Source organism: Ascaphus truei, chromosome 4, assembly GCF_040206685.1.
Source record: "Ascaphus truei isolate aAscTru1 chromosome 4, aAscTru1.hap1, whole genome shotgun sequence".
Classification (NCBI taxonomy): domain Eukaryota; kingdom Metazoa; phylum Chordata; class Amphibia; order Anura; family Ascaphidae; genus Ascaphus; species Ascaphus truei.
Genome location: NC_134486.1, coordinates 360,011,378 through 360,083,466, shown reverse-complemented (window position 1 = coordinate 360,083,466; position 72,089 = coordinate 360,011,378). Strand labels below are relative to the sequence as shown.

General features: G+C 42.5%; 1 protein-coding gene across 1 annotated transcript; it reads right to left on the bottom strand.

Moving 5' to 3' along the window:
• Positions 1-22,395: 22,395 nt before the first annotated feature.
• LOC142492416 (uncharacterized) lies at positions 22,396-55,588 on the bottom strand. Its single transcript, XM_075595058.1, has 5 exons — positions 55,403-55,588; positions 46,965-47,085; positions 35,292-35,369; positions 34,124-34,926; positions 22,396-22,422 (listed from the first exon to the last, which is right to left on the bottom strand). The coding sequence occupies exons 1-5, from the start codon at positions 55,586-55,588 to the stop codon at positions 22,396-22,398; spliced, it is 1,215 nt and encodes a 404-aa protein (XP_075451173.1).
• Positions 55,589-72,089: the final 16,501 nt, after the last annotated feature.

The window sequence follows — 72,089 nt, the reverse complement described above, 5'->3', positions numbered from 1 at the left end:
AATTCTCTCCAGCGAGCCGGCATGATATGTTGGTACGCGGGTTGAATTACACCGGGGCTGCCAAGTATCCCCCAGATTCCTGGTTTTCGAGCTCAGATATCCCAGTCCTATTTCCCTTACAAATATGAGTCTCCCCAAGTGATCCTATGTATTAAAGTATCTTTTATTTCATTTGTGCTTTTACTATAAATGTCAATTCAGTCAGCCAGGGCATCCATATAGGTGCCGGGAAGTCTAGATAGACATTGGAGTTCAAAGAGGAGACAGGATGTTGAGAGGTGTAGGGGTGCTAAGTGGCCAGGGCAGGGTGGAGTACTGGGTCCGGAGAACAAGGACCCTTGCGGGGAGGACACTCTGGTCTGCCAGACTCAGTGGAGCCAGCCAAGTAGGTGGCAATCGGTTGACTGGGGAAGCGGCAGAATGTCGGTGCATTTCCCATTGGTCAATTCATATGTCCCGCCCACGGGGCATCCCGTGTCAGCATAGCACGCCCCCTCCTCTGATGTAAGCCAAATGGCGAGCTCCAATTCATATTGGCTAGTGAGAGGGAATTCCCACGCTCTGATTGGTCACTCCTCCTTCCTCCATGCTGAACATAGAACAGCGGAGAGAATGTTAGGAGGAAGCCGAGTCAGAGAACCAGGCGATCTAGTGACTTGTGTCGATGAAGCTAAGGTGGACTTTTCAAAGTTGCTCTGTCATGAATAGCTGAGCAACCGGCTTCGTTTTGAAGCTAGGAAAGTCTGCCCTGCAGAGACTAAGTTAGACGCGAGATCCAAGTTTTCATTTTAGAAAGTTGTGGTTGCGGCTAGGAACTGAAGCCGAAAAGAGGACCAGGAAGCCCGGGAGTATATCCCGGTCAGGGTAAGTATACCAAAGCAGGCGCCCTGCACCTAGTAGAGTCTAGATTTCACCTCCCGGCCCCACAGTAAGTGTGCGTTTATCTGTATTTTGTGTATTGATTGTGTTGTACGCGGGTTTACCCAAATAAACTGCATGTTGTTCTTACTACCTTGTTTTGCCTAGTGAATGATCCTGGTACAAATATAAATAAGTGTCAAAAGTTCTGGTCTCCCGTGACAGTGTTCAGTTGCTAAGGGGCAGATTCAAAATGCTCCATTAAAGAGACATTAACTTAAGTTAAGTGCTAAACGGTATCTTCAAAGCTAACTAACGCTGTCTAAAGGCCTACTGTATCTTATTTCTAAGATGGCCTGGCATTAACTTGAATGGCCGGTAATGTTAATGATATGCAAAAGAGGTGTGGAACACCTCAATGCTTATCCACAGCAGACAGTTAAAGTTAACGTGGGATTAAACACTGTTTTTTATGGGTCATAGTTATACTGTACTGTCGTTAGGTGCATCGAGGAACTAATGTCGGGTCATAGAACAATTTTTGACCTTGTCCAGGTTGCTATAGTGGCCCATGATTATCGGAACAAAAAAGTGTAATCGGGGGCTCTGTGAACTTCAGTGAAAGCAAATCTTAAATAAATAACACTTGTTCACGTTGAGTTCACAATTTATCACGTGAATATGTGTGGAAAAATCCAAATACATATAAAACCAGATCTACACCAAAAATAGTGCAAGTGATCATGTGATAAGCAATGTAAAGCAGCTCAAGATAAACCCTCTGTAGACAATTCCAGGGTTTGTACGAAACTTGTAGAATCCTCCCGAAGGGGGTGTTAGCGCTGCATAGCCGAAATGAAGGACTTGCTGGAGACTGATGATACGATTATAGAAAAACTTTATTGCACATAGTGCAAGCAGATCCTCTTGACGCGTTTCTGCCTAGTTGGCCTTTGTCAAAGGCCAACTAGGCAGAAACGCATCAAGAGGATCTGCTTGCACTATGTGCAATAAAGTTTTAATATAATCGTATCATCAGTCTCCAGCAAGTCCTTAATTTCGGATGTGCAGCGCTAACACCCCCTTCGGGAGGATTCTACATGCTCCACAGATTGCAGCTAGAACGCCGATTCGCTGACATAGTTGACATCCAGCTGCTCCTGTTCCCCGTCCGGAAGTCTCGTCGCGGCCGCCGGTCACGTGACCGCCCACCGCGATCAAGCAGGTGAGGGTTGGCGGTGAAGACATCATACATCTACCGTGGCGGTGAGGCGCTACACTTATTCATTAAGTGCAACCACAGCAGTTCCTGTTTTGAATCGGGGAGTCTCGCCGCGGCCGCCGGTCACGTGACCACCCACCGCTAGCCAGCGGGTAGAGGGTAGGCGGCAGGTATGCAGCTCATTATCCATGGCGGTGGAGTTCCACAATTTTATTCAACTTACTACGCGCAATGACAGGTCGGTCAAACAGGAGCAGCCTCATCATTTAAAGAAGATTCAACTAAAGGTACTGCATCGTTTACCCCATTAACCTTTGAATTCACAATAGGTCTCCTTATCTCAACTATTTGGTGCTTATGGTAAGCCTGTTGCTGGAGGAGACATTACATAAGGTTATATTCATTCATGTGGGGTTATAACAGAGTACCATATTCATTGAATTCATATATACAGGACTTTGTTTTTTCTGAGCGTCTGAGGGGTTAATCTGTGATTCACCCGTGGTTTACATTTGTACGAATCTTGTCTTTCTTCCAGGTGAGGGGAGCGCAGTGTTCACAGCATATTTAAAAATATAAATTAAAAAGACTTTGGGGGCTGTGCATTAAGCAGTGCGTTTTTGCGGCCGCTTAGGAATTTTTGACTCGTCCAATACAATGTGCAGCCAAACGCAAGATTCACTAACAAGTGAAGCGCATTTTGGTCCGGGTGGGAAAAAATATGCCCGATCGTGTGAGCTGCTTTTTCACCCTTGCTATCGTGCTTAAAGTTCTACAGCGTTATAGCTGATAGAAAAAAAAGCAGCCTGTAAGAGCTGCATGGAGACGCTGCGTCTCCATGCACGGCTTTTACAGGTTATCGTACTGTATAAATATACATTTTAATAATAGTGCACATGAGCTGAACCGTATTGGTTTCAGCTTCGAGGACCCACTACTTCATGAGATACAGGCCTCGTTAAGGGGTGCTGGTATTGCAAGTGCTTTTAAAGCTCTCGCGTCACGTGACCAGGAGATTTATATCCTGCAGGGGGATATCGGCACCCCATAACGGGGCCTATATCTTATGAAGTAGGAGGTCCCCGAGGCTGAAACCAATGCGGTTCAGCTCAGGACACCCCCTGCTCATCTACACTAGTTTCAAAACACACATATCAATAACAAATAATTCATTACCGTAGCGGCTATCCGCTATTGTAATGAAGCTTCTTTAATATAATTTTTATTAAAATTGTGCGGGAGCAGTGGGTCTCCTGAGCTATTTAAGGTGTAACTGCAGCACTCCCCTAGAAATATAGCAACCAATTAATGGTGAGTCTATTGAATAAAATCAGTAACAAATATCAATATAAAACCAGATAACAATATTATACTGGCCATTTACAGAACTGCAGCTCAACCAGGAAAGGATCCTCCCTTGATCTTCATATCCAAAGTCAGGTTTGGGGAGCGCAGATTTCAACATATGTGAAAAAACAAAAATAATATAGTGCGATCTATTTGTTAAAAAAAGAGACATCTTGGTAACAACAGAATTGGGGACTCACACTTTCTCAGTGGTAAAACAGCAATGGATGTTTATAGTAATAACAGCTCAGGATGATCCCAAGGGTTAGATACTCAGTGTCTGATCAGCAGTAGATGTTAATGGCAATCTCAACTCTGGAGGATCCCACAGGGTGACTCTCAATGCAAGACAGAGAAAGTACATGGGTGCCCGTGGCTCCAAATAACAGAGGGATCCGTAACCGGAAGTGACGCGGATTGTTGCCGGAAGTGACGTGACGCGGTCGGAGAGCACAGAGGATCTGTGCCACCTGTAATCTTTATGTGAATTTGCCACACTGATACCATGTAAGTGTGATACTTATCATTTTATTTCAATGCAGTATTGATAAAACAAAGTTACACTAGGTGTGTACTTTCTCTGTCTTGCATTGAGAGTCACCCTGTGGGATCCTCCAGAGTCGAGATTGCCATTTTAATTATTTTAATTACATCCCAATTAAGATCCCAAGCACACCAGCAAATCTACAACAGAATGGCTGAAAAAGAAAAGAATCAAGGTGTTGCAATGGCCCAGTCAAAGTTCAGACCTCAACCCGATTGAAATGCTGTGGCAGGACCTTAAGAGAGCTGTGCATAGACAAATGCCCACAAACCATAATGAACTGAAGCAACGTTGTAAAGAAGAGTGGGCCAAAATTCCTCCACAACGATGTGAGAGACTGATAAAGTCATACAGAAAACGATTACTTCAAGTTATTGCTGCTAAAGTTGGTTCTAAAAGCTATTGAATCATAAGGTATACTTAGTTATTCACACATGGCTTCTCCATTTTTGCTTTATTTTTGTTAAATAAATCGTGACACTGTAATATGTCATGTGTTATTTTTCATCTGAGGTTGTATTTACTTAATTTTTAGACCTGCTAAGGAACAGATGATTGTTATTATGGCCTGATATGTAAAACCATAGAATTCATAGAGGGTGTACTTTCTTTTTCACACACTGTATATTGTACTGCAACATATAGCTGCTATCTTCCTTAGAACATGGCTAAGGCTGCGGCCATAGTGCGTGGAACGCGAACAAAATGCATTACCTCTATCAGGCCGGCCATAGTGTGCGACAGTGCTTGTGAGGAAGCGCGACGGCAGTAAAATTTTGAAGAAACAAATCATTTCTTTTTTTTTCGTGTCACGGCCGCGTCACGTGAGCGGTTCAGCCAATGTGGGTGAACCAGCCTTGGGATGTCATGCCCACGCCTCGCAATTGGCTCCACATCACCTCTCAGGGGCCAGGAATCGCTCGGGCGACAGGCGTGTGTGACTCCTTGCGCTCCGTCGCTCGCGCCTGCACCTGCACTATGATCAGAGCCTAATGCAATCAAAGATTGCTGGATTGATGTTAATAAAAGTGAACCATAAACTGATCCTGTATATTAAAGACTTTAAAAAGTAATTAAATGTTTAAATAGTTTAACAGATAGAGAGTTATCATTGGCTATTCTTCTTGATATATCTTGGTACTACAACACTTAACATTACATACATTTTATAAGATTCAATGGCACAATATCTCACATCATGGACCAAATTTACTAAACCGTTCGAAATCATTAGGCACTATATGGCCTATTCATTTGAATGTACCACAATGTGGCTATGATGGCCAGTGGTGGTAGTCATACTGTACCTGCACTGATTTATAGTTATAGTTTGAAGGTGATTGCATTCTGTATTTATTTATAATCTACCAATAAATTGAGCTTCTTAAGAACTCTTGGGAGCAAGCCATTGTGTAACCAGGGCAGTTTAATTAGTTTCTGAGCAGATCCTTCATTTTTCTCACACTTCCTACAGTACTGTACACTGGCGACACACTTTATTCGAGCTCGGCTAGTCCCACGAATTCGGGTATACCCGGGTGTATTGAGGTTTGTGACTGTTTTCTGCCCGAGTACATTGAGTTATTTTTCAGGCAGGGATTGAAGCATTTTATTCCCGCTGGCTGCAATACTGCACAGTATATATATATATACTGCATTACAATTCATGAATTTATGCCATCTGGTAGACACGCGAAGCATTGCAGCCTATTAAATCCTAATCATCCTCATTTAACAGATCAGCCGCCCATCAGCCAGGCATGAACCCAGGCTGGGAAGGCAAATGCAACGGGGCTTGTCAGAGGTGAGGAGCGGCGCATTCCAGGTATCTGCCAGGTACATACCGGGTATTTGCTTGAATAAAGTGTGTCGGTGCAGTATGTCTGTAGTACTTATGCTAGAGGCTTCTGTTTGAGGCATTAAGTCCTATATAAAGTGGGCTGTAACATGCTTTATTGCTTTGCACCGCTTTGTAAATATATCTCCAAATGTTTGTAATACGTTTGCTTTCTCATCTTCGTTATTTAAATTTGCCAATAAAATCCTAAAAGATGCATACATTTTATTTCCATAACATTTTTACTTCAAAAGCATTTAAAGACATTGTTAGGATTACGTATGCTGTCCATTGCAATGCTGATGTCATTCAAAAATTGTCCCTTATTGACTGCCCTTTAGAAACTTTTATTATAGATACACTAATCTTGAGGACTTCATTCACTAACAAAACTAATTTGGACTTCATAGTAAAAACAAGGCAATTTAAAAATTGTCAGTATTTCCCTAATTTAGCAATGTTAAGTAAGTTCATTTTATGCAAGAATGGTCAGAGCTAAGAAATACATTTGTATTCGCTTTCTGCAAGCATTTTCGGCTTACTTCATGTTACAGTAAATGGTGTTAGAATATAGAAAACATTATTTCAAGAGGGCCATTCCATATATATTGATAATATAAGTTATACCTTAATGTAACACAAAACAACCATATAACACTTTCTAAGAATCTATCATTTAATTAAAATGTTATGCCAGAGAAAAAATATCTCAAATATATCCCTATAAACAGATTTACTGTCCCTGGAGCTGCCGGGATGAAAAGCAAAATGCTACAGTTCCGTAGACGGTAATATCCAAGGCTGCCTGCAGGGAGAATTTCCAAAGGGGACACCCCACAGAGACAGAGATCCGTTTGCTGGGGGATGTCGTGGTCAGGATTCTACCAGTTCTCCTGGCAGTAGAGCTCCATCTGTAAACTATCTTTATTTTCAAAATATTATGTTCATTGCACTGCAATGTTTTGTACTAGGTTTATCGCAAGCCCCAATACCTTTTCAAGGATGAAGGGATTTGTTCTTTATCCACCGAAGCAACAGATCTGGCCATTTTCAGCCAAACTTGACATTGACGTTACTGTCATGTCCCCAGTGACGCGGACGAACCAGGCGGTAACATTATTTCTGAACTTTTCGCAGAATAAATGCTGGCACAGTCTGAAGGAGTTTGATAGATTTTTCACGAAAGGAATAAGTAAGTAATGTTCACAATACATAACATTAGATACAAGCATATAAAAAATGGTGGTTCTTGTGTAAAGGGCTAATATTAACAAGAGATTACACTGCTACTACAGTATATGTGAATTTTTGGTGGATGCATTTGTTGGATGTGCCATCTAGTGGACCTTGTTAAAAATGGAAAGATTCTTACATCAATGTGCACACCAAAAAGTGTCCTAAAAATCATGGAAGAACTCATGTGGATCTATCCTTTCAGATATCCATTGTTCTAGGCCAAATCTGCAACATTACTGCAGTGTGCTCACCTCATGCCATTACCACTGAAGATAGTCTTATATTCCCTATCAAGCTAAAGTCTAACCTTTAGAGTGCCTTAATGATGTACCTGGAATGGCACTGCACCTGGCACACCAGAGACCCTTGTGCCGTACAGTATACGGGATCATTAAAATGCTAGTTTTCTAGGGGTTGATCAGGCTCAACCCTCCAGTGAGACCAATCAAAATGCAAGTGGAACCCCTTCTTCTTTTATTTACGTCAACCAGGGAGTGGTCATAACCATTTGATCTCCACCAAAGCAATCGTGTGGTAGTGATCCCGGCTAGCAGGCAAGCAGTATCTGAGAGTCTGGGCAAGGCAGCACAAAGGAAGGACTGCAGAATGGCACCAAGGACCTTGATAAAAAATAGCATTTGATTGTATCAACAATAAAACTACTCCTGACACCGAGATTCCCTGATTCCGACCCCACAGGAGCTCTGGAGGGAATGAGTGAATACTTGTGCCCAGGTGGGGGGTTGTGGACATCCTCTAAGGTGGCAAGGGATCATTCAGATTCTCCTTCTGCTTACAAGTTCCATGACCTCAATTCTGCCTTGATGTGAGCTACTATTAGATTGCTGTTTGATTTTTAACCTAGCTACCCATTATGGGAGACCTAGCCCAGGCTCAGCCACTCCCCATTGTGATTCCAGAGTAACCCCCTTCCTCCATATAACATAGCCCAGGACACATCCCTTAGCTTGACTCCTATAGGATGAAAAACTCCACTAACCATGGGAAGTTAACCCTTTGATGGCCATATATAAATAATGATAGATAGATGTCTCCAAAAATTAGATCAGAGCTAATTTTGGTCACCAAATTTTTTTCCTGAAAAAAAAGATTTTCTTACAAAAAATAGGATTTCTCTGCTTTTCCAGCTGGAGTATTTTTTTTATTCAGTAAATGGGTACTTCAGTATTATTTGGTAGCATTTTTATTTGAACTAACAATTGATATTATACGACAAGATTTCGAGAGTTCTCTCTCTTCCAGTCGAAATTTGGCATGGTTCTTTATTTCCTGCAAAATTACAGCGTCTGTGCATGCACAGTTTCAATTTTCGACGAGTTTACATCTGCCTTAATGTTTTTATTGTGTGAATTGCTCTCCAATATGTTCTTCCGGGAAGTCTTCAAAATTCTCCAAGACACAATTTAACTACCTTACATCAAAGCTCACTCATAAGCACATTTTTCTGTTTTAGCTTGAAAATAAGGCAACATTTGTTTCTGCAAAATTTGACCTATATATTCAAAATGTTTGTATATTACATCTACACAAACATAGTTGTAGGGTAAAATTAAATGTTATTAAAGGCCTTATTTTTATGGCCCATATGTTTTAACTCAGGATTGAACGTATGTTTAAGTCTTATACTTTTGGTGCCTCAAATAGGACAAAAATCATTAAGAATGCAATTAGTGGCATATGTTTTGCTAATAGTTAGCTACTTTAACAGAGGCAATGCTACGGCAAAACGGTGAAGATTCTCTGTGACCATGGAGCAAAATGGAAAACATATATTTATTTAGCAGTATATAGTTTGAGAATATGTTCAACTATTACAAAGGCAAAAGCTGAAAAGTCATTATAACTGAGTATCCAAGCATGTATCACATCTACAGTAATTGATAGGATTCTTTTTTGCAGAGATGTTTGCATAACTTTAATGTGCAGACATACTGTATTGTACATGCAAACAAGTTCAGAAATAAACATGTAGTAACAAAGGATAGAGGGGGAGTAGGTGGTATGATACCTTTTACCAATTATACTGTCCCTTGAGCATTTCTAGCCAATTGGCTGCCAGCAATTCACTTGTACAAAAAAACAAAAAAACACCAGTTTTTACACAATATCTGAACATACAGTATCCCACAATAATGCACCAGAGGGAGCAAGGATGTCAGCTATATCTTTATGTCTTTTGGCAGATTACACAAAGATCTGCATCAAGGTTGCCATTCGTGGGGAAAGAAGGTAGATTAGAGAAAAGTAGAGTGTGTGCAAAATCATGTATTTGGATCACACAAATCTAAAATCAGAACACAGGATTAATAGCACTATATTGTCAAGTACTATAGAAAAATAGGACCTGGGAGTCATTTACCCAGCTGACTTAAAAGTAGACAAGCAATGTAACACAGCAGCGGGGGAAAGCCACCAGTTTGCTAGCTTGTACAGGGAGATTTATTAGCAGCAAAAAGAGAGAGGAAGTGACGGTGTCTTATTTTCTATAAACCATATCTCCAAACGATATATAAATAAATTAGAGATTGTGCAAAGAAATCCTACAACAATGTAGTAAGTTCTACATAAAACATTTTGATATGATATAAACTTTCAAATACAGAAACGGTTTAAACTTAGAACAGGAGAGCAGCATATTTCAGAGAAATAGAAGTGCTAGAACAAGAGGTCATGCTCTGATGTGGCGATGGACAAATCAGTTCCCCTCAATTCTGTGGATTGTTTTGTCCAAATCTACCACCCCCTTAAATCCATTTGCGAATTGGGTACTAAAAAACCCTGAGTGTTTTCATTAAGAGAAAGAGGAGATGTGCTTTTCCTGAAAATGGAGCACACATGAGGTACCTCGCTGGGTGATGTGCACGGTATATTTAAATGAGTTTCACCCCAAACATCCTAAACCGATTTCCGTTCCAAGTATATAGAGTTGATAAGCGTAAAATAACAACCTTAATGACTGAATTGGTGTCAGACCCATCAGGACAAGAACCCCCAACAAATGCTATTCTATGCTTCAGCTCAAGCAGTGTGACCTAAAGCAGCTGATCACTGTCACATCAAACATTTGAGCTGCTCAATGTTCACTGCTCACTCATATAGCTAATCTCGCTATTAGCGTTTCACACGGCTACTGTATCTCAGGTGTGCTGCACATTGAACATGAATCTGTCAACCAGAAAGAAGAAGGGTTCAGCTTTTAAAGGAAACCAGTGGGAGCTACTACAGGTACTGTATGAGCACGCATTCTGGTGCTATATGTGATGGATATGCACAAAGGTAACTACAGTATAATAGAACAGGGACACAAATATTTACTGTGCCATATGCCAGACACATACTGAATTGAAAAACTTTATTTTAAAATAATGAAAACTTTATTAACTGCAGGAAGTGATTTCGCTGGATTCCAATAGCACACAAAGTGTTATTGGGTTGACAAGTCTAAAGCACATTATGAGGAATGCGGCAGGGTGTCAGACCCAACAGGATCAGAAGTTGAACCCACACAACCTCTATTATTCAAGACAACAGCTCTAACAGTGTGCGCTAAACCAGCTGATAGCTATCACCACTGTCACAGTATACTTAGTTTGGCACTCTACTTCTCATTGAGTGCTCATACCTGTACATAGCACTTTACCCTCTTCTGGGATAGAGAGGCATATCTAACATGCAGTCTTCTGCCATGAGACACCTTCTTGAGTGTGGGAAGACACCTTGAAGTCCATTTATTGTTATACACTGTAATGTATTACAGCACCGAAGGTGCCTTATGGCAGAACACTGCATAGTAAATATGGGTCACTGTCTTTTATCATTTATAAGATTAGAAATACTACTAACTCAAGTCACAAGCTTATTTAGTATATTTACTTGTGACAGCAGGACCTAAGCTTTTCTCACAGTGTTAGAAATATGCTCAGCCATCTAAGAAAACCTCTAACTCTGCCTTGTTGTTTCTACAGTAAAATGTTATCCATGTGCTACCACACTTCCCCTATGTGCCCCGGTATTTCCAGGCCAAGATGCGGGTCCAAGCATTTGTCGTGTTTTCTCCTTGTGTATTCAAATGTTCTCCGATGCAGAGATAAACATATTTTGTAAACAACTTTAATTCAGCCCCGTTATTTCCACTAACTTTGCATTCGCCCCCATATTTTCTCAGTTTGCCTCATGACTGCTCCGGTGCACCAAGTCAGAATTATTTTCCGGATGCTTGTAAAGTGTGTCCCATGTTTGTACTATAATATTTCCCCTACCTGTACCATACTCCCCATATATGCGATGTATTATCAATGTATGCAATGCATATTCTGTGACCTGTAGTTCCCCAGTGTCCCTTGAGGTGATACAGCATCCCATGTTGCAAATATTCTGAAACCTGAAGTTCTAAGCCCACCCCGTCGCCACTTGGACTAATAAGGTAGGTGTCGTGTTTGAAATGCTAAAGATTTGAGCCCATGTACAGACCCCTCTCACAGCTAGAATTCCTTGTGTCGGCTCCTTGTGACTTTGGGCAAGTCAATTTATCTCCCTGTGCCCCAGGCACCAAAAAACATAGATTGTAAGCTCTACGGGGCAGGGAAAGTGTCTGCAAAATGTCTCTGTAAAGCGCTACGTAAACTTAGCAGTGCTATAAAAGAACAAACAATTATTATTATTATTAGTTGGGAACCAGGGCGGGTGCCAAATCCTTTCTAGTCCCAAAGACTTTGAGCGTTGTTAATTGTTAAGGGGTATAATTATCCCTCAGTCTTGGGAACTTGTGTTCATCTTTTTTGTTCCCTGAGTACGTACACTCCTGCATTCTGTGTGATCGGGTTACCTGCAAACATAGAGCCAGTGTCTAGGCTGTGTGTGAGACTCCGGAAAGTAAGCCCACAAGTCCTTTCCAGGACTTTTGTTCCGATTTTAAGGTGATCCTGGGAAGTTAGCAGCTAAGGAACTACTCTCTACCTATACAGATTAGGTCTTCCCAGTTGTCCCTGTGTACTGGACTGCATCATTTTACTTTTCTGGATTTTTGCACAAACTGTGTTGCTTGCACAAAAAGAAGCACTTTTTTATTCTCCCACTAAAAGGACTCGAGGAGGTACGCTGACTATAGCAGTACCTGACATTTAGAGAAACAAGATGTTCCCCGTTGTCCCCATGTCTTGTATTGTATGTTGTCATTTTATGTACTGGGTGATTTTACTGTTGGCTCCAGTTTAATAAACCCTTGTGTTCTGTCTGGCGTTTCAAAGATTCTCGATAGTACGATCAACCCTGATCATGACCGATGGATTTATTTTTAATAATCCAAAAACGGATTTTTAATTGCTTGGCCTTTGAACAACAAAATCTGAAATGGATCTGCGGATCTAAGAAAGCGACCGGTCCGAGGCGGATTTAAATCCGCAAAAAAAGTTCCCCAATCTCTACTCTGAAACTGAAGGATGGTAGGCTCATGGTATTTGTGCAGAACGTATTTCTACAGTGAAATGTTTGTTGATTTGTGAAATGAAACAGAGGTGGTTAGAGGCTTATTCATTAATGGAATTAAAAAAATGCTTGGAATAGACAAATGGTTTTCCAAAATATGAAAGAAATTCAAGGATCAAGCCATGTCTGACCTTTTAAAACAGAAAGGAAAATAGGCTGTTTAGCCAAGACAGCTATTTTTCTAGTTAAATGATTTACATTATATTGGGCTGTAGCTAATTCTGCATCTATAGAGTGAATATAATGTGTCTAGCAAATGTAAGAAACTTGAATAAAGTACATTTGCAGCTGATTTGCAGAAGTTGCAAGCAAACATGGCGTAGTGCCTCACAACAAACTTCTCTTTGCATTGAAAACATCTCATCTTAAATTTGAGTTACAGTCATTTTATTTGACTATTAGTAGTTAAAGAAAAATAACAAAATATCATCTGTCATTACAGTTTTGGCAGACTCTTCATATAGTTATTACAGGGCACAAATAATTTCCAGTCCAATCCATTTCTAAAAATTCACCTTATCATTTATTCTTTGGATCTGATCCAACAGTATGTTCCAGATTGGCAGAATGACACATCTATCTTAATTAATATACATTGCCAACCCAAGTCTAAAGAAGAACATAGTTTGATTTCAGCATGTCTAGTTACCGTTTTACAAACGAATAGAAAGGGGATCTTTCACTGTAATCTAAAAATGCAGCAAAGGGGGGTTATTTGCTGGATATGGAGGAAAGCTGGATGGTGTCTCTGTGCATGTGGAGTATAGATTCTGACATGAGTCTAGTTTTCACAGTACCTCGATTTAGTGGACTTCACTGCACAGGGCTTGCAACCATGGATGGTTTTTCATTGAAGGTGGAGGGAAAAGATGAATCCGATGCAAATCTCAGTGCAGAGCCAATCTTTGGATTTTTGATACATGCAGGTGTCAAGTGGTTGTTGGTGAAGGTAAATCCTTGCGTATTTGCAGTGCTTTGTAATTAAATGGCATGTTAATTACGTTATTACAGTACAGTATGTGTACAGTATTTAATAGTGGTAGCATTCCATCCTAATTCACAAAATGGTTTACAGGTATATATGTTGAAACTACCTCACAAAATGCATACTGTAAGTACATGGTGGGTGAGCCTTAGGCCACGATTATAGTAACAAAATAATCAATGTCAATGAAGGCACACATGGTGTGTGTGACCAAGCGCTATGAACCTCGGCCAGACAAATACATTTGTCTTTGCCCCCTGACGGGAGGGTCATGTGCGTGGTTCAGCCAATGAGGGCAAACCTCCACCATACCTCCGCAATGCCTCCCCGTCGTCTGAACATCGCTGAAAGCACAGATCACACATCGCGCCATTGGATCCATTACAAAAATTGGACCCGATAAAGTAGATACATAATGCTGCATTTTTTGGTATTAAAAGCCAATCATCACTTTCCGATATTTATTGGAACGGGATTAAAACCAGAAATACAGCAAATATTTTGTCACCTACTCCAGTCTGGCTTTAGCCCTACCTTTCCCATGTATATCATGGTCAATATATTGACCATGATATACATACTGATGCAGCCACCAGTATCCGAACACTTTCCTGGGAAAATCTGGGGCAATACCCCAGTAATGCTGCAACATTTCTTTGACATTTCTGCAGACAGACTAATGGCCCATCGGATTAACACAGCGGGGTCCCTGGCTGTCCCATTCAATTGTTGTTACCTTAGTGGTAAGCCACTAAAGTGGCAAAGTGGGATCGATAGTGTTTTTTTTATATGTATTAACCTATTTGGTGCCTTTAGGATACCTTGGTAACCACAGGCATCAAACATGGTTAATGTTAATTTGAGCATTGGCTTCTGTAATAATAGTTAGATAATAGAGCTAATATTACTGGGATTGCGATGCGGTAACAAATGCATAATTAATGTTCGTGTTAATTTCCGCATTGAGATTCTGGCCCGAATATTGCACTCATTAAATTATTGCAATCTTGATGAATCCCATCTTAAAATTGGGGTGATAAGAGCCGGAATCTTTTTTACCGGGTGCAATATTAACTCCACTTTAACAGAGTTTGATGTACTTGGGTCTCTGTCTTAAGCAAATTTAGCTAATTTCATTTGAAAATGAAAGTAAGTGAAAATGCGACGCACATTGACTTTTAGAACCAGGCAAACTTCTTTCAAACTTTTAAAATTAACAAATATTTTGCCAAAAAAGAGTAACATTTGCAAAGTTTCCAAAATGTGCAAAAAGTTCCCAGATATCTATTTGTAATATAATGCTGTAAATAACATTTACTTATCATAACAAGTACCTTTGCATAAGACTTTGTCACCTGTTGACCAGCTGTGGCCACACATGTCATATGAAGGTCAATTGTGTACTGTATGTTGTATGTTCTACATTTTAGCATTCTTGAAATAACCAATGTACCAGTTTTACTGTACAAATTAATACACACCAAAGAGTTCCATTAATTTCTTTTAATTTTTTTTTAAAAGACTACCATTTAAGAGTATCTTACATGATCTCCTACATTACAAATATAGGTGGATTTACAGAACGTGATATTCAGACCATACAGTACATAACAATAAATACTGTCACACAGATTCACAGAGATAACTTCTTAAATCAAAGGGTTATATAAAAATGTGTATATCATTGACACAATAGTGTTTAAATTATTGCCTAAAGGAAATAACCCAAATATCTAGTCAATATAATCCCAACTAATCCATGAATATGAATATTTAATACTTGGTTATCAGTATGTTTAAAATGTTGGTCTCATTATCAGGAAGAAACATAAAAAGGCAGACAGAGACCAATAGCAGAGAACAAGGAAGATGAGGTGGGAGGACAATAATCCACCAGTGTTGGCACTAAAAGTCATTGGCAAGAGAACAAATATCTTATTCCTATCCCTTTGCAAAAGGATACAATTAAACATTGCATTTGTAATAATAAAACATTATATAAATAGGGACTGTTTCACGACTTGTCATATCTTCACTGAGCAGACTACTTGTTCTATCTATTTTTCAAATTAGTAAAATGAAGCACATTAAAATGATTACATGGTGTATAGATTCAGGATTAACCAAGCTTAAAAAATGGGTTGCATCTGCAAAGAAATAAAATTGGATACTAAATGTAACTTGATGAACAGGTATATTTAGTTTTTCTTATTATTACTGTTTTTCCTATGCCTTTTCCTTTCAATACTTTATATAGTATATTTCATATAAAGTGCAGATACTCAGGTTATAGATGTGGAATTGCAATTAAGCACACTAAGTGGGTTACTTTCTGACACAATAGAACCCAAATTTACAGAGGGATTTCCAGTATGGTTGCCAAAGCTAAGACTCGTTTTAAATGAGCTAAATGCTACTGTCTGGTCTCCAACTGTAATATGTTGCAGCAGAAAGTTTGGGGAGCGCAGTAATCACCATATAAAAGACAGAATAATACAACATAGTGCCACACAGCTATACAGAATCTATTGAGTTTTAAGGGTGGTGATGTTGGGGCTGTTAGATAGCATGGAGTTTGGTCCAGCCACACAGCTGGTACCAATAGGGTTGGGGAGGAGATAGACTTCCTTATAAAGGTGAGTTTTCAAAGATTTTTGAAGTGAAACTTCTTTAGTGGCACCTCATCCCTACTGGGACAAAAATGGATTGTAGGGGCAGAAAATGAAACGGATGTGACGTCAAAGTGCTGACGTCACAGTGCTGGCAGATGAGGCCGGGCTGTGTTCTGGCAAATCACCTGCAGCGGCGGCGGCGATAGCCACCGGCGCCGCTCCTAATAGGCACCGCTCCCCCCACACGGCTGATGACATATGCGGCGGCGGCGATAGCCGCCGGCGCTGCTCCTAATGGCCACCATTCCAACCATTCCCCCCACACCGTTCCCCGCCCGCTGCCTGCGCCTGCTGACATCTAAATGCCGCCGCATCCCCCACACAGCCGCTGACATGCGGCGGTGCCGCTCTCCCTCACCCGCTCCTCCACACCGGCATCCGTCCTCCTCAACGCATGCGCAGAGGCTCTGTCCACAGCCATGTTGTGGATGGCAGGTTTCGTGTGTGTTGTGAGGTTGGCAGAGGGCACTGCTGCAAGGCAACCGGTGATTGGCTGTCGCGTCCCGCCGCTGACGATTGGTTGAGGGGCTGTCAGTCAGTTAAGGGGTCCCTTAATTCCCCTCATCCGGCACGGGCTCTGCGGTGCTGCCCGCCGTGGAGTACGCTGCTCCATGGTGGGCTAGCTATCTGAGGCCGAGGCTCCACCCCCTGCCCTGTCGCTCCTGCTTTGATAACGGGAGGAGGGGGTAACGGGACCCCCGTGTCGCCGGGGGGGCTGGGAGTCCGCAGCTCCATGTCCGCATCTCCGCCGGGGGTAGTGGGAGTTAGGAGGAGGGGGGTAACGGGACCACCGTGTCGCCGGGGGGGCTGGCTGCAGCAGGACACACAGCCGTGTCCGCAGCTCCGCCTGGGGTAGTGGGAGGGGGGGAGGAGGAGGGGGGGCACAACACAGAGAGACATTCACACAACACAGAGAGAGAGACACACACACTGACTGACACACACACACACACACTGACTGACACACACACACACACTGACTCACACTCACACACTGACTCACACTCACACACTCACACACTGACTCACACACGCGCACACACACACTGACTCACACACGCGCACACACACACACTGACTCACACACGCGCACACACACACGCACACACACACTGACTGACACACGCGCACACACACACTGACTGACACATGCGCACACACACACTGACTGACACACGTGCACACACACACTCACTCACACACGCGCACACACACACTGACTCACACACGCGCACACACACACTGACTGACACACGCGCACACACACACTGACTGACACATGCGAACACACACACTGACTGACACACGTGCACACACACACTGACTGACACACGCGCACACAAACACTGACTGACTGACACACGCGCACACACACACTGACTCACTCACACACTCACACACTGACTCACACACGCGCACACACACTCTGACTCACACACGCGCACACACACACTGACTCACACACGCGCACACACTCACTGACTCACACACGCGCACACACACACTGACTCACACACGCGCACACACACTAACTGACACACGCGCACACACGCTGACTGAAACATGCGCACACACGCTGACTGACACATGCACACACACGCTGACTGACACACACGCACACACACTGACTGACACAAACACACACACCTACTGACAAACACGAACACACACTGACTGGCACACACACTGACTGGCACACACGCACACACGCTAACTGACACACACGCTGACTGACACACACGCACACACACTGACTGACACACACGCAGCTGACCAACACAGAGAGACATTCACACAACACAGAGAGAGAGACATACACTGACTGACACTCTCACACACACACACACACACACACACACACTGACTGACACTCACACACACACACACACTGACTGACACACACACACATGCACACACTGACTGACACACATGCACAAACTGACTGACACACATGCACACACTGACTGACTCACACGCACATACATACTCACTGACTGACACATACACTGACTGACACATGTGTGCCGAGCACGCACGTTATAAGTCAATTTCTGCGATAAAAGTCAAAGAAGTTTCACTTACTATGCACGTGCACAGCACACACAGCTTTTTTTTTTAATGTCCGAAAGCTAGGGGAGAGTCTGATTGTGCGTGGTAGGGATTCCAGAGCGAAGGGGCAGCATGGGAGAAGTCTTGTAGGCAGGAGTGAGAGGAGGTTCTGCAACAGACATCTGAGGATCTACAATACAGTACCTAAAAATGCGCTGTTTGACATGAATTTTTAAGCATGTTATTATGTTGATTACCTGTCTGATAACATTTTAACAGAATGTTGTGCATTTTTTATTTAAACTGTTGGTAAATACTGTATAAAGTAGTATAATATTATTTATAATAGCAATACTGTGAAAATAATACATTTTGTTAACCTACAGTATTGTGTGTAATGAAACATCTGTGCTGCATTAAATTCACTTTTGGTTAATGCATAGCAACTTATTTCTGTGCTAACTCTATTCATAGACTTTTTAGGGATTTTCAAAATTCAACTTGCACTAGGGGTACAATGAAGCTTCCTATATATACTGTACAGGTATATTCATACATGCAGATACTGTATACATACATGTTTAACTGCATGTACATGTATTTATGTATCTAAGTGTTTATTTGCCCACACATACTGTACATGTGTATATGTGTGTGTGTGTGTGTATATGTGTGTACTGCACCGACACACTTTATTCGAGCAAATACCCAGTATGTACCTGGCAGATACCTGGAATGCGCCGCTCCTCACCTCTGACAAGCCCCGTTGCATTTGCCTTCCCAGCCTGGGTTCATGCCTGGCTGACGGGCGGCTGATCTGTTAAATGATAATGATTAGGATTTAATAGGCTGCAATGCTTCGCGTGTCTACCAGATGGCATAAATTCATGAATTGTAATGCAGTATATATATATATACTGTGCAGTATTGCAGCCAGCGGGAATAAAATGCTTCAATCTCTGCCTGGAAAATACCTCAATGCACTCGGGCAGAAAACAGTCACAAACCTCAATACACCCGGGTATACCCGAATTCGTGGGACTAGCCGAGCTCGAATAAAGTGTGTCGCCAGTGTATGTGTATGTGTAAACATATTCGACCCCTTAAGGTCGAAACAGCTGTCTGTGGGTGGGTTTACTGGCAATGCATCTTAACCCAGGCTGTGCACAAAAGCTGTGCAATGCAGCAAGCATAAGCTTCTAGGGGACCATGTAATATGGTTTTGAAGCAAAAGGTGGCACGGTGTGCTCATTTACATGTCATTTCCCAGAATCCTTTGCTGCAGTGGAAATGCTGTATGCTCAGTGATAATGGTGAAAGGCGGGGTTGCAGACCTGACTAAGATATGCAAATGAGCACACAATAATATTTCCATTTGCTATATGCTTTGCTGAGGAGGGTTTTTGTAACTTTTTTTACCCACCATAACTTAACTAAGTATGGTGAAACCTATCCCAAGCTTCATTTTGCAAAGCCAGTATAACCAAGCTCACACTGATGAGACCCATTAAGGTTGAAACAGCTGTCTGTGGGTAGATTTACTGGCTATGCATCTTAACCCAAGCTGTGCTCAAATATATAAATCTTCAGAGTTATCATTTGCTTACCATACTGTATACATGATACATTGGTACATACAATTAAATAAATATTACAGAAGGACAACATTTGTTTCCCTGGACAGTTGGTAGTTCATTAGCAGGAGTTGGCCAAAAAACTGAGCTAAACTACTGTAGAAGATAATGAGGTTTATAAACCATTTAAGTGGAAGAAACGATCTCTGGTGTATCACTGTATTCACAAAGCAATGGTGCTAATGTTTTAAGATTTTTTTCAGTTTTTACAGTGTAGTAGCACAGAAAGTTAGCTTTTTCATCTTGTCTCTCAAAGACGCCAGATAACAAGTTCAATAAATAAGTATGTAGTCTGGCCTTTGGCAGCTATTGCTAATTCTGGGCCTTTCCTCTGTCAGTCCTGTTAGTACAGGCAGTGGAAAGGTTAATTCCTTCAATTGGCCTGTTTGTGCATTTCAGCTCTGAGTATGTAGCAATATTCAGGGGCAGGCCTAAGCAACCTTTGAGCATGTGAACCACAAGGTGTGTGCTAAGACTTTGTATGCAGCACAGAGCAGCAAGAGACTTTACAGTGAGGGAACCTCTCCTTGAAGCTTCCCCAGGGAGGGGGTTACCCTATCAAAAAAGACCCTTTGCAAGGTTGGGCTACCCCCTGGTGGCATGTGACTATGGACCGTTGACCAGAGGTGGTATGGGTAACCACTTGCACTCCAAGGGGACAGGGGCTCCGCGGAAAGGAGGTTCCTGTGCACCCATCTATGAAGCAAAGGGGGACCGGCTCCTGAGGTGACACTCTGATTGGCACTACGGTTGGAGCGGCTTGCCTGAGGTGACACCAGGGAAGCTTGGTGACCCTTCTGTACCCACACCGACGAGGCGAAGAGGGGACAGGACCATGATGACCATGGCTCTCTCGGTTCCTGTGCACCCTGCAATAAGAGTTATTGCGGAAGTCCCTGTTGTGAGGCATTCCCTGAGGCGACACCAGGGAGCGTGGGACTCAAAGAACAGGGACGGAGTGGGATTGTGTTTGGGGTGGCTCTGTACAGCGCTACAAGGGCCACGGCTGAACACATAGAGAATTGTGATTTGTGTGACTTCTTACTGGAAGAAGGAGTCACGCTTGTGCTGGACTGTGTTACTACCTCAAGATGGCGGTTCGTGCACCTAACAGGAACGCTATGTGGTCTCCTACTCTCAAAATGGTGGCACCAGATACTGGGGGCCGCATGGACTCTGAATGTGCTCAAAATGGCGCTTCCCGCCTTACCAGGGAAGCCCTGTGCTCGTTTGCAAAAACTATCTTCAATTGCAAGCTTTTGCTGACCTACAGCTTGCAAGGAAATTGCGGGAACTATTGAACTCCTCCCCCTTTGCTTGTTCTGGATTGGACTATCCAATTTACCAGGGGGAGGAGCTGAGTGTGAATGAAGGAACCCACAGGAAGTGAGGAGCCAGACGCGCTACAGAGACAGCAGTTGTGCCTCTGAACTGCTGCCTGCTATCTATGATCATGGAGAATCGTGGACAACTCTACGAACTGACCGGAGGAGTCCCCTGAGAATCAACTACTTTGGATCTGCCCCTTGTGCGATTATCCTGGCGGCTCTCTTCACCTAATGTGAAGTTGCTCCGCATCCCGTGTGCCTCATCTGCGGGCTAGACTCCATGGCCCCGCAGAACCTGATCTTATCATGAGCACTGAGGAGTTGCGTACTCTCTACACCCTGGTGCGCAACCTGTCTCAACTGGCTCAAGCATCCGCCGCCGATGCTGCCCACCATTATATTGCCATGGTGTATGAACTGTTCTACCCAGATCTACAAGTGATGTCCACATACCCCCTCATCCCGGTCCAGCATGGACCTTCCTATCATCCGGCTTGGCAGCTGGAAAGAAGGCTCCCTGCTTGGGCCCACTGCCTGGGTGAACGCCTTCCATAACATACCTGGATGTCCTCCGCCTTCGGGGTCGTCCTCCTCTGCGCCTGTGCTAGCAGCGCTCATGGTCTGCATCCGAGCCCAGCGGGACCGCCCCTCTTACCAACTGCGAGGTGCATCCTGCTACAGTTCTGGTGCGCCGCTCCGTGAGGTAGGTCCCCTCCGTGGAAACTGCCGTTGTTCCTGTCACCACTGAGGTATCGGCCGATGCCTCCCACGTACCCGATGCTGCTGGGATCCGCCCTGCTGCTACTGATGGCGATGAGCTGTGTATCCTGTCTACAGATCCCCGCTGGGATCAAACCCAGAAAGATGCGGAGCTGTATCTGTGGCGTCAGCAGGAGATGTGCGAGGCCTGTGCTCGTGCGCTGACCTACATGAGAGCTGCTGAATGCCACTACGATGACATGCTGCTCCAGAGTCGACTGTCAGGAGAAGTGCCAGCCGGCACCACCCCTGATGACTGCCTCTTCTGTTACTACTCCACCACCGGGAGCTAAGATGGCCGCCGAGTCGCCCGGCCGGGTGAGCTCCAGTGAGATACAGGCCGCTCCGGTGAGTAATACCCTTCCGGTTGATCGTTTCCTCCTGACATGCAGGGAGCGGAAGAAGTCCCGGGAGGCCCTTCAGGCAGAGGCGTTGGCTGAAACCCGCTGCCATAAGAGCAGAGGGAGGGGCAAATTGAACTTGACCCAGCACTGTGCCATAGATCCCCCCTAGATACTTTGGTGCTGGCCCCTTGTCATCGGAGGCCCCAGTCCCTGAGTCATCTGCCTCTTCTGCCCCGCCTTCCCCATCCATCACTAGTCCCAAGGTGCGACCCTTGACCCCCAGGCCCTCTTCACCCGGAAGTCCGTGGCTTCAATTGGACAATATGAGTTTATGTCTGTTATGCCTGATATGCATTTGGAAGGGTCTGTGCAGTGGGGGGATTGTGATGATGCGGGGATGAGTTCAGTACAATTCGAAAATGTTTTGTCTCCTGTTAGAGAGGAGGCAGAAGGAATCCCTATTGGGAAGGTCCTATATTCTGGGTGCTGCCGGGTACTGCTACTGACCACAGCTTTGTGAAGTTTAGCAGAGCAGCCCGAGTAATAGTTCATAGGTTCAGAAAGATGGGATATGAGTTTCCATACCTCCCTGAAAAATTAATGCATTCTAATACTGTTGTGTTATTAGAAATGTTCTGTTCAATCAGTCACTGTGTTGCCATGTATCTGTGTCCATGCAGTGGTTATGTCAGTTCTGTCAAGCTGAAGTGCATAGGAGTTATTGCATTTCAGCTCATGTATTTACAGATGTTGCTCAGCAAGGTAAGGTGCTCACCTGCTGCAGTCCAAGCCGGGACGGTTGTAGTTTTACCAGAAGGAGTATATAGCCTGGCCTTCGGCAGCTATTGCTAATTCTGGGCCTTTCCGCTGTCAGTCCTGTTAGTACAAGAAGTAGAAAGGTTAATTCCTTCAGTTGGCCTGTTTGTGCATTTCAGCTCTGAGTATAGAAACAACAGAGGGATGGGGAGTGATCACAGGACCATACCAATTGTATAATGTAGTCAAATATGTAAGTGAGGTAATCAAAAAGATGGGTGCAAACTGTGAACTGAAAAGTGAATCAGAAAAGGGGAAGGGAAACACAAAATGGATGTGCACCCTAAAAGAATTCACTTATATGCACACCAAACTAATGTAAAAATTAACTTTTAATAAGTACCTTAAAACATATATTACCAAAGTAATGTGTAATGTGGATTAAAAATATATTAAATCAGAAATATCTGGCATCCGTGTCTTTAATTATTGAGTCGTGCTGTCCCAGATGTCCACTTAGTATAAGTGGGATACAAAAGACAGAGGATGCTAGGAGTCAGGGTGTTAACCCCTCTGGAGCAACGATGAGACCCAGTAGTGAGAATATATAGTTGTTCACAGATAGAGCTTCCTTGCTAGTTAGACCAGCGCTACGCACTGCAATAAGGGCTTCGGTGTGTTGAAGTGCCAGTGCCTGGGTAATAAAGCTAGCACATACAGTGTAATGATAATACAGACACTGCAACATACATCCACCAGACACAGCAGTGCTGGGGTGAATAACACAGAGATAACTGTGAAAGCACCTCACATAGAGTGCAAAGAAAGCAGGCACACAAACTGTGAAAATAAATAAATAAACGACTATCTGCTAGGGTCTGCAAAGTTAGAACCAGGAGACTACAGACACTACATTAAAACAGCTCCAAGTAGGAGACTGACAACATTGCGCGTCCAACGCGCGTTTCCCTCCAGCAAAGGAGCTTCTTCAGGGACAAATTTTTTTTTTTACTGGGGGAGAGAGGTCTGAACCCTTTTATACACCTTCAATACCCTAATTACAAAATCAATTGCTGTCAGCTGTTGCACATGCGCACTGATCTCACTCACAGACTGACTCAGCAAAGTACTCAAACACCAATAAATGAATTATCAGAGAAAGTTCCATTGTTTGTACCTTTATTTAGGCATATTCCCAACATAAACCGGCTGTTCGTAGGGTTTTTAAAGCCATAAACCGTGATCGCCATATCCAGTGTCTAATGCGCATGTGCAGGGACTTAGACAGTATTTTCTTTCTAGTCCGTGCGCGTCGCGCATGCGCGGGGACTTTGGTGTATTTCCATGCTTTTTCGTCTCCATTGCGCATGCGCGAGGACATAGAACGCATTTCTATATTTGTGCCAGTACATGGCGCATTATATCGTGCCACCGCGCATGCGCAAGAACTTAGAGTTATAGACGGTTTACCCTCCGTCATAGTGCGCATGCGTTGGGACTTAGAAATAATTCCAGACGATTGCATACAGCGCTAGTGCGAACTGCGCATGCGTAAGAACTTAGAATTTATTTCAACGATCTTTGTGTACTGCGCATGCGTGGGCACTTAGAATTTTTTTCGCGATTCTTGGTAATTTCTATAGCGCATGCCCGGGGACTTAGGAATTATGTCAGTAACTGCCCTCCGGTCTACCCTCCGTCATAGTGCGCATGCGTTGGGACTTAGAAATAATTCCGGACGATTGCATACAGCGCTAGTGCGAACTGCGCATGCGTAAGAACTTAGAATTTATTTCAACGATCTTTGTGTACTGCGCATGCGTGGGCACTTAGAAATTTTTCGCGATTCTTGGTAATTTCTATAGCGCATGCCCGGGGACTTAGGAATTATGTCAGAAACTGCCCAAACATGATGTTAGCACATGGGAATTCAAGGTTCCTCAGGGGAGAAAGATGTTCATGGATAAGATTATGATTAAATACATACAAGGGGTATTGAGTGTAGATAAAAGGTAAGGGTGTACAGAACCTGTGTTTCACATATTATATTGGTTGACAATGCAAATAGAATTATTTGCAGTCCCCCATATGTATAAAACACAATGTGTCAACTTTCAATGCGGTGTTGGATAAATCAATTAAACAATTTGAAAAAGTATGACTGTATATGTGTCTGTATATGTGTCTGTATATGTGTCTGTACTTTACTTGTCTCTCCGATATCCAGCTATGTCATTTTCATTGTCCACTATGACAATTTCCAGCCTTGGTATTGAAAATATTAAATAGATTATAGTATTATTATTATTTAGACTAGTGACTATAATACTTAAGTTCTAAACCCAGCAGTGGGTTTAGTATTTGTGTAATGTGTGTATATGTGTTATATATAACGAGTAGAAATAATAAATTACAGACACATATACAGTCATACTTTTTCAAATTGTTTAATTGATTTATGCAACACCGCATTGAAAGTTGACACATTGTGTTTTATACATATGGGGGACTGCAAATAATTCTATTTGCATTGTCAACCAATACAATATGTGAAACACAGGTTCTGTACACCCTTACCTTTTATCTACACTCAATACCCCTTGTATGTATTTAATCATAATCTTATCCATGAACATCTTTCTCCCCTGAGGAACCTTGAATTCCCATGTGCTAACATCATGTTTGGGCAGTTTCTGACATAATTCCTAAGTCCCCGGGCATGCGCTATAGAAATTACCAAGAATCGCGAAAAATTTCTAAGTGCCCACGCATGCGCAGTACACAAAGATCGTTGAAATAAAGTCTAAGGGCCTCATGCAGTAAGCGTTGATAAGGGAATTATCGCCATTTTATAGGCAAAATTGGGTTTGAGATTCAGTAAGCGCCGATAAGTGCTTGATTTCGCCAGGTTTCGGAGCCGATTATTTTGTTATGGCCAGTCGGCTGCCGATAAGCCTGTTTTCGCCACTTATCGCCACTTTTTTAAATCGGCTGGATTCAACAAAAAAAAACAGCTTATCGGGCCTGATCGGCACTACGAAATTGAGATGTTATGGCCAATTTCTCCCGCCAACTAAAGTTGGCAGTTTGGAGGGGAGAACGATCGCTAAGGCTGCCGGAACGGCACTTAGAAAAAAAAATTCTTCTGTACATCAATGGAGTCAATGGAGCGGGGACGTATAACAGTATAGTACTGTTTACGTTTCATTGCTCACAATACAAACGTCATTTGCATTACAGTGTGGGGGCATTCCCTGCATTGTGTCACAGCTGACGTGTATTATTTGCATAACATTATACTTTTACATGTTTGCAGCATTTGCGGGTCACATTACTCATCATGTGATGATGTGCCAAGGGAAAATACTATACTCAACTCTTAAAGGAGAACCTCACATCATATCACACATTTTAATGAACTGAGCGACAATTATTTACATGATGTTACACATGTCACACATGTCACACATACACAGTATATTCATCTTCCTTTACATTACACAATGCTAGTAATGTGTCACGCATCTTTAAACGTTCATGTACATCTGTATTCTCATGTTTACATCTAGTTTTGGGTCCTCCCTATTTTCATGACGTCACTTATTGGACGCTCAATCACATTGCATGTTTACATTGTAACCGTAGCATTACAAGCACTTCAACCTAACTTATACACACATGTACAGTAATTCAGCATTGGGACACCTTGTTAACTCATTCTATACCAACTATCCTCCTTACAGAAATGCATGCATATGCACACGACTATTCATTGTTGTCAACATGTCACAATAACATGCCTAATTACACATGTTACACAAAACTTTTCCCACGTCAATCTCAGCCTTTTTGCCTAATTACATGACTGACTGTTGCGTTCACAAGTGTTACATGCATTGCACATGCAACTATTTATTTGCAAGCAATGTTTCTACAAAGGTTCACGTCACATCATTGCCAAATATCATCATTCCCTGCAGAATACACACAACAAATACTTATAACAAGAACTGCACACAGCTTGCCACAGAAGTACTTTATTATGTTAATGTAACACCTTGCATTTTACTATGTCACCTGACATCATCACATACCTATTTAAAGGACGCCCATTACCTGATCATTCACAGCTACTCATTTCAAAATGTTGAGATTGTTTAGGAGACGGAGGAACATTCTTTTCTATGACATGCTTGATGATGAAGACAATCATATAGGGCAAGGGAGGGACACACCGAGGGACAGTGACAGTGACAGGGACAGTCACGCGGATACGACAGGGAGAGGGACAGGAGATCAGAGGAGAAGACAGAGGAGACAAGTTGTGCCTCGTCCGCGTCTGTACAGGGAGAGAACCCTGTTAGATGGGATGAGTGAGGAGAAGATTGTAAGTCGCTATCGTTTGAGTTCAGCAGCAATCTTAGCTCTTTATCAGGAGATAAGGGGAGATTTAGATTTTTTCACAGCCAGAGGTCGTGCAGTCCCTGGGCTTGTTAAAATGCTGTGCTCATTACATTATCTTGCTTCCGCGTCATACCAGACAACTGTGGGCATAGTGGGCGGGGTCTCGCAATCTACATTCTCGCGGGCCTTGACCCAGTTTCTCTATGCACTCAATAGACGCGCTAGGAATTATATTCATTTTCCTACAGAGGCGACAGAGTGGCTGGAAGTCAGGACTGGCTTTTATAATATAGCAGGGATACCATGTGTGCTGGGTGCAATCGATTGCACACATGTTGCTTTGATTGCACCTAGTCAGAGTGAGCATGTGTACCGCAATCGTAAGCACTACCATTCACTCAATGTACAGGTGGTATGTGATGCCACGATGAGGATAATGCATGTGGTACCCAAATTCCCTGGTTCCAGTCACGATTCCTCCATCCTGAGGAACTCTTCAGTCTTCCATGCGTTCGAAGAGGGACATTTTGAACATGGTTGGCTGCTGGGTGAGTACACATTTACATGTTATAACACAAAACACATTTTTATTTAGGAATGTTGGCATTGTACAATTTGATCACTAATGTCAGCTTATGTGTGCTACATTCATTATAGGTGACTCAGGATACGGAATTAGGCCGTGGCTCTTGACTCCGGTGCTAAACCCTCAAACTGAAGCAGAGGAGAGGTACAATGCAGCCCATATATCTACAAGATCTGTTATAGAGAGGACATTTGGCCTACTCAAGACCAGATTTAGGTGTCTGGACAGAACTGGTGGGGCTCTTCTATACAAGCCTCAAAAAGTGTCTGATATTATCCTTGCCTGTTGCATTTTGCACAATGTTGCACTCAGGCACAATGTACAGTCAGACCTAGCTGAGCCTGTGGTAGACGAGCATCCCACCCATGTAGCTGCTGAAAATGAACAAACAGCCAGTGGTGGCCAGACACGCCAGAATCTCATCAATTCATTTTTTTCTTGTAAGTAAAAACATATATGTTCCAAGTTATACTTTTATACTTACATTATGTTATCTTAACAATAATGTTTTTTTATATACCCTTCTGGTAGGACACAGATGAATATGGGTTGCACACCTTTCTTCTCTCTGCTGTGTGCACAAAGGGATGTGGCACCGGTATGTTATTGTTGCACAGGTTATATAATCCCTCTTCAATTTTACTTTAGTTGTGTGTATGTGAATACAACTGGGGTAACAAAGCACTAATATTTTAGCATTGTGTTATTCCTTATGCTAACACAATACACATATTATGCCCATACTCATTCATGCTTCTAGTATGCTTACATACAATGTTATTGGTGCAGTGTAACATGTACATCCATATGATGTGTACACCAGCCTGATTTACATTTTGAATGTCATGAAATATACATGGTGTTGCACATTTAACACCAAATACACACTTTGCTGTGTTGTTTACGGTACTGAAGATGGCATGTCAATGTTTGCAATTTATATATTGTTCCTTTGCATTATAGGTATATCTCCAGTATGACTGATCATGGTATGTATATTTGCTGACATCTCTCATAAGATGTGCCTACATCAATCTTCCTATAATTATTTGTAGTAAAAACCCAACATATTGGTTTAAACACAAATGTTACATATATGTACTTTCTGTATCATGTATATGCATTTAGCTACTATTGAGCTTTCATGTGCATTGTATTAGAAAATGATTACTCCCATTTCATCACATTTTATGTATGTTTCCTTATAAATTCCATTAATGTAATATAGAGGTGTTTGGAGACAAGGGGATAACTGTAGTTATTTCTTTACTTACGGGAGATCATTCATCACGGATGAAATTGACAGATCATAAAACTCCATGCATGAATGCCTGCAATCACAACAATGCGTACTACATCTTATATTTAGCAATGTTGGTGTTTTGTAATGCTAGGAATTAATAGTCAACATTAATTTAAATTTGTGACATGTGTATGTATAAGTCACACGTGTGTGGATGTGTCCTACATGTACCAAGTGTTAAACTGTTAACAGAGAAGACAAATTTGTCGCTAATGTTACTGTCATTTAGCATTTATAATTTACCAATATGACAATGTTGGTAATATTTTTTGAATATAAATCACGTCACTTCATCATTATCATGATGATAATTATCAAGTATTTTCACAATTGTAACGTCAATCACGTGCACATTAGCATAGACACACTTTGTAACACAACTGTTTGTGTCTGTATCAATTTGTGTAGGATCCATGTATAACACCGACAAATGATAACACCAGCTTTATTATGGTAGCTTATATCATCATATTGACTATACTATGTATTTTTATAACGTTTAATAAACACAGTAAACTATAGTTAGTTAGGTTAATGAAATATACACAGAAACGTACTTCATTACATGATGTTGATGTCATATTCAGAACTTCATGCATTGTAGGGGACCACAACATCTGGCCAATAACATTATTTGCTACAGTCCCAAACCATTTTATCAACATACCCATGTAACAAGAGATTTTTAACAAGAAATGGCTAGTTGGTTGTAAGTGTCCTTTACATTGGGAGAAGGAGTGGCTCAGTGAGTAAAGACACACACTGGCACTGAGAGTTTGAAGCAGGGGAGTCTGGTTCAATTCCCGGTGTCGGCTCCTTGTGACCTTGGGCAATTCACTTTATCTCCCTGTGCCTCAGGCGGCAAAAAATAAATTGTAAGTTCCACGGGCCAGGGACCTCAGCCTGAAAAATGTGTCTGTAAAGCGCTGTGTACAACTAGCAGCGCTATACATGAACATGCTCATATTATAATTATTATTATTATTATTATTATTGTTACATAGTTTCGACAGTCATACGTTCCATTACACAATAGAATACACAAATGTGTTAGCAGAGTGGGAATGGTTGTTATATATAAAACACACCATGCCATAAAATGATAGTAGTCATTAAAGAACACTCAATAAAAATTCATGAGGCACTATTTTGCAACATCATTATGTTAATTAAGTGCTTATGCAATATAGGCATAAGGGTATCACATTTTTAATTGTTTGTTAATAAGCGCTGCAAGCAATATAAAATTAGTTCCATATGTAGTATAGTAGTCGGTGACTCCTCCTCACAATCATCTCATATAAAGGTAGACTCTTCTGAAATCATACATTGATCCGATTGTATCTTCCCCGACATCTCTGAAATACAGCAAACACATGATGGTCAAATATGGCACCTTACTATATATGTATCCGTGACAACGCATTACACAGCTCTATATGATTGTGTACATACACACGTCACTCACTTATATGTTAGAAGTACAAGTGTACATCAGTATGTAATGTTTCTTTAAATTTGTAGCAGGCATAACTATGTATATGATGTGAACGTTGCCTGTATACTGAAAAATGTGCGCGCACATCTTAGTGTGCGCACGCACTTCACGCTTGGCTGCACTAACTGTTAGCGCATGCGCAAAACAAAGCGTACGTTGTGCGTTCAATACATCTTGAAAATACCATTAAACATAAAATCTTTATTTCAAATACAATGAATACGAAACAACATTCGTTCTAAACGAGTACATCTGTATTCTTTTTAAACAGACGTGTTTGGACAGAAAGGACGGCCGATAACACAATGCGCAAATGCAATACGTGTGACGTCATGTTAAACCAGCGTGAAACGCACGCTAACACTCCTCCCACTCAATTAACATTCAGCTAACGCCCAGTTGGCGCCTACAAACACTGAGCCGCACACATGACACACTGCAGTTACCGTTACTATAACAAAACATGACAGCCAATAGGCTTTGAGGCGCGCACGTCGCTTGGGGGCGGGACTTACATCCGTAATCCTTTTTAAGGACGCCTTGGCCCATGACAAGGGTCCCACGTCATACGTGGTGGACCCGCTTTTAAATGTTGCATGATAACAAAACAGGTATGTGTTAGAGTTATGTTAAAATGTTGCTAATATGGTTAAAGGGATAGGAAAGTACGTATATTTATTCCGTCAGCAATGTGTACTACTCTTTCAGGTTATACTATATTGTATTCGGCAACAATTTCTTTGTGATCGCTACATGTTATGCAGTCTGCAATGTTACGCTGTATCCACGCATTGAAAGGGAAAATGGTGGTTAAAAAAAAAACAAAAAAAAAAACATTTAAACGCACAGTCAACGCATAACGGTTGTTATATTTACCATTCTTCTAGAATTAACTGTTCGTCTGGCTGCAACTGGTCGCTCCAGAAATGCAAGGCATTTTCATCCACGCTTGACCCACCCGCTGAATCCAGTATGACACACATCTCCTCCATGAAGCGCTCATAGGAATCGCCACTGCTTTCTTCAAACAATTGGTCGGGAGGTAGGTTCATTTCTTCTGGTTCCCATTCCAATGCATTTTCAGCTGAAAGGCTTGGTACATAATCATAGTAGTTTTGTTGTTGTACAATGTGGGTTTCAGGAATGGAGGGTGCAGATATTGCAGCAGGTATCGATTCACACGGAACAGTAGTAGCGGATCCATTGCTATTGGCATTAGGAATAAATATGCCTTTCACAACAATATATGTGCCCTCTTTCAGGGTAAAATGCTTTTCCTTTGCAATCTTCCAGAAACCATAGGTGTGTTCTAGCTTATCCTGCACACGTTCAAAAAGTCATTAGTTGATAAAGTGAATCTTATTGAGGAATTAAAATTCCGCGCATGCCTACGGTCTTGGTAATAAGGATATTTAGCTCGAATCAAATCATAGATTTGGCGTGTGCTTGCTTTGTGTCCGCGACTGTTTAAAATTGCTTCTGAAACCATGTACTTATAACCCAAGAGGGGATTCATATTGTTAACGAATTCATCAGCCATGTCAGAGTAGCACAAAAGATGTGTGCAGTTCTGTCTTCTTTGCTCATCAAAATGATTCTGCTCAATGGCTAACAAATTCCTGTGTTTCGTTTTCAAGGTCAACAAAAGTAACTACTTTTACTCCTTATTTCAAACGCCAATAGGATGTGTCCTTTTAATTGGTTTAAGTTTTGTGGTTAGTGATAGGCGAATGTGGGAAAAACATGTATCATTTTTTTATCTCGTTTGTGAAAACATTGCTACACTTATTTCAGTAACATTGAGTTTTCTAGAAAAATAACAAAGAGCACTGTGTGAAAATAGTGCTTAGACAGCCATATCAGTAAATACACACACCTGCAAAATGAAATGTTTTTTTCCCACATACATTTCTGTGTGTATTTGAAATTCTGGTTAACTACCTGTCTGCATGAGTTTAAATACGTGTGTATCTATATATATATAAATATATCTCTCTCATAAAAATATATATATATATATATATAAAGTGTATATTGTACTATATGTATAGTGTGTGTGTGTGTGTGTGTGTGTATATATGTATATGTATATATATATATATATATATATATATATATATATATATATATATATATATATAATGTATCTTTTTTTTTTTTTTTATATTGCAGGAGTACACACAACATATTGATGGCAGTAAGTAGGCCTTGTATGAAACCTATTTAAATGGTGATAAACATGAGTGAATTAAGTAATAAACATTTGTTTGCACCCAATAATGTTAGAGGCTCACACTTAGTATAGTTGTCAAACATTAGGCCTGTATTATTAAAATAGTGTGTTTTCACAAGGAAGCATGAAGTGTATGTTTTTTGTAAATACATCTATACCAGTTTAGATAGTACTATATATACACACACACACACACACACACACAGTGTGTGTCTGTGTGTGTGTGTGTGCATATATCAATACATACTACATATATATTAGTATCAATTCAGAGATGTTCTTGAAACAAGAACACATAAATGATTAAAGGACAACATTACAATGGCCACCAAAGGTAAGTAATATTTAACACAAAATCCTGCTGTACACGTACAAGAAAGATGTTTGCAGTTAAATAGGTGCTTTTATAATTGCATGAAAATAATATGCACATGCAATGATTACATCAATTAACACACCCAAATGCAATGTTTTGCTGCAAAGTCAATGGCAGCTTCTCTAAACTTAGCAACTGGCTCCTGGTGGACCATTACTGAACAGACGATTAAAACATAAATATTTATAACACTATTCATTAATTAGGAGTGTTAACATTTCCAAAACTTCACGTGTACAAGAACATACTTGAAAGTTTGGAAACAACACAGTCTTCAGCATACATACAATAGTAATTAGATAATCTGAAGTCAACAAAACAAGGCCAAAGACATATTTTCTGAATTATAACATTTATTTTTTTTGTTCCTTTTGCGAGCGAGTAACAGGCCTGCTTGTTGTCTCTTGAATTTTCCTTTTTCTTTTGCCACCAACTTTAGGCACAACAGAGCCACTTTGAGTGGCCTCTGGCACTTCACGGGCAGGGCTTGTGGCCAGTGACTGTTCACCTACGGGGCTTGTGGCCAGTGACTCACCTACAGGGCTTGTGGCCAGTGACTCACCTACAGGGCTTTTGGGCAGTGATTCACCTACAGGGCTTTTGGGCAGCGATTCACCTACAGGGCTTTTGGGCAGCGATTCACCTACAGGGCTTTTGGGCAGCGATTCACCTACAGGGCTTTTGGGCAGCGATTCACCTACAGGGCTTTTGGGCAGCGATTCACCTACAGGGCTTTTGGCCAGTGACTCACCTACAGGGCTTTTGGGTAGTGACTGTTCACAGACAGGGCTTGTGCCCACTGACACATGTGAGCAAGTTGGTAGACACTGCACAAGTGATGGTTGGTCTTTTTCATGTGTGTCTTGTTTTGTTTTTGTCACCTCCTTTGTAGGTGTCTGCTGCTGAATTTGTACAGATGGCAGCGGTAGGATGTCATCAGGAACCTGCACAGCAATGTCTGCTACTTGACCGGTAACATTTGGGCCTGGTGAATGAATATCAGATGAATGTGGTGAAAACTGACCTGCATGAACAGATCCTGGCTGGGAGGTGTTGAATTGTGGTACATTAGTCATTCTCCAGTAATTAGCTTGTGTTTGCTGAACAACTAATGCTTCGAATGAGGTGTTGATTTTTTGCAACTGTTTAGGCACTTCAATGAAGACTCTGTGGAGATGTGCCAATTGTGAAACTGTTTCTTCCTGCAGTGCAATCATCCTTTCCAGCACTGTCATCAGGTCAGAATGGCGACGATTTTCTGCTTCCACAATTTTTCCCTCAGAAGCTACAATTGCATCATATGTGGTATTTGCTGGACGTTTTGGCGGTAAAACAGTTTCAATTGGAACCTCTTCATGGTCACTTGCTTGTATTTGTGTGTCTATGGCGGCGGCGGCGGCATCATCATCATCATCATCATCATCATCATCAAAATCCTCTTCATCATGTTCTACAAATAAATGTACACATTATTAAATGGCATGTTAATCTCTGCTGTGTTACTATGTAATTGTACTGTGTCATAAGTAACAACTAACATGTTTCCATACGTTTTATAACCTCACATTAAAAACTACCTTGACTTAAGAATAATGTTTGGACTCAGTATGAAATATGAGTGAATGAAAACTTGCTGTAAACTCACAACTCCTACATGATAGTTAACATCACTAACACAATACAAGTTGCCTTACACTTCATTTTCACTGACACTAAGTAATCCTATTTAAAGAAGATGTGCAAAACAAATAATGAACATGACAACATAACATATAGAAGAGCACATATTATATGGCCACCAACTGATACACTCACCTTCTAGGTGTGTTGAGCTGGCTGACCCAGGTGAAGACACTTGTTCAGTCTCAGGTGACACATGTCCTTCAGGGGCAACTATATATAACAATAACATAAGTTTTACATTTACATGTGTAAATATTGAACAAACAGTTATTGTATGTTCTGTATTTATGAGTACCTAACAGCATCATTTCCTTAACCCAAAATGTGTGTGTGAAAGTGAACATAAATAGTTGTAATAACAATGTACATGCCTGTGTACTTAGAACTTTTGAGTTCCCTAACATAAAACATACTATGTTCCTGCAGTAATGCGTGAGGATAAATAGATAAAATTTGTACATAAAAATCATATGTTGTGTAGTGATATCAGTATCATAATGTACATAACTATCATGAGATGACCATTCACAATGGTTATCATGAAGGTGGTCATATTGCAAAAAGTGTTGTTTTTGGTAGAGGATATGTGTGGTACATTAATATAAGATGTGGCACACATGAATGTGGCTGTGACTAAACAAGACAACACATGCAGTGTGTGATAATGTGTCGTTGATAGTAGTAGTTCAACTATAGATATGAGTGAACTAATGTGTGACGTACGCTTTGATAAGTAATGAGTTGTTGGGGCATTTAGTAGCTAAAGTGAAGCTTTCAAATGAGTGTGATTAACTTCAGTTGTGCTAGTCAGGTTGTAAGAACGGTATTCCCTTCCCCAAAAAGCCTAATCAGCCACACCTTTCAATTACTTGAAACAGGTGAAAATGGTGTGAACTAAGTTGACCCTAAAATGAGGCTGTAATTAGTGTGTGTGCTGAACCCCACCCCCTCTGTTGAAGTGTATGCTGTGATGAGATATTAATTGCAGCTGCTTTAACACAATGGTAGATGAGCTAAATAGTCGTGTGCAGTTTTTAAGTTATGAAAACAATGACATAAAATATGATACGTGTGCCTCATTATGCTGTCTGTATATGACTTAAAGCAAAAATGGACCTTTTCATAAACAACTATAGATGTGTTAGTGCAAGTGATGTTTGTAGGCCGTTGCATGCAATATATTTGATGCATGCTTAAAATAGGCAGTAATGTCATGTTTGTCGGAGTAAAATAAATAAAATACACAATAATATTATACATATTTCTGTTCTGTACCTGTAGCTAGTAATAATTTCTCATTAACATGTGTTACACATGTGTACTACCCTGTTGTTCCCCATCTTCGCCCACCATCAATTGCTTCCACTGCAGCAATGCATTTTGGGAATTCACATGTAAATGAGCACGCAATGGCACGTGCTATATTAGTTACTGCTTTTAGTAGGACTACAACATATATGTCTATTTTGAGATATATATATATACAGAATCAGACATATACATATATAGATGCAGGTATGCTTATATTGTGAAGACAGTATAAAAAGCAGTGTAAATATGCAAAATAACTGTAAGCAACGACACGCCTAGTACAGTAATATTTCTCATCTGGTGGAAATTGTGAGGGGTAAATTCCTATATCACGGTCACCAGGTAAGCCTTCCACGACGACGGGAAGTAATTTTGCCCGAAGCAGCTCCTCCAATGGACTTAATATGAGACGTTGTGGTGTCGGCCCACCTCCAGTGCCAGTAGCATGCACGCGTTGGTGTTGTATTTTCTTTTTCAATTTGGACCTAATATCATCAAATCTCTTGTGACAATTCCGCTTGTCCCTCACATGATTCCCACACGCATTGACACCAATGACTATTGTGTCCCACATTTCTTTTCTGCTTGCTGAACTTGTCCGCCCTTGAAAAACATATAAAATATATGAGGTAAATGATTAATAATAGAAGCACCAGTTTCCTACACTGCTAGCTGTTCCAAGAGATAGCAAACATGCTGTTTTATGTGTAATATGTGAAGCACATGAGCATTCACTACTAAACCTATACATGTAAGCAAGGTTGCATTCATATTGTATGCAGTTATGGCAAATTGACCGCCTGTGTTTAGTTGTCCTTGTAAGGCATGATAAAAAGCTGTGTTTCCAGACTAATTAACATAGAAAGATATTCTGAACCCATATTTGCATATGAACAAAACTCAGATGACCTAGGATCACATGTATTTGAATAATAAATGTAAAGGTACACTTACCTAGTAAATGTCCATATATACTGTCATAGTGCTCCAGAATGCCAGTGACAAGAGCTGTATTTTCCTGGTCATTGAAGCGAGGATTACGTGGCTTCTCCACACGTTTCTTCCGAGCAGGTTTAGGATCAGAGCTTGGCTGGTGCTGACTGGACTCTCCTTCTTCCAATGGAAGAGCCTCCAAAAGCTGCCCACCAGCAAGCACGCCACCACCATCCACCCCATCAGCAACTGCGCCACCAGCAGCACTCACAGCACCAGCACTCCCACTCCTAGCACCAGCACTCCCACTCCTAGCACCAGCACTCCCACTCCTAGCACCAGCACTCCCACTCCTATCACCAGCACTCCCACTCCCAGCAACAGCACTCCCACTCCCAGCAACAACACTCCCACTCCCAGCAACAGCACTCCCACTCCCAGCAACAGCACTCCCACTCCCAGCAACAGCACTCCCACTCCCAGCAACAACACTCCCACTCCCAGCAACAGCACTCCCACTCCCAGCAACACCACTCGGTGCACCAGCAACATCACTCCCCTGAACAGTACGTTCACTCCGACGCGTACTCGCATGAGTAGCACTCCCACTCCCACCAGCATCACTCTTCCCACGCTTTGCGGGCATACTTCCAGCACTCACAAAAAACAGACAAGAAATGTACAGCCAATCACACGAAACACTTCCACATATAAAACAAGACAAAGATGTAAACAAAACAACAATGGACAAAGCTCACCCAATACACAACAAGTCTCTCCGTCAATATGCAAATGTTCAATCAGCCAGCTCTGTGCGTCTCTCTCTCTCTCACTCCCAACAACACAGAGAATGATTAGCAGTACACGTTGCCTTTAAATATGGCGCGCAATCCAATACATGCTTGTTTCGCCTGATTCAGCAAGATTTGTGATTGGGCAACCTATCAGCACCCCGCCACGCACGCCGATACACCTGTGTGTGATCGGATAATCATCGTGAGAGTGGGCGGATTTGTTTTCGGGTTGATTTTGAATGTATTCGGCACTTACTGCATACGGAGAGGAAAAATCGCCATTAACATGACTAATCGGTAAACTTGCCGATTTCACTTAATCGACGCTTACTGCATGAGGCCCTAAGTTCTTACGCATGCGCAGTTCGCACTAGCGCTGTATGCAATCGTCCGGAATTATTTCTAAGTCCCAACGCATGCGCACTATGACGGAGGGTAGACCGGAGGGCAGTTACTGACATAATTCCTAAGTCCCCGGGCATGCGCTATAGAAATTACCAAGAATCGCGAAAAAATTTCTAAGTGCCCACGCATGCGCAGTACACAAAGATCGTTGAAATAAATTCTAAGTTCTTACGCATGCGCAGTTCGCACTAGCGCTGTATGCAATCGTCTGGAATTATTTCTAAGTCCCAACGCATGCGCACTATGACGGAGGGTAAACCGTCTATAACTCTAAGTTCTTGCGCATGCGCGGTGGCACGATATAATGCGCCATGTACTGGCACAAATATAGAAATGCGTTCTATGTCCTCGCGCATGCGCAATGGAGACGAAAAAGCATGGAAATACACCAAAGTCCCCGCGCATGCGCGACGCGCACGGATTAGAAAGAAAATACTGTCTAAGTCCCTGCACATGCGCATTAGACACTGGATATGGTGATCACAGTTTATGGCTTTAAAAACCCTACGAACAGCCGGTTTATGTTGGGAATATGCCTAAATAAAGGTACAAACAATGGAACTTTCTCTGATAATTCATTTATTGGTGTTTGAGTACTTTGCTGAGTCAGTCTGTGAGTGAGATCAGTGCGCATGTGCAACAGCTGACAGCAATTGATTTTGTAATTAGGGTATTGAAGGTGTATAAAAGGGTTCAGACCTCTCTCCCCCAGTAAAAAAAAAATTTGTCCCTGAAGAAGCTCCTTTGCTGGAGGGAAACGCGCGTTGGACGCGCAATGTTGTCAGTCTCCTACTTGGAGCTGTTTTAATGTAGTGTCTGTAGTCTCCTGGTTCTAACTTTGCAGACCCTAGCAGATAGTCGTTTATTTATTTATTTTCACAGTTTGTGTGCCTGCTTTCTTTGCACTCTATGTGAGGTGCTTTCACAGTTATCTCTGTGTTATTCACCCCAGCACTGCTGTGTCTGGTGGATGTATGTTGCAGTGTCTGTATTATCATTACACTGTATGTGCTAGCTTTATTACCCAGGCACTGGCACTTCAACACACCGAAGCCCTTATTGCAGTGCGTAGCGCTGGTCTAACTAGCAAGGAAGCTCTATCTGTGAACAACTATATATTCTCACTACTGGGTCTCATCGTTGCTCCAGAGGGGTTAACACCCTGACTTCTAGCATCCTCTGTCTTTTGTATCCCACTTATACTAAGTGGACATCTGGGACAGCACGACTCAATAATTAAAGACACGGATGCCAGATATTTCTGATTTAATATATTTTTAATCCACATTACACATTACTTTGGTAATATATGTTTTAAGGTACTTATTAAAAGTTAATTTTTACATTAGTTTGGTGTGCATATAAGTGAATTCTTTTAGGGTGCACATCCATTTTGTGTTTCCCTTCCCCAGCTCTGAGTATGTAGCAATATTCAGGGGCAGGCCTAAGCAACCTTTGAGCATGTTAATCCAAATGGTGGATATGGGTTGGAACACCCCCTGATGTGTGTGAGCCAATCGGTATCCAGCTTTTAGTTGTAATGATTCAAAGCTAGAGACACACCCTGAGGATATTCAAATTGAGACATTCCTAAAATAAGTTTCAATTAGGATGAGGAGTCAGTCAGAGAGGAGATATTGAATAGAGCTGACAGGGAATCGTTCTCTCCCTCTTACCCCACCTGGGTAAGGAGGGAGGAGAGTTATGCTGCCATGAGCAGAATGGCAGAGAAGGAAGAGCAGGCCTATGCTGTGATGCTGTACTATGCTGTGTATGCTGCTCTGCCAATAAAGAACCACAGACAGAAGATGCTGTGTGTGTGTATCACTGGTCCTGGTGTGAGAAGGAGAGAGTGTCAGTAGGGGTCCCTCCTCTGGAGACCCATGAGGATCCCTACTGGCTGGAGGCACTGCACCACCCAGAGAGAACAAGAGTAACGTAACCTGTCCCACGCCACCTCCTGTCCTGGTTCTCCCCACAACACCGTGGAGCCCTCAGCCCTCCTGTTTGCCAGCAGGTCACAGCACCAAGACGTTGTACAGTAACCAGAAGGAGTGTACCCCACCCAATCTCATGTAGGGGGGGGATAAGAGGGTTACATGTAAAAAAAACAAGGGAAAGAATGTCAACTATTCTTGTTATACTGGACACCACACTCTGCCTTAACCACAAATAGGAATTAAAATTACAGTATGTACGTTACAAATTAGAATACTTTCATTCTAATGCATTTATAGGAAGTATGAACAAATGCACTAATAAAGAAAGAAATGATTAGGTATTATTCATACTCCACAAATATATGCAAATATTCCTTTATACAGTATTGGTACCCTTCATTGCACTCTTGACATTATTTTCCATCAATATCCCATCATTTTTTGCATTAGTAATGAGTTATTTAGTTTGGGAAAAATAGAATTCCTCCCTTCCATATGGTCAGATCCACAAAAGGGCGCTAAGCTTTAGCATGCTTTTACTCTCATTCATATGAATCCATTTTGTCGATTATAGGCCATAGAGAGCACTTATGTGTATCAAGCAGTACTAAACCATAAAACACCTTATAGCCCATTCAGGCGAAAATTGTTATGTGATGTCTTTAGGTGCTGTAAAGTGTCCTATGGTTTAATAAAAGCTCAACTCCTGTCTTCAAGCCCCCCGAACAGCTCAGGTTTCAGGACATCCCTATGTCAGCACAGGTGGCTCAATCAGTCCCTGTTTCAACACAGGTGGCTCAATCAGTCCCTGTTTCAACACAGGTTGCTCAATCAGAGGCTGAAGCTGGGATATGCTGAAACCTGACCAGTTGGGGCATCTTGAGGCTGAAGACTGCATATGTGGATTATAGGTACATTACAAGAATAACTGGGCAACTATACAGGCATACCCCGCATTAACGTACGCAATGGGACCGGAGCATGTATGTAAAGCGAAAATGTACTTATAGTGAAGCACTACCTTTTCCCCACTTATCGATGCATGTACTGTACTGCAATCATCATATACGTGCATCACTGATGTAAATAACGCATTTGTAACAGGCTCTATAGTCTCCCCACTTGCGCACAGCTTCGGTACAGGTAGGGAGCCGGTATTGCTGTTTAGGACGTGCTGACAGGCGCATGCGTGAGCTGCCATTTGCCTATTGGGCGATATGTACTTACTCGCGAGTGTACTTAAAGTGAGTGTACTTAAAGCGGGGTATGCCTGTAATAAATACCTTACTCTACTTCTTAAACATGATTAATTAAGGTTTCTATCTATCATGCAATATTGTACATTTTAACACACTGTCCTGTTTGCAATGGCAGAAAGCGTCAAAATCTAAATACATATTTATTGATTGTTCTTTCCTGATTTTTAGGATACATTGGAGGGTTGTATAAAAATGGCAATACAGTAATATAGCCAGTGTATTACTAACTGAATGTTATACTGTACATTGAAGTAAAGTATGAAATTAGTCCATCTGTGTTCAGTTTTCTTCCTCACATTTCTCTATTTACAGAGTTACAATTCTTATTACAGGTTATGTCATCTCAAAATAATTAAATTATACAATTTCATAAATGTAGTTACAGTATACAAGGTGCCAAGACTTCTGAAGTCAATTCTTAAAAAATGTTTAGAAAACATCTGAGAACTTGCAAGTTTGTAATCATTATAATAATTAACTACTATCATGTTGGTTTCCATACAGTATGTAACACTCCTTCCCTACCCCTAAGGGAAACTGCAGGCGGTATGCGCTATGGTGCTACCTGTCAGGCGTAAATGGAGCCTAAGCGTCCGCTCCTGGGGAGCCTGGGATGAATGGGTGCAGCGCCTCCACCTGTGAGGAACCAGTATATCAATACGGTATACCCCAAATAATTACACTCACAATAGGGTATACAATACTCCATTCCTATGGTCCCATAGTATACCCAAAACATAATAATATGTAACAACAATAATAACAACAATAATAACATAATAACAATACAATATGGGGCTTGTTCCCCACAATACTTAGGGTGCCCTGAGCACATAGAACCCAGTGTTCATCAGAGCCTCCCTTGTCCCAAATGTATATGTGAGGGTAGAGCTACCCTCCCCTGTGTATCGTTGGTGCACGTCTACCTTCCTGGTACAGGCCTGTAACCAGGAGATTCTCCCAAGGAAGATGGGGGTCGGGTCCTGCGTCGCGGGGGTCTCCGACACCAAGCCCCTCAGGCCGCCATGCAGTACTGCCTCCATCCGGAGTAACTCAATCACAGTCTGCTGTCCTGCTTCGCTGGAGTATCTCACTACAGGGGTAATCCCTATGCTGTGGTTGTCCCTACAATACTCAGCTACAGTGTGGGACTGCCTGGAGCCTAGGGGTAAGATTCTGGCCTAGTCCAGGAAGCTTGAACAGCTCACCGGACACTACCTCCGCCTTCCACGGCTTCAGGTCAACTGACAATAACAATTCTCTATCCTGTAAAAGAGATTCTCTTCTTAGAACCTTTCCTTCTGGCAGCGCCAACCCCAACATGGTCGTCGCCGTGCTACACACAGTCTATAATACACATGCGATGCCAACCACAGATGGCCGCCACAAATTCCCCCGATCCTCCCGAGCCATGGAATCGGCTCCCTACTATGGTAAGGGAGCACCCTGCTACACATATATGTAGTGACCACATCAATAGAGATAAATGAATATGTCAAAATTCAAGCAACAAGTTATTTGCAGTGTTTTCACAAAAATGTGGATCTGCAGATGGATATTTGTAGGCAGTTTTGACAGTACAAAATGTAGACGAATGCACCTAAAAACTACCAGTGGTTTCCCTTCTCTCTTTTTCTGCAAATGTCATAAATTTCACCCACAGATATATTAGATTAATTTGAGAATGTTAAAACTTTTTATTTGCATATGCAGATAAAAAAATATAGCTGAGCTTTGTCGCTTCAGAACTAGGTACAGTATGCAATGGGCTAAAACTACACTCACTGACTTGACTCTGTCACACACTTACTCTGTCAGGAGCTTGTTGTTTGTGTCCACACGGACACAACCCCACCACCCTCTCCATCATCATCCTTACATCATAACTAAAGATTGAAAATGGCATAATACTTAAATTGTATGTTCCTTTTTGACATCATGTGGAGGCCGACACAAGTCAAGTCCAGTACACAAACTGTTTTGACAACCCCTACTAGTGTGCAACAAGTTCAACCATATCACCTATGTTGGGAATGGGATTAGCACTAGCAGCAATAGTTGACATGTTGACAGGCCACTAGGCCAGCCAAGCAGAAACCAGTGTAACATTTAGGATGGAACATTGCTTGACATTGGCTCAGTTCATGGCTTGTTATATGTAGTATGTCCTACAACCTAACTAGTAGCTACTCTTCCATCTCTCTGTAATGCATAGTTTGGAGGAATAAGATCCTGAATGACTCTAAGAGGCAACACTGAGAAAGCTACAGAAGGACCAAGCTTGGCTTGTAAAAGTTTATCCATGTGGATGGCAGACACCCCATGGTTTATTTGTGAAAACCTTAAAACCTGGTAACAAGTTGTATCTGGTTGATAAAAAGATCTGCTGTTTCATGTGATAAAACTTTCCGAATAAGATGGTTTCTTGTCAAGAAACATAAAAATCCAATCCCACAGTAGATCCATATGAAAACTGTCAACAAAATATGCTTTAACTCTGAGGCAACACTGCAGACACTGCAGGCAGCAGCTGCAGTACTGTAAACTATAAACAATAATCCACTCCAAATAAATAAAAATATGTGATATCAGTGAATAAATGAAAAGTAATATACAGGCATACCCCGCATTAACGTACGCAATGGGACCGGGGCATGTATGTAAAGTGAAAATGTACTTAAAGTGAAGCACTACCTTTTCCCCACTTATCGATGCATTTACAGTACTGCAAGCGTCATATACGGGCATAACTGATGTAAATAAGACATGTGTAACAGGCTCTATAGTCTCCCCGCTTGCTTACAGCTTCGGTACAGGGTATTGCTGTTCAGGACGTGCTGACAGACGCATGCGTGAGCTGTCATTTGCCTATTGAGCGATGTGTACTTTCTCGCGAGTGTACTTAAAGTGAGTGTCCTTAAAGCGGGGTATGCCTGTACTCCTTCACTCGAAACCCTGGAACAGGATATGTTTCCAATATCCTCCATAGACGGAACCCAAGAAAATCAGAGGAGCGGGGGTCGTATCCCCAAAGGAGAGAAGAAAAAATGGACATACTGTAGAACAGTACTGTATGACAGTTTAGGGCTGGGTTATGATTATACTCATAAATATATGATATGTATTGTATGGGCATTTCCAAAACTGTGGCAAAAAAAGTAGTGGAATGTGGGTGGATGCACACTCAGTTCAGCAGGAGGAGAAGAGAGACCAAGATAGTGCAGATGGTACATATAAAACCATACATTTATCACAAAACAACCCCCCTGCATTAAAGGCCTACATCAGGGTGATCCATTTAAAACATTTTTAGGAAACAAATAACCGCCGTGACTCCTGGGAGCCGGATGAGTCCCTCTCTCACCCACTCCAAGTCTCCACTGCTGCCGATGTCATCACTTCCAGTTTCCAAAAGTGAAGTGACCGGATGACGCGGCTGTTATTCCTCTCAACACTTCTCCTCCGATCAGGATCAGCTGTATCTCTGAATGCCAGACTCAACTTGTTTCACTGTTGCTTCCTCAGGAGCCATCAATCAGAGTTGACACCTGAGGAAGCGAAATGTATTTATTTATTTATTTATAAAAATGTTTTACCAGGAAGTAATACATTGAGAGTTACTTCTCGTTTTCAAGTATGTCCTGGGCATAGTTAATATGACAAATAATACATGGTTACAAATACAGTTACATAAATGAACAGGGTATACATTATATACAATACATTGCATGCACAGTGAGAGAAGATGTATATTATAGGCTTATGTAACAATTACAGACCAGATTAAAATTTGAGACAGCCTTAGTTTTGAAAGAGCTTAAACTGGTGGTGGATGTGAGAGTCTCTGGTAGGTTGTTCCAGTTTTGGGGTGCACAGTTAGAGAAGGAGGAGCGGCCGGATACTTTGTTGAGCCTTGGGACCATGAACAGTCTTTTGGAGTCAGATCTCAGATGATAAGTGCCTGCATGTGGTAGGGGTGAGGAGCTTGTTCAGATAGCTGGGTAGCTTGCCCATAAAGAATTTAAAGGCAAGACAGGAAAGGTGAACTTAGGGAGGATTTGTTCCTGTAAAGTACCCCTAGTTTGGCATAGGTCTTGATTGTCAGGGTATCAATGTGCATCCCGAATGTTAAGTGGGAGTCAAGCCATATGCCCATGTATTTAAAACTAGTAACAGGAGTTAGGGTGGTGTTAGGGTTGGTTCTAATGTGGAGCTCAGTCGCTGGGAGCTTTAAAAATTTAGTCTTGGTCCCAAATATCATTGTTATAGTCTTGTCAGTGTTTAAAAACAGTTTGTTTTGGGAAATCCAGTTTTCGAGTCTCAAAAAGTCAGACTGAAGTATGTGCTAAAGCTAAACTAGTTGAGGCTGTTATTCAGAGAAACAGCTGATCCTGATCGGAGGAGGTGTTGAGAGGAACGCCAGCCACGTCATCTAGTCACCTGACTTTCGGAAAACCGGAAGTGATTGGATTGGACTGGAAAGAACTTTGAATGACATTGTATTAGGACGGACTGCACCTTTAAAGTTTCATTGTAATTGCTATACATTAGGAAGCAGAACTAAAAAAGATTCATGCAAATAAATGCAAATACAGTCATTATTTATTATTCATGGAATAATCCAGCTCTGACACTTTCTAATACAGTATGTAAACGAAACTACTTGGCACAATGGTGCTCATTTAGATTTCAGGTAAAAACCATTATTATCTGTAAATGAGATTTGTATTTGGACATTAAGTTGATCAACCATTGTCTTTACAGTGAGATGTGTAGAACATAAAAGGAACATTGAGAAGGGTTACAGTCACAACAATTTATCTAATCATTTTGTTAAAAATTAATAATATGTATCTCAAAAGACTAGTTTGAAAAGGAATTGGAGTAGTTCAAACTAACAAGAGAAAGTATTGTGAAGACTGACGCTCAATATCAGTGTAGACTCTTTCAAGTAAAATTGTAGAAATGAATAAAGATAGGAACTTGACATAAATCCATAACATCATGTATGTGATAAAGAATTAAGGGGGGGGGGCAAAAGAAAGGACCTAGTGGTCAGTCAGCCAGACTACCGCAGATATGGTCCACAAGCACACCCCACTTAACAAACACACTTCCCCATATAGGGTCCAAGGTAAGAATATAAGGGGTATAGCCCATTACCTGCCCTCGGGGGTACATTGAAGTCCAGAAGACATCTGTAAGGTAGTTCCACTGCGTGTAATCCTGGTGAAGTAAGCAGCATAAACAGGAAGAGCAAAGGAGCACTGCTGGCAAGAAGATCCTGAGGAAAAAAATCCTATAGGAAAAAATTAAGTGAAAATACAAATATAGAAATGAAACCTGGTGCATGTGTACATAAATAATGTGAATTAAACAAAATCAATGTTTATATTCCATAAAAGGATATGGGTGACTGAAATGAGTGGAGTCCTTTCTTCCAGACGTTGAATGGTTAATGAACAGAAACCATTCAACGTCTGGAAGAAAGGAGTCCACTCATTTCAGTCACCCATATCCTTTTATGGAATATACACATTTATTTTGTTTAATTCACATTATTTATGTACACATGCGCCAGGTTTAATTTCTATATTTGTATTTTCATGTTGTTTTTGGGTAACTTTTGAGATAGTTCCCTTAGTAGAATCACCAGGCTGCTTTTTTGTGCACTGTACTATTTCACATTTGGTCTAGCGTTGGTTTTAGTACTCTTGTTTTGCCAGGAAAAAATAAAGGCCACGACTCCAGACTAAAAACTGAGGGTATTTATTCCATAGACTCACATGGACAAAAAACACAGCCCACGCACCAACGCGTTTCATCCCGTGGGACTTTATCAAGGTGATAAAGATCAAATAAGATCAAATAAAGATCAAATAAGATCATATAAAAAAAGCTTACTATCGTCAGAAAGAACCGAATTACTTGCTAATAAAAAAGAAGAAACAACGGACATATAATCAGATTTATTGGCAAGTTTAGTAGTCAATCACAAGAGCTCAGACAGATTTTACAACAACATTGGCATGTTCTACAGGAGGATCAGGATTTGTGCAAAATCCTCCCGATCACCCCAAGTATGTGCTGGAAACGTAATGGGAACATCAAGGATAGACTTGTACATAGTCATTTCCAGTTCAAACCTAGGAAAACCTGGTTGGGAGAAAAACCAATTGGTTATTTCAAATGTACAAGATGTAAAGCATGCCCTTTCATGAGAACTGCTAAATCCTTCATGAACCTCACACAAACACAGACTTATCAAATAAAAGATTTTATCAACTGTCAAACCTGTGGGGTCATATACCTAATGACTTGTGAATGCGGGATGAGATATGTAGGTAAAACACATAGACCCTTCAGAACTCGTGTACTTGAACATATTGGAAATGCCAGAAACTCGGTTGACACACCTCTAGCCAGACACATTATTGAATTTCACCAAGGGAATTCAAATGTGATGAGCTTTACCGCCATTGAACATGTACAGCGAAATCCACGGGGGGGTGACTGGGATAAAATACTCCTCCAGCGGGAATGTCGATGGATATTCCTACTGCAGACCCAGTCATCCTTTGGCCTCAATGAAGGTTTTTTGTACTCAGCTTACCTACAATAACACAACAATTGTTAGTGGATAACTTTTAAGCAATTGGATAACTACATTTTAATATTCCTTCCATTTAGGGAGATAAGAACAACGCATAATGTGGGTATACAGGGTATACAGCTTGTAATAAATCAAGATCCGTATTGACCTTAAGGGCGGATCATATAAAGGTGCACACATTCCTACACCTATACATTTCTCCAATACATTTAATACTCCAAACACAAAACTTTATGGGGTTACAAACCTTTATTCACTAACTAACAACATACAATGATATCAAATGAATGCTGAAACAAAGTAGGGAATATCACAATGATTTTTAATCTAAACAATATGTCTGTGACACTGTGTCATTAAAGTTTACCAGACTAGATAGGGTTAATGTATTACAGCTCGTAATGATATGAAGCACTAATCCCAATTAGCCAATAGCAGCGTAATATCCTCTTCAAATAGCCTTGTCTAAGGCTTGAGAAGCAAACTCCTCCCCCTGGTGAAGCGCGTGAACCGCCCGAAACATATGTTGGGTTAATGTGGACGCCACGAGAGTGACGTCATCAAGGAGAGGCGGCACACGCGGCTGATGCGGTTCTACACTGGGATAAACACGGCTTGTATATTTTCTCCCTTCTGCTTGGGTTCGCTGTAACCCGTTCTGGCGCGGGCACTGGTCCCAGCGTATGTTTGTGACCTATATGGCTACTTGGTTTATGTACTGCAAACGTGGTTATTCTGTTATGAACAGTTAAATAACAGTTTATACTAAACTGCAGAACTGGCCAGCAGACCCCCGATACTCCTGAGGAAAATGGCTCCGAATGAGGATCCAGAGGCTTTTTTTACTAACATTTGAAAGAGTTGCCGAAGCTCAGGGCTGGGCTGCAGATCGCTGGGCAACTGCTTTGGCCCCGCTCCTCATAGGTGAAGCCCAGGCCTCATATCAGGGCCTCCCTACAGATCAGGCAATGGACTACCGCCAAGTAAAAGCCGCCATACTGGATCGCTTAGGTCTGACCCCAGAGACCTACCGGCAGCAGTTCCGGAACATGAAGTACACCGCTAAGATGAGACCCCGGGTCCTCGCTCAGCGATTATTGGACTTGTGTACGCGCTGGATACAACCCGAAGACTGCACTAAGGAGGCAATTCTTGAGCAGGTGGTTTTGGAACAATTTCTACAAGTAATACCCCCTCCCGCATGCTCGTGGGTAAAACGCCACGCTGCTGAAACCCTAGCTTTGGCGGTCCGACTCGTGGAGAACTTCCTTGGGGCTGAGCAGCAGGAGAGTGTCCTGGACCCGACTCCACCGGCACTTGAGGACGCACAAAGAGGGAGGTCGGATCAATGGGGAACCTACGGCTCGTCAAGGAACCGCCAAGTCCAAAGGAAGGAGCAGTCGTTCCAGCAAGGACGGAGTCCAAATGCTGGTCCCCGCAGAGACCCTCATCTCCTTCCGGATGTCGGCTCGTCGCAAAGAGAGAGGAACTTCCGAGGACGTCGCCCACAGGACCCACCAGATGCCTGGTCTCCAGTAACCGGTCCAGCGGTGCGCTATCCACAGCCCCCTCCTGCGAGGGAACCCTCTCCATGTTCTGCCTGCGGAGAACAAGGCCACCGGTATGTGGACTGTCCACTGATGGATTGTTCATTCAGCAGAACCGTCTCCTTGGCTTTTTCTGGGGAAAATTACAAGCCCTGGCTACTTCCAGCCCTGATTGGGGGAAAAAACATCCAGGCCCTTGTAGATTCGGGCTCTGGGAAAACTCTGGTCCTCCAGGAACTGTTACCGCCCAACGTGTGTTCTTTTGACTCCCCATGGAGCATAGAATGTATACACGGTGATGTAAAACCTTATCCGACGGCCAAAATCCGGCTACAGGTAAAAAGTTAGGAGGCTTACCTCGAAGTAGGAGTCGCTCCTGGGCTACCTGCCCCCGCTGTGCTCGGTCGGGACTGGCCTTTCTTTGCGGACCTAATGGCCCCAGTCTTTCACGAGGAACCTCCTTCTGGGGCTCAGGAGAACTCTGGAAAACTGTTCCCCTTCTCGGCAGACCTTTTTCCCAGTAGACACCGGGTTCAAAAGACTCGGAAGCAAAGACGCTTGGACAAACAGGACTGGTTGCAGAAATCTGGGTCTCAAGGTGACCATTCTAGTAGTCAGAGGTCACAAGTGATGGCTGGGGATGGCCAAAGGGAGGGGGATATGGACCCTGGAGATTTACCAGACATGTACCTCCCTGACTTTCACCAGAAGCAAAGGGAAGACCCAGTCCTTGCGAGACAGTATGACAAGGTGGTGAAAATTGATGAACAGATTTTAGATGCACAGGGGGTGATAGTATTCCCCCATTTTGAGCTATCAAAGGATATCCTATATAGGGTGAATAGGCAGACACAAACAGGGGAGGTCACCAGACAGATATTGGTTCCCAAGGCGTTTGTTAAATCTGTGTTCACTGTAGCCCATACTGTCCCTTGGGGTGGTCACCTGGGCAGGGATAAAACATTGGACCGTATTTCATCCCGATTCTATTGGCCAGGGATGCATAGTGATATTACTAAGCTATGTGCAGCATGTCCGGAGTGCCAGCTAACTAGTCCAAAAGGACAAAAACCAGCCCCTTTGGTTCCTCTACCCTTGGTGTCAGTTCCCCTTGAGAGGATTGGGGTAGACTTGGTAGGACCTCTAGAACCTTCTGCGAAAGGACACAGGTTTATCCTTGTAATAGTGGACTATGCAACAAGGTATCCTGAGGCGTGCCCCCTGAGAACAGCAACGGCGAAGTAAGTAGCCAACAAGTTGTTGGAACTGTTCTCACGGGTTAGACTTCCCCAGGTTATGTTGACAGACCAAGGTACAAATTTCATGGCTAAACTGATGCAGGATGTCTTAAAGTTACTAGAGGTCAAGTCTGTTCGGACATCGGTCTACCATCCACAGACTGATGGATTGGTGGAAAGATTTAACCGAACTCTAAAAGGGATGCTGAGGAAATTTGTAGACTCAGAAAAGAGAGCCAGGGATGAACTTCTCCCTTTTCTGCTGTTTGCAGTGCGGGAAGTTCCCCAGGCCTCCACGGGATTCTCTCCATTTGAATTGCTCTATGGCCGCCAACCGCGGGGTATCCTAGACCTCCTAAAGGAGTCCTGGGAGGAACAGCAGTCCCCTTCTAAGAATACCCTGCAATATGTACTAGACCTTAGGAAGCACCTAGATGTGGTCGGCCATTTTGCCAGGGAGAATCTTAGATCAGCCCAGGACAGTCAGGAGAGACATTACAATCAGAATTCTCGCATGAGAGTGTTTCACCAAGGAGACCAGGTGATGTTATTGTTACCCAGTTGCGAGAGTAAACTCCTGGCCAAATGGCAGGGCCCATTCGAAGTACTCCGCCGTACGGGTGATGTGGATTACGAGATCGCTAAACCAGGGTCCAGGAAGTGTAAACAAATTTACCATGTGAACTGGCTGAAACCCTGGAAGATGCAGCGGTCTCTATTCATCCACCCGGTGGAGGAGGAAACGGACTTGGGTCCTCAGCCTCCACGGGAGAACATCGTGAGTGACGATAAAATCCCAATGGGTAAACAGTTGTCCTCTGAACAAAAAGGGGACTTGTTAGCAATAATTACACAATTCCATGATGTTTTTTCTGACTTACCAGGACAAACTAACTTAATTTCCCATGCAATCGAGACAGCACCTGGGGTAAAAGTACGTTCCCGTCCTTATAGGTTGCCTGAAAGTCGTAGGGCTGTGATAGAGAAGGAGGTACAATAAATGTTACACTTAGGAGTGATTGAGGAATCATGCAGAGAGTGGTGTAGTCCACTAGTTATGGTCCCGAAACCCGATGGGAAGGTAAGATTTTGTGTGGACCTCCGAAAGGTCAATGTGGTATCCAAGTTTGACGCATATCCGATGCCAAGGGTGGACGAATTTATTGACGCCCTTGGTAACGCGGAATATATATTCACGTTGGACTTGACAAAAGGATACTGGCAAATACCCTTAGAGGAAAAGTCCAAATGCAAAACAGCCTTTGCCACTCCCATGGGTTTATACCAGTTTGTGACAATGCCATTTGGACTGCATGTAGCCCCAGCCACATTTCAGAGACTCATGGATAAGGTACTGAGGCCCTATAGGACTTATGCCGCAGCCTACCTAGATGACATTGTCATTTATAGTAAACACTGGTGGGCCCATCTAAATAGGCTAAAAGCGGTCCTCAAATCTCTAAGAGAGGCAGGGCTCACAGCCAACCCTAAGAAATGTGCCTTGGGTAAAGCGGAAACCAAATATTTAGGGTATGCAGTGGGAGGTGGAAAAGTAAGGCCACTAGCCGACAAGGTAGCTGCTCTGAAAGAAGTTCCGACCCCCCAAACAAAAACGCAGGTATGCTCTCTGCTTGGTTTAGCAGGGTACTACGGCGGTTCATCCCCAACTATTCAGAAGTGACAGCCACTTTAACGAACCTCACAAAAAAGTGTGCCCCTACACAAGTGGTGTGGTCAAGGGATTGTCAGTGAGCCTTTGTGGACATAAAAAGGTGTCTATCAGAGGGTCCCATCCTTAGAAGCCCAGACTTCAACAGCCCTTTTATAGTGCAAACAGATGCATCAGAGATAGGGCTAGGGGCAGTGTTGTCACAACAGTTTCAGGGAGTTGAACATCCTATCCTTTTCCTGAGTAGGAAATTGTTCCCAAGGAAAAAAATTACTCAGTGATTGAGAAAGAGTGCCTCGCAGTAAAGTGGGCAATCGAGGCTTTGAGGCATTACCTGGCAGGTGTCCATTTTACTTTGGTGACAGATCATGCTCCACTGAAATGGTTAAATAGCATGAAGGATTCCAATGCTAGATTGACTAGGTGGTATATGGCCCTCCAACCCTTCTCATTTGAGATTCAGCATAGGCCGGGAAAAGAGAACGCACATGCTGACTTCTTTTCTAGAGAAGGGGTGGATGGTCGGGCTTCAGCCGTGCGTAGCCCCAGCCACACGCTAACAGGGGAGGAATGTGACAGGGTAAATAAAAGCCACCAGTTATATGCCTGGAAAACCTATGTCTAGTCTGCAGTGCAGCACTGACTAGGTTAAACTTCAGCTGGGAATCTCAGGACAATTAATTGGATCCCAGCTGCCTAATCAAGGTATGTTAAAACCCAGGTTGTAGACACATGGAGCTTGCTGTTGATGAGAGAGGAGTAAGCTGCTAAAGTGATTCCTGAAAACAAGGTCTGAGTAGCAAAGTAGTGAAACTGTGAACTGTCTGTCCCCTGCATAGAAAAAGGGTAGCTGCATATATATAAACTGTCTGCTAAAGAGAAACTGTTTTGTTCGGTTTGCTGAAGGAAAAGCCATTTTCGTTTGTTGCTGAAAAAGAGCTATTTTTGTTTTGTGTGCTGTATATTTTTCAAGGCAAAATAAAACAGCCTTGTCAAGAAACCCACGTGTGTAGTTGCATGTACCCTGCAACATACACCTTACGAACTTTTGGTTACCCTGTACTGCCCTATTTTTTCCCTATACGGGCAATTCCATTATTTATTTTGTGCAGGGATAGTGTGTACTCTCTAAGCGCTATTTTTAACATTAGCCACTAGTTTATGAGTGTTTTTGGGGGGTATATGTCAGCTTATGTATTGCATTTGTTTTGTGTCTGTTGCAACCTCAAGTTGTCTTGAACAGATCTATATGCTACAGTGAATTCAACAGAGTTCACCATATTCTGACATTGCATTATTTCATGTTGCTGACACTGTTTGGACCTGTGATCAGTATTCAATTGCATTTATGCATCTTGATTATATACTATTTGACAACTAATACCGCAGAGCTACGGAGACCGCAGGGGAGGAAAGGTAATTATCTGTCTACAGATATCACTGTAGTAATTCAATCAGATTACCCTCTCTTTCCTCTCCCCCGCTCTCACATGGGGATTTTAACAATATTTTTTTAACTATTAAGTGTAATAAGATTTATGTCATAAACTTTTTTTGTTTTTTCATCATTCTCAATATCCTGATAGGGATTTGAATCTTTTGGCATTAAGGAGTATCATATCACTACTTAGGTAACAAGTGCATACCAGTGGGGTGCTTTTCACTCAATACTCTTTTGAGTTCTCTTTGTTATACATTCATTAACTGTAATTCTTCTTTCGTTATTTACCTAACCACCTGTGGCTGTGGACACCAATATGTGGGTCAGATCACCAGGTGTCTAAAGATCAGGATGATGGAACATCTCAGACTTACAGTATAACAAAGGGGGGCCTTAATCACCCGGTCCCTAAGCATTTCTCTGGTTGCTCAAGAGGTGGTATAGAGAATTTCAAGTTTCAGGACATCGAATCTGTTCCACCTTTACCCAGGGGGGTAATAGAACTAAAATGTTTGAAAGACGTGAGGCTTTCTGGATCTTCACATGGGGACCAGAATGCCTTACTTATGGGATGAATATAGACTGGGATCTCACCCATTTTCTTTAATCTTCTGATAGATTGGATGCTGTAGTGATGCTGATAATATTTATATTATGTTTAAGATTATCCTGAAATAGTTTGGATACTACAGAATTTTTTAGGTAGATTCTGGTAACGTCACTACTTGTTCATTGCCCCAGGGTATTGGGGGGTCTATTGTAGGCTTCATCATCTTTGGAAGGCTGATTGTTGATCTGTCAACGGTCTACACATGTATAGCTCTTGATAATTATATATTAGAAAATAATTTTCTTTGATTTATTGATCTGTTTAGTAATGGATCTCTATATATTTTTATATATTACATGTAGTCTTAGTATTATCTCTCTTTTATGGTCTTTTCATTGAAGCTGTACATGTGTTCACTCCACATTTCAACTGCATTTGTGCTACATATCCTTTGGGTATTTCATTTTAACATTAAGGGCCTCATGCAGTAAGCGTCAAGGCACTTATTGACCACTTATCGGCCAAAATTATCAACCGAGGTACCCCATCTGGCATGGTCACCTGCATCCCTGCACCCAGGAGCAGATCCTCAGGTCGGACCAGAGTAAAAGAGGTCCCAGAAAGGAGCAAACTGGCTGCTTGGCGATGCCTGATGGTCACATGGCGCAGATGCCTGAGCCAGACATCATTAGATTGTAACCTGACTGGCGCAATTGGATGTCCCTCCATCTCCGCTGCTGTTCCGATGGCTGCAGGTGTAGATTTCCCAGTCTCAGTCTTTGGTTGGGCTGGCTGGATGGCTGCACTCTGCTCCTCCGTGTGTGCCCATCACACAGCAGCGACTGGCCTTGCAACTGGAGAACTTTGCCCCTGATGGGGATTACTGGACTTTGTCTTGTCCAGACAGTCAGTTCTGAGATATCCCATTTTATTGCATTGATAGCACCTCTGTTCATGGTTAAACTCTGCGGTCTTGGAGGTACCCCCCTCAGCAGCTGATTTAGGCTTCCATTGTGGAGTGCTTTTGGTCACCCGAGCCAGACTGGCTGTTTCCTGGGCAGACCCTGTCTTGCAGGACAAAGCACAACTGGTAACAAAGTCATCAGCCAAGTTGGCTGCAGCATGGTATGTTGCTGGTTTGCGGTCAAAGATCCAGTCACATATTTCAGTGGGACAAGTTTAGAGAAATTGTTCTTTGGACATTAAGTCCAATAAACTGTGGTATTTAATGGCATCACATCCCTCCACCCACTAAGTCGCATGTTGGATCATGCGTGCTAAAAAACGCACATAGGACTCCTTGCCAGTCTTTTCCCCTGACCGGAACATACCCCGGCATGCCTCTGGTGTGAGGGCATACTGGGTGAACAGCAAAGCCTTGTTATGCTTGTAATTATCACTGTCAGCTGACAGGATGAAGTGGAAGGTCTCCAAAGTGATCCCTGCCAATAACGGTGACAAATGTACCACCCTGTCCCACTCTGGTATGCGGAACCGGCGACACTGATACTCAAATTCCTTGAGATATCCGTCAATCTTATCGACCCATCTACAAACTTGCCATAGCTGCGATGGGATGGCTGTGGCTGGGGAGGTATGGTAGAAGTCCTTGGGGGTCTGGAATTCCTAAGCAGCAGCAAACAGCTGCATCCGCTGCTCAAAAGGCATTCCCACTCCCCATTCTGTGAGGAGTGTGGTGAGCCATGTATCTGGGCGACAGCTAGCCACAGGGTCTACCACGGCTGCACTCCCAGCATCTGGCACACCAAATGCTGCCTCGAAGTCCCCGGGCTCCTCTGCCTCCACTACCTCCAGGGATGGCATGACCACCGACACCCTGGCTGGGCTAGTGGACACTGCAACTGCAGTTGAGGTAGTAACCACCTCAGGTGAAGCAATACTGGCTTCATGCTGTTCTAGATCCTCCTCAAGCATCGTCTTTAACCGACCTGTGGTCGGTAGTCCATAGCTTTCACGATGGACGACAATCCCATGACTGGTACCGTCCTGACCATCTGTCCATTTTCACCTGATGGCACTACACTAAGAAGCAAAGAGAACCCGTGCTTTCTTAGCTTTGTGTTTCATGTGTAAGTCACCACTTGTTTTGAAATCTCGTAATCTACGAGTTTCTCTCTATGTTAGAAGACCCCGCAGGATTTTAAAACATAGAGCTCAATGATCCCACCTCTGCCACCAGAAAATATAAGCCTGTCACGGGAGACCAGGCATTTACACCTTTATACAGTGAACAAACAAATATAAAGTCCTCAGCGCTAAAGTCCAAGATACCGTGATCTTTAAGGCAGTCTCTAGTCTTTAAGGTGGTAGTTGGGCTCTGATATAGATGCTCCAGATGGGATGATGTCCTTGATGTAGGTGGATACACCGTCTGAAATAACAGATAAACAGACACACCTGATTGCGCAGTGTGTTACAGCAATCAGAGCCCTATCTGAGATGTGAAAGAATCCTACTCACATAATAAACGCCAATATATTCAGTGGAGAGGATCTGTGCTTGCTCCCCTTCTAATCCGCTCCTCACACGAACCCCACGTGGAGACAGCTTACTGGGGACAGCTTACAGGGTACACCCTCTATCCTCAAAGACTAGAGACTGCCTTAAAGATCATGGTATCTTGGACTTTAGCGCTGGGGACTTTATATTTGTTTGTTCACTGTGTATATCAGGTTTGGAAATACCTGTCATTATTGTCACCTAGCTGCTGTTTTTTTTTTTTTCTCACAGCATTGTGTAAGTCACTTTGATATTAATTTGATGTTGCACGAGCACGTATCATTGTTTTAAGCACAATATTGTTAGCACTTAGTTTAGTGTAGGTTAGCGCTTTTGGAGGGGTTATTTTCTTTGTTTTGTTCATTTACACCTTTATATCTGGATCATACATTGAGCAAAACAGGATAAGTGAAATAAATTGGAGATTTATTTGCATGAAACAGTAAACACACAATGTTACACAAATTGCATAAGAAGAACACACTTACTCGGACCTGTGGTGAAAAAATAGACTTTCCTAACTTAATATGACATGAAACAAGAGTCTTAGTTGACTGGGACTTAGTCCAAGATGTCCTGGAACCCAAATCGGTATGACGTTCCTGACGCAATCGCTTACTTTTCATCAGAGGTGCTGATATAAGTTCACTGGGAGCAAGCTCCAAACATCCTGGAACTAAATTCGGCTTGTAATCCCAACCGCTACATTAAATTCTCAGAACTTGGCCTTGAAACCAACTTGGCCCCCCTACGTTCAATTCTCAGTACTTGGCCCCCGAAAAGCTGGACTACCTCTCTGCTCTGCGTCCTGCTCCCGACTGGTGTGGTCCACACAGAACACCAAATGTATCTTTCCTACAGGCTCCCTACAAACGCCCCTAAGGCACTTCTAGTTCCCTTGCGGAGCCAGGGGTAAGATGGCAGACGCATATTGCATCTGCGCATGCGCGAGAGTCCTCTCACGCATGCGCGATAATCCAAAATGGCAGCGCACTGTGCCAGCATCCCACACCGGAGCTCCGGTGCTACAGATGAGCTGCAGCCTCCCCCTCTACAGCTACATCTATATGCTGTTAAATGATTTCTCTTCCTTGCTCTGGCCCATAGGAATTTATTCAATAAATTGCAATAGTGCCGACTGGGGTACAGTTGTATCGAAACCCCCAATGAAAGCAATGGTAGTTTCTGGAGCATAGTGCCTTGATCAGCACTATCAGTGTTTAATGAATAACCCCCACAGGATGGTAGCAATCAAAAAGCCGTAGTTTGGATTAGTTTTTCCTAACCAACACAATGTAGGCATTTATGCAAATAATTGATGAGTTAAAATAGTTGACTTTGGCGCTGATGCACAATGTTCAAGGTATTTTACATCAGAGAGAGGATAAGAAAAAGTGGAAAGAAGAAAGTGAAATAAAAAAAAATCTGGCTTATCTCACAGTGATTGATAACTCAAGTTTTACTGGTACAGCGGGAACTGCCAGAGTGGCTTGAGCAGAAAACAGATGTTCGTTCTGCTCCCTTTCAAAAAAATCTTACGTTACCCTTCAGGCGAGCCAGGTGGCTTTAGATCTTTTTGGTATCTTTGCTGGAACTACAGTATCTCATCCCTGCTTCATTTTGGGCCAGCCACACTGTTCCTCTCTAGGGGCGTATACGATTAGCTCCAATAAACTCTCCAAAACAACATTTGAAAAATAATGCCTTAAGTGCTTGGTGGAAAAAAGCAAGCTGTTAGGAATGAAGTGTTCAGAAGAACTTGGCTATTGCTGTGCAGGTGCAGGAACTGGCAAGAAGCCAGGTCATGCTGGTGCCATAGGTTTTGTATTAACATTTGTCAGGCATGATAAAGTTTCTTTAGAAAGGAAAAAAAAATATGTGGTCTAAATATCTATCAGTTGGCATTTAATTTCCATATGAGGATCATTCGGTACATGTATATCTACTGTTATTGAAAAAATGTTGCCGCTTGAGCCCTCTCTGGACTTTCATCAGTTACAACCCTTTCATTCACTGTTAATTAACTGGTATTCTAACCTGCTTACATCTTTAATGTTGCCTAAGCCATTTGTTCAACCTGTGATGTGTTAATGAGCTCTGGTTAGTCTTGCATTATAAATACAGAATTAGTCTGGGAATGCAATGCAGGGGTTCGGCAATGCAAGTGAAGTGTTCACATTTTAAAGTGTGGCATTTTAAGTGTACTTGAGGTTATAGAGGGGAGTTAAACAGGAGTTGAAATGGAGGTAGAACTCAAGCTTTATTGACATGGGGATATCATTTGACATCTTCCTTTGAGCTCCCACCTCTACCGCTCCCACACTTGAAAACCTTGTCAGCATTCACCATTACCCTTACCCCCACTATTACACACTATTCCACATTCTCATTCATTGTCACACACATCCCATGTTCTTGTAGCCATGTAACCCATGAGCTACTAATCCTCTACCTAACACATTAGCCCTTGTACCACCGCAGGCAGTGTTAGGGTTAAGGTTAAATATATGCCCTTGCTGCTGCAGCAGTAAAAACCTCCATTGAGTGACAGCGGGGTGAGCCTAAGGCCTGGGTACTGCCCTATCAGGGGCTCAGACCTAGGACCCTACCCTGGGCACAAAAGGGGCAGCAGATCCAAATTTAGGCAGAGTATGGAAGTGTTGAGCCAGGGCTCTGGTTCATCTTCCTTCCCCTTCCTCGGGGAGTGGGACCAGGTACCCCATATTCCACGAGGGGATATGGGAGTCAGGGATAGACTTTTGAGGCCCCAATCCCTACGGGTTGAAACCGGGGACCCAAGAAGGAACATGTAGCCTGACATGTATGCTGTGTATGTGTTAGGTCTGTGGCTAAGCCCCGCCCCTTGGACACATCATGCAACCAACCAAGAGACACGCGCGGACCCCGGTCTGCACGCGCACGCTGCAGCAAGAGGCAACTTTCGAAGACTCGCACCCGTGATATCATTAAGGCGATCAAACCTGGTGGCGATGCGCTCGTAAACCGCCACGCTCCTCCCACGCGTGCACGCTGCGTGGCGGCTAATGTCAGGACTAACAATCTACAGTATTTCAAATGCTGCTGCTGCTACAATCATTTTCTGCTCTCCTACACTCGTCGCTATTTCTATCCTACTGAAATCGTTCTGCTGGCTTCTTATTAATCTCCATATAAACTATAAAAAATATCTACTTTTCTACAATGCTCTACACTTCTCTGGACGTACATACCGTATATCTGAACTATGATCTCTTGGTGCATACCTGCAGATGTACCTCGATTTACTGTCCCCAGAGCCATGGAATCAAAAGCAAAATGAGAACAGTAATAGCCGTTGCTTGCGAGGAGTCCACTCTTCCGAATTGAACTCCCCATAGAGAGATTTCATGCTGCCACAGGATATCATGGTCAGAATTCCGTGGGTTCCCCCTAGCAGCAGGAAAATTAAGTTTGGCTTACATTGTTACTTACATCTTATGCTCCCATACCATACTCAAAGCCATAATTAAAGCAATTATTTTTATATGGGGATGATCCTGGAAATTGGGCACAGCCAACCAGATTGGGCACAACAGCTATGATCAGCTGGGACCCTTTCTCTTCTGGGCCCTTTCTGAATTGTGTACTAGCCTCTGTTCCACAGGTACCCCACTCCAGCACCCCATCCCCTTGACAGGCCACCAGCACCCTCCCCCCAGCCCCCTCAACATCCCTAGGAAAGATGACGGTGGTACTATGTGATCATTTTAACAATAGGTGCACCCACACTTATGACCAGTCTGCCTCCTACCAGACCTGGACTTTGTCTCAGAGGAGTGTTCTCACATCTCTATCTCCAGTGATGTTTGGGTGCAGGGCAAAATGGGATTTTGAGTGCATTACAATATTGGATCTTGTGTACATTGCAAAAAATGGAATTTGGATTGTCAAGCCTTTAGACCCTTGTAGTACCCATACTGTATGTCTCACTTTGACTACATAGGTACTGGACCACCACTAACCAGAATAGTTCTCACTCCCTGAAGCAAGACTAGAGCAGAGGACCCCAAAAAGACACTTGTACTACACCGCTGATCATTCCCAATACGTTGTCCAATTCCCTAGCAACAAAATATGCACTGTGACCGCCTTCTTCTGCAATATGGTCGCAATGTGTCTACCTCATTCTCTCTCTCTCTGTTTCCTGACAAGTAACAAATTGGAGCCCATATGTTCTAAGCAATGTTATGGTTTGAAGGGTAATTCTGCACTCCCCAGGGGAAAAAAAGATATAAATACCGGTGCTCCTGGTTCAGGAATCTCTGCTAGGTACTCCCAACATCATGTATGAAAGGAAAATACCTGGGCACTGCGGATTTCGGCATAGAAAATGTATTAGCCAATAGTTGACGTTTCAGCCTCAAGGGCCTTTCTCAAAAGCATATGGCATTTGATTTTGAGAAAGGCCCTTGAGACCGAAACGTCTACAATTGGCTAATAAATTTTCTATGCTGAAATCCGCAGTGCCCAGGTTTTTTCCTAAGCAGTGTTATGCCATAAGCCTTTCTGAGTGAATGTACAGTACCAGAAGACGTATTTTGATGTAGTACTCCTTAATACAGCAGTGCGCAAACTGGGGGGTTTGCCCCTCAGGCATGGCGCGAGATTGTCTGCGGGGGTGCAGAGTTTACAAAGGCCCCGCGCGCTTCCCGAAGGCGCTTAATTTAAACTGCACTTACCTTGGCTCAGGCGGCTTCTGGAGATGTGTCGCCATGGCAACGCGTGACTTCATGAGGCCCAGACTCCGCAGCCAAGGTAAGAGGGGGGGGACGCAGAGAGGGGAACAGCCGGCAGGGGGTGCAGGGAAAAAATATTGCGCTCCCCTTCGCCTTAATTCTGACATTCTCAAATTGTCCAAAAGGACATGCAGTGATTACGGTGGAGGAGAATATGTCAAACTGTCTTGTCTGCTATAGAGCACCAATGACTAACTATTACAATCATAGGGGAAGATATGTTGACAGTGACACAAATAAAAGTGTAGTTTCGCACTACAGTTGGATGCATCATTTGGTTACATCACATATAAGGGAGCTAGATCACAACCGGGGAATTACAGACCTGTAATTCTGACTTCAATAGTGGGGAAACTTCTTGTAGGTTTAATACAGGATAATATTCAGGAATACCTAATGGAAAATAAAATTATTAGTAATAGTCAGCATGGATTTATGAAGGATAGATCATGCCAAACTAACCTTATTTGTTTCTTTGAGGAGGTAAGTAGGAATTTAGACCAGGGTAATGCAGTTGGTGTGATCTACTTAGATTTTGCAAAGGCTTTTGATACGGTTTCACACAAGAGATTGGTGTACAAAATAAAGAAAATTGGACTCAGTAATAATATATGCACCTGGCTTGAAAACTGGTTAAAGGACCAACAACAGAGGGTTGTCATAAATGGAACTTTTTCAGGTTGGGCTAAAGTCGTGAGTGGAGTACCTCAGGGACCGGTAATGGGACCCCTGCTTTTTAACTTGTTTATTAATGACCTTGAGGTTGGCATCGAGAGCAAAGTCTCCATCTTCGAAGATGATACTAAATTGTGTAAGGTAATAGAATCAGAGCAGGATGTAATTTCTCTTCAGAAGGACTTGGAGAGACTGGAAACGTGGGCAGGTAAATGGCAGATGAGGTTGAATACAGATAAATGTAAGGTTATGCATTTGGGATGCAAGAATATAAAGGCGAATTACAAATTAAATGGGGATAAATTGGGGGAATCCTTGATGGAGAAGGATTTAGGAGTGCTTGTAGAAAGCAGGCTTAGCAATAGTGCCCAAAGTCATGCAGTAGCTGCAAAGGCAAACAAGATCTTATCTTGCATCAAACGGGCAATGGATGGAAGGGAAGTAAACATAATTATGCCCCTTTACAAAGCATTAGTAAGAACTCACCTTGAATATGGAGTACAATTTTGGGCACCAATTCTAAGAAAAGACATTATGGAACTAGAGAGAGTGCAGAGAAGGGGATGGACAATCTAACTTATGAGGAGAGGCTAGCTAAATTAGATTTATTTACATTAGAAAAGAGGCATCTAAGAGGGGATATGATAACTATATACAAATATATTCGGGGACAATACAAGGAGCTTTCAAAAGAACTATTCATCCCACGGGCAGTACAAAGGACTCGGGCCATCCCTTAAGGCTGGAGGAAAGGAGATTTCACCAGCAACAAAGGAAAGGGTTCTTTACAGTAAGGGCAGTTAAAATGTGGAATTCATTACCCATGGAGACTGTGATGGCAGATACAATAGATTTGTTCAAAAAAAGGTTGGACATCTTTTTATATGGGAAAGGTATACAGGGATATACCAAATAAGTATACATGGGAAATATGTTGATCCAGGGATTAATCCGATTGCCAATTCTTGGAGTCAGGAAGGAATTTATTTTTCCCCTTATGAGACATAATTGGATGATATGACTCTGGAGGGGTTTTGTTTGCCTTCCTCTGGATCAATAAGTAAGTATACAGGACACATAAGAAATACACACGTTGTATAAGATAACGGTTTACTATAAACACAATGTAGATACACAGTACCAGCCCCACTAATGTGACCACGCACGGCCATACCCTCAACCACTCCCCTCCACCTGATACACAGTCCACCTAAAGTACCTAGGGGCCCTTGGGCACCCAACCACCCTAGTGTCCACAAAGAGCCACCCGCCCAAGTGTGTGAGACAGCGCTGCCCCACTAAGGTGTGGAGTTGGTGCACGTGATGAAGTGAGGTACCTGCCGTGTGCTCCAGGACCCGTGCACACCGATGCAACAATATGGGATCCATGGATCCAGAGTGGTGAACCACAATGCCTCCCCCTCTACAAAGGGTGGGTCCCACGTGGATGGAACCACCTTTGATAGTCTCTGTAGTACCTTGGTCCAGGATGCAACCACAAGCTGAGGGGTGTTGGGGCCTAGCTGGGGCCTAATGGGGGTCTCTGGCCTAGTGCAGGTGCCACAGACACCTGCACACACACACCCTACCCTGATGTCGTCCCAGCTCTGACTGGCGTGGTCTGCAGCGCGCGAAAACTGTCTATCTGCAGAGCAGGAGGATCCAGGAGCCCTATTGGCTGATATGCGCTATGTGACTCTGTCCCAGAGGCTCATGGGATATGTAGTCCCTGCTTGGAGCCTCTTCCTATTGGCCGCCATTGGCGCGCTTGTCCTGCGCATACACAACATCTTGGACATGCTCAATTGCCTCTAAGATGGCGGCGCCCTGCAAAGGGAGCCACCAGCACAGCATTGCAACCTTCCTGCATCTCTGGCACCTGCTCCGTGCCTCAGCTTCCACCCGCAGCCATCCCCATCCTCAGCTGTCGATCGTAGCTGCAGAAGCAGGTAAGGGGATGAAGGGGAACCCTGGGGAAACAACGGGGTCAAGGGGAGCTCAGAGGGAGACCCATGCTATATAATATTTTAATTTGAGTGGGCACTGTAAGACATACTGTATACTGCATATTTGTATACTTTTAGGTCCATTTGACTTCCACAATGTGACTTGCAGGTGTAACACCTCGATGAGTCCTTTTACCATATCTCCCAGGTAATGTATCTCAGGTGTGTGTGGGGGATATATGGTACCTTTATACTAGACAGAGTACGTTATGCTTTCATTTATTTGATCTTTTTCTAACTTATGTGACCTTTGCTTTTTCCTTTGTACAGTATGTAGCGGTCTAACTGTAACAATATTCCTTTTTAACATTTCAAATCTACTTTAGATTGAACCTATACTGCATTTTTTACTTTTATAATTTATTTATTTGCACATACTGTATGTTATTTCTTTGTGGTTCTATCTATTGACTTATACATGTATTTGGCACCTCTTCTGGCACCTTTTCAACTTGTGTACTATCCATACAATTTATTATTTATATTATTTCTTCCATGTTTGTCTCCTAAAGTATTTGTGTTCTGCTTTCTGATTCTAACTTGTGGCATCCGGTCTGTATTCTCCTTTGCGTGGGTGCATCTTGCTTCTGGTGTTTTCCCCAGAGGTGTGTGGCTCTGTGCAGCTGCCCATGCTTTTCCCCAGCATATCTGTTAGTAGTCATATTCTGTTTATCACCATTTGTGTCCTGAGCTATCATATTTGTTTTATTGTTGTATGCAAATAGGCTAGCTCCGTTGCCCCCTCCTCTTTCCTTCTTGGCTAGCTCAGTCAGCCTCCTTCCACCACCCATTCCTGTTCCCTCCTGCAAAATGGCGGTGAGGAGAGAAGAGTGCATAATTACTATAAAGTTTATCTTTAGCCGGAGGTGGAAGCTGGAAAAAGGTTTTGCCTCATCCTTGTGTTGCTCTGGGCATACCAGGCAGGGCTATAGTTCAAATTGATTCGAACCGTAGGAGTACAGGAGATTCAGATTATTCCCCTCCTCATCTCCATTGAATTCAACCATCTTTATTTCTTAATGTATGTTTATAAATTAACTTTATCCAATAACTAATATGTAACTATGAATTGTCGGAATATTTAATTAGCATCTAATTATGCTTTAAATTGTAAATTAAAAACCCAGGTATATCAATCACAGAGGCAACTAAAATTATTGCAACTCTACAAACAGCTTCTTTATAGTGTGTGGATATCAGGTTTAGCAGGGGGAACTAGTAACAACAATCAGGTAAAAAGAGGTTGCAAACAACCGTTGATGCAAGAGGAAGATCTGAGCACTACTACAGTAGGTTATCACTAGGAACACGGCAACCGCATTGGATGAACAATTAAACCTAATAGGACAAATATTGATCAAATGAAATGAAACACGGGCAAAACTAAATTTGAAACGCCATCAATTTGTGGATTTTATCATCTAACACGTATTCTAAAACATCAGTTAAAAGCGGTAATGTCAGTCCAATTTAAATCTCACACTATTGTGTGGTATTATATAAAACAATAAATAATCCTTGTTTACACAGACAGTCCAGGCACCAGCAACTAAGTTGTTTAGAAATCATTGTCTTGAAGTTAAACAAAAATATAAATATTGAATACCACTTAAACTATCACATTATTGCGACTTGAAAATAAATATGTTTGATACATTACAAACTGCAAAACACTTCCATGTAAAAATGACAATATCATTCGCAACAATCTGTCCTAAAGTTGAAAAACAAAAAAAACACAAAACTAATTATTCACAAAAAGGCAGTGACATGCTGTATGAAAAATTATACGTACATCGTGGATACTATGGAATACCAATCAAAAACCTATTGTGCAGGGAATACTGTAATTATCACTGCCAAAAAATTGATGATAAGCCTAAGACACAAACCTAATGACTGAAATCAGGTTTAGCCCAACGTAAAAAAAAGTTCAATTTACGACAACTCTCTGTTGTCTATCTTTGGAACTGTGACTGTGGCCTAGAAAATCAGTGGTTGTGGGTTCTAGGCCTGTTGAATCTGACATGATTCTAGTTGTTACAGTGGTACCTAAGGATTATTATCAACTCTATATAGTTGGCATGGAAATGCTTTTAGAAAGTGTGGGACGGGACGCCTTTAAATATACTTTGCATAACCATTAGCCTATTGCTCAGGTGTGATTCTTCTTCAGCAAAAATATGTCTCCATAATTTATTTGGAGGGACACTTGAGGGGATATATATACAATTGGCAACTGCTAATAAAATGAGAAAGCTTTATTGGTGTGTCTCTCTCTCTACTGTAGAATCCATCCGTGGATTGTGAAAAATCTGCCCAGGAAAGTTTTTTTCATTGCCTGTGAAAAAATAATATCTGCAATCCCTTAAAGTGATGTCACATCCTTTTTAACTAATGTGACCTATCAAATTGTACTTCAACCAATGGGACTGTCTTCAATCCCATTGGCTGCAATACCATGTGATATGAGACGTGGTTTTAAGGATGTGACGTACAGATGCAGCGGCCGTTATTCGAACACTTCACGTGGTATATACCTCGTAATACCCACGTCATGGCGTGTGATTTCTTTCAACCGTACAGCCTTTAGATGCGAGTGCAGAAATGGCATTTTAGTGTTCTGGTTTTTAAACACCTGAAATTGACACAGTAGCACAGTACTGTACACATTACAATAAATTAATTTCATTGCATTTAATTGCGCACAAGCCATGAAATTCAAACAAAGCAACCGCGATTAATCAGTGTCACTGTGTCACTGCGATTAATCAGTGTCACATTAATATCGTGTGGAGTATAGCAGCGCACACAAAAACGGCTCCGTGATTTGTTCGAATAACGGCCACTGCATCTGTACCTCCCTTGGAGATGACTTCATATCCTTAAAAAATAAAAAATAAAAAGAGGGTGGCGCATGATATAGCGTCTAATCGAATTGGAACTGTACTATTTGACCCTAAAATGTGATGTCACAGGCCATATAAAAGGCCTGTACATCTCATTTTAGAAGAAGATCTCGACGAGGCAACATCCGTTTGGATTTACCATGGGGCATTTTGGATTGAAAGAAAGAAGATAGAAGATGGAAGAAAAGAAGAAAAAAATTACAGAAGAAAATAGAAGATGGTGAGAGAAGATAATAGAAAGAAGATTTTTGTACCTGATGCTGATCTTCAAGGAGGATGAGATGGATTGCCGGTGATGATGTTGCGGTTTGAGAGCTTCCAGATACACCGGGATTCGGAGGGTGAAGACTTCTAAAGGTAAGATAAATATTAAATGTATGTAATTGTATTTTTTTTTAGGTTTTTTCATTGTATTTATTTATTTTTATGTTTATGTCCATTGACTGATAATGTATTAATCTGTGCCCAGGGTACAGATAAATACATTGACAGCCAATGCATTTTTTGGCCGATGCTTGTTTTCTATTGATTGTTATTTTTTCGATTTCTGTTTATTGTTTGGATTAAATTGTTTTGAATTTGGATGGCTTGTTTTTAGTACATTTTTTTTTTTTCAACTTCAATTTTTTTATTGATGTTTATAAACATACATTGTATCACAGCCCATTGTGGGGTACATCAATTCTTTTTTTTTTTTCGATAAAACACAGAATACCACATAGAACCTGACGAACATTGGGGGTTACCTAACACACCGGACATGACACACCACACGTACCTGACACAGGGCAGAGGGGGAAGGGGGAGGAGGGCGAGGGGGGTGGGAGGGCTTGGGGGGGTCATTCTGCGGGGTGGTTTGGCGATCGCTGAGGAGGTCCGGCTCCGACTTGGGTTCTTGTAGAATCGCATTCCGGGGGATTTTGTTTTGTTTAATTTCCTTCCCTTTTTTTTTTTTTTTTTTTTTTAACAAGGAGATTTTAGCTTGGGCCTGGCCTATCTCTCCCCTTATTGCTGTTGGGACCGTCGTCTTCTGTCCGCCTACCTGTCCGTCACTATGTATGGTCCTGTCTTGCTACCTTCGAAGGAGAACGCATTTGTTGCTATTAGTGAAATATTGTTGTAGTACTTACCCCTGGGATTTCTGTCTGGTCCAACCATGGCGACCAGACTTTTAGAAAGTTTTCGCCGGTGTCATTAACTAGACTTGTTAATTGTTCCATCCGGCAGACATGCCAAATCCGATTTCTAATTGTGGGGATGATTGGTACTTCCTGCTGCTTCCATAATGCTGCGATCTCGCACCTAGCGGCGGTTGCCAAATGCACGATCAATTTATGCGTCGCATTTGATATACCCTGGATCCGTCTGCCCAGTAGGAACAGCCACGGGTCCAGGGGGATCTCCAAACCGAGAATCCGCTGTAGCCAATCTCGAATTTGCTCCCAAATCGGGACCACCCTATTACAAGACCACAGCATGTGTTGCAGGTCCGCCACCTCCCCACACTGCTTTGGGCAGAGCGGGGAGTGGCCTCTGACGAATTTAGCCAACCTTAACGGGGTATAGTACCAGCGCATAAGGACTTTATACGCGTTCTCCTTTAATGTGGTGCAAATAGAGCTTTTTGCCGCTCCCTGTATGATCTTGTCCCACTCCTCGTCCTCTAACGTCTCACCTAAGTCTGCCTCCCACTGTCTAATATACGTGAGTCGGTGGTCATTGTGGGTTTTTGGACAGATCACTTCCCTGTACATTCTAGACGTTAGTCCCCTCGTGTCCGTAGCCCTAGAACACAGCTGCTCGAAATTAGTTCTTATAGGTCTAATTGGGGTTTTATTATAAAAGTCTCTGATCTGGAGGTATCTAAAAAATTCCTTATTTGATATCGCCGTTGCAGCTGTAATTTGATCAAAGGTTTGTATATATTTGTTACCCTCCAAATCCTTAAGTCGTGTAATGCCCGACTGTTCCCAAGCTAACAAATTAGTTCTATTCAGGCCCGGAGCGAAGTCTGGGTTGCCAATAATCGGTGTCATAAGTGAGTCCTTAGAGGTGAGATTACATCTGAATTTGGTGGCCTCCCATACCTTTAATGAATTGACTATGGTCTGAAGTGGCGTGCCCATCTTGTTTAGTCCTTTTTTGGGTATCCAGATCGCATTATGTATATCAATAGGTGCACAGCACAGTTTCTCTAATTCAACCCATCTCCTTAGTTGTGGGTCCATGTGCCACTGCGTAATTTGACTAAGTTGGGCCGCTTATAGTAAGCCATCAAGCAAGGTACCGCTAGTCCTCCTTTACCGATGGGTCTCTTTAAGATTCCCTTTGCAATTCTTGGGTTTCTCTTATTCCAAATGAATTTCATAATTTGGGACTGTAGAGAGAGGATGTCTGCTGTTACTAAGGGTATCGGTAGACTTTGGAAAAGATATAACATCCTCGGGAGGAGGTTCATTTTCCCGCTATGAATCCTCCCAATCCATGAAATACTACCTTACATCCAGGTGCGGAGATCCTCTTTCAACGTCTTAATTAACCTGGGAAAATTGGCTTTGTATATTGTTTTGTAGTCCCGTGTGATATATACCCCTAAATATTTGATTGCGGAGGGTTGCCACTTAAAATTAAAGTTTATTTCTATTAATTTCTCCACCTCTTTGGGTAGGTTTATGTTGAGGGCTTCTGATTTGGCCTGATTGATTTTAAACCCCCGAAATTTTGTTGAATTTACTTAATACCTCAAATACATTGGGCAGGGAAGTGAGAGGTTTTGACAACGTCAAAATGACGTCATCAGCGTACAAGGCTATTTTGTGTGTTTGGTCATCGATCGAAATTCCTGCAATATCTGGACTAAGTCTGATGTGGGCTGCCAGGGGCTCAATACACAGAGCGAACAACAGCGGGGACAACGGGCACCCCTGTCTAGTTCCACTTTTAATGTTAAATTGCTCGGAAGGGTATCCCTGATGTCTCACCTGGGCCGTTGGGCTCTCGTATAGAGCCATAATGGCTTTTAGGAGGCGTCCTTCAAAACCAAATTCCCTAAGCGTTGCTGTTAGGTAGGGCCAGTCTATTCTGTCAAAGGCTTTTTCTGCGTCCAGACTTAGCACCATGGAGTGAATATTTTTCTGCTTGGCCATATCAATCAAGTCTATTATTCTCCTGGTGTTGTCTGCCGCCTGCCATCCTCCTATAAACCCTACTTGATCCGCATGAATTAACCCGGGAAGGACGCTACCCACTCTGTTAGCTATGAGTTTGGAGTAAATTTTAGTGTCGGAATTAATCAGAGATATAGGCCGGTAGCTCTTACAGTCTGCCGGGTCCTTTCCAGGTTTGTGGATTACTGATATTGCGGCTTGTAGCATTTGAGTTGGGAAGGAAGCCCCCGCTAAGATCTCGTTAAATACTCGAAGCATGTGAGGGGCTAGTAATTTCAGATATTTTTTGTAATACAGGTTCGAGAAACCGTCTGGCCCTGGGGCTTTAGCTGGTTTGAGGTTTTTAATTACCTCTGACAGTTCTTCTAACGTGATGTCTGCCTGTAGCGCCTCTCTCTCATCCCTGCTCAGTGTGGATAATTTTGCCTCTTTCAAAAATGTTTGTAACAACTCTTGTGTTTTGCGAGAGTGGCTGACTTTATCTCCATTATATAGTGTTTCATAGTAGGTTTTAAATTCTTCTACTATTTTCCCAGGAATGGATGTCAGTTCCCCATTCTGGGCTCGTATTGCGTGAATATGGGACTTTGGAAGCTTATTTTTTAGCTTGTTGGCAAGTAGGGTATCTGGCTTGTTAGCTTTTTCATAAAATTTGCGCTTAGACCAGGTCATTTCCTTCTCTGCGTGGGAGGAGAGCAGGAGATTGAGCTTTGTTTTAGTATCTAGTAATTGTTTCAGAATATGATCTTGCTTATTTGCTTTATGATTGGCTGCAAAATCGGCTAATTGTTTTTCTAATTCTCTTATCTTTTTTTCTCTTTCCCTTCTCCTTTTGGCGGCCAAATTCATTAATACCCCCCTGAGGGTTGCCTTATGGGCCTCCCACAGCATGGAGTGTGTGGACACACTCCCCTCATTCTCCATAAAGTATTCTTCAATTTTGTCCCCTACCTCTTTTTCTACAGCCGGGATTTTTAACAGGATCTCATTTAGTTTCCAATTCGCTCTGGGTCTGTCTAGGAGAATTAAATTGCATTGCAGCTCTATTGATGCATGGTCAGACCTGAAATATCATGTATCTCTGACCTAGAAATCCCAGGGACCATTCTATTAGACACAAGGAAGTAATCTATCCTACTGTAACTGTTGTGTGGATTAGAGTAGAACGTGTATTCTTT

What these genes read in the sequence shown, in the direction of transcription:
- LOC142492416 (XM_075595058.1), bottom strand. Translation starts at nt 55,588, where the DNA reads ATGGAGGGACATCCAATTGCGCCAGTCAGGTTACAATCTAATGATGTC. An exon ending in AGGTGACCATGCCAGATGGG is followed by an intron (nt 47,086 to 55,402) that starts GTACCTCGGTTG and finishes TTTTTTCCTCAG; the next exon opens with GATCTTCTTGCCAGCAGTGC. An exon ending in AATCGCTGCCCAAAAGCCCT is followed by an intron (nt 22,423 to 34,123) that starts GTAGGTGAATCG and finishes CTCTTATGGCAG; the next exon opens with CGGGTTTCAGCCAACGCCTC.